Source organism: Heptranchias perlo, chromosome 20 (assembly GCF_035084215.1).
Source record: "Heptranchias perlo isolate sHepPer1 chromosome 20, sHepPer1.hap1, whole genome shotgun sequence".
In the NCBI taxonomy this organism is placed as follows: domain Eukaryota; kingdom Metazoa; phylum Chordata; class Chondrichthyes; order Hexanchiformes; family Hexanchidae; genus Heptranchias; species Heptranchias perlo.
This window is the reverse complement of record NC_090344.1, coordinates 48,754,735-48,826,501: the sequence shown is the minus strand read 5'-3', so window position 1 is coordinate 48,826,501 and position 71,767 is coordinate 48,754,735. Positions and strand designations below refer to the sequence as shown.

At 46.6% G+C, this 71,767-nt stretch overlaps 2 protein-coding genes across 2 annotated transcripts; both read left to right on the top strand.

The window, feature by feature from the left end:
* Nucleotides 1-15,260: 15,260 nt before the first annotated feature.
* On the top strand, nucleotides 15,261-20,532 carry LOC137336150 (interleukin-1 beta-like). Its single transcript, XM_068001631.1, has 6 exons — nucleotides 15,261-15,438; nucleotides 17,111-17,177; nucleotides 17,722-17,998; nucleotides 18,406-18,570; nucleotides 19,125-19,258; nucleotides 19,905-20,532. Exons 1-6 carry the CDS (start codon nucleotides 15,383-15,385, stop codon nucleotides 20,103-20,105), a joined length of 900 nt encoding a protein of 299 aa, XP_067857732.1. The 5' UTR covers nucleotides 15,261-15,382; the 3' UTR covers nucleotides 20,106-20,532.
* Nucleotides 20,533-23,865: 3,333 nt separating this feature from the next.
* Nucleotides 23,866-50,385, top strand: ckap2l (cytoskeleton associated protein 2-like). Its single transcript, XM_068001277.1, has 9 exons — nucleotides 23,866-23,940; nucleotides 26,727-26,799; nucleotides 28,165-28,231; nucleotides 30,465-32,314; nucleotides 36,629-36,830; nucleotides 37,717-37,875; nucleotides 44,042-44,114; nucleotides 47,020-47,167; nucleotides 49,329-50,385. Exons 1-9 carry the CDS (start codon nucleotides 23,895-23,897, stop codon nucleotides 49,546-49,548), a joined length of 2,838 nt encoding a protein of 945 aa, XP_067857378.1. The 5' UTR covers nucleotides 23,866-23,894; the 3' UTR covers nucleotides 49,549-50,385.
* Nucleotides 50,386-71,767: the final 21,382 nt, after the last annotated feature.

The following is a 71,767-nucleotide window of genomic DNA, read 5'->3' as shown; positions in this document are numbered from 1 at the left end:
AAAGTTGGAATCACAGGAAGCGATTGCTGAAAAAATGTATCAGACGAAATAATTATAATGGGTGTGATCAAAAATATTTGTTATTGTGACATTGCTGTTGTAACATAAGAATTCGCTTATTGGGAGTGGTACCTAAAGCATTCCAGCCTAGCTGAGCAGGTGTGTTCCGGGGAGAGAACTGGCTGAACTCTGCACAGGGTTCATTGTATCAAGCGTTTTTATTATTAAACATTTACTGGTAATAATTCTTGCTTGTACTTTCCAACATTACATGTAGGCTTTATGATACTGTGACGATTACGATGTGGCATGTAAACACAGAGCTCCTTAAGCCTTCTCCTACCTGAGTGCGCAGAATTCTCTCTTGCCAGCTTTCTACCCTGCTGTCCCGAAGATACTGATTCCTACGGGAGTATGATTCTGCGGGTGCTGATGTCCAAGTGACCAGTGTTCATGTGTAAGTCCAGACGGTGAGTGTCAAACTGGCTGTTTGACTGTGAGGGACAAACACAGTTGAACTCATTCCTGTTTTCACCCGGTGCCACTGTGCATGTACTTCCAGCAGGAATCACTGAGTCACAAATAGAAGCGGGAACTCAAGTACATTTTCCTCTCACTAACCCAGGGACACTGAGGCCAATTGTAGCATCTTGGCTGCGACCTTGACTTGAAAACATTTGGAAGTGAGCAGTCACAACTGTAAAGAGTACAGCATCAGAGGTTCTTGTTATATGTATTGCGGTGTACATGTTGAACTTTCCGTTTCCCCCTTTTAAAATTTCCTTTTCCCGTCTATGGGTCTCCAGAGCTGGATGTGCGGCCTCAGTTAAAATCATGGCAGAGATATTGGGGGTAATTTTGACATTGTGCAATAGTGTAAAATCAGCAATCGCGTAACACCAGCCCATTATACATCTCCCTACCCCAGATTACATCTCTCCCCATTATACCTCTCTCCCTATCATACATCTCTCCCCATTATACATCTCTCCCTATCATACTTCTCTCCCCGTTAGACATCACCCTCCATTATACATCTCTCTCCGTTATACATCTCTCCCCGTTATACATCTCTCCCCGTTATACATCTCCCCCCGTTATACGTCTCCCCCCGTTATACGTCTGCCCCCGTTATACATCTCCCTCCGTTATACATCTCCCCCCGTTATACATCTCCCCCCGTTATACATCTCCCCCGTTATACATCTCCCTCCGTTATACATCTCCCCCCGTTATACATCTCCCCCCATTATACATCTCCCCCGTTATACATCTCTCCCCGTTATACATCTCCCCCCGTTATACATCCCCCCCCGTTATACATCCCCCCCCGTTATACATCTCCCCCCGTTATACATCTCCCCCGTTATACATCTCCCCCGTTATACATCTCCCCCGTGATACATCTCCCTCCGTTATACCTCTCTCCCCGTTATACATCTCCCCCCGTTATACATCTCCCCCCGTTATACATCTCCCCCGTTATACATCTCCCTCCGTTATACCTCTCTCCCCGTTATACATCCCCCCCCGTTATACATCTCCCCCCGTTCTACATCTCTCCCCGTTATACATCTCCCCCGTTATACATCTCCCCCCGTTATACATCTCCCCCGTTATACATCTCCCCCCGTTATACATCTCCCCCCGTTATACATCTCCCCCCGTTATACATCTCCCCCCGTTATACATCTCCCTCCGTTATACCTCTCTCCCCGTTATACATCTCCCCCCGTTATACATCTCCCTCCGTTATACCTCTCTCCCCGTTATACATCCCCCCCGTTATACCTCTCCCCCCGTTCTACATCTCTCCCCGTTATACGTCTCTCCCCGTTATACATCTCCCCCGTTATACATCTCCCCCCGTTATACATCTCCCCCCGTTATACATCTCCCTCCATTATACATCTCCCTCCATTATACATCTCCCCCCGTTATACATCTCCCCCCGTTATACATCTCCCCCATTATACATCTCCCTCCATTATACATCTCCCTCCATTATACATCTCCCCCCGTTATACCTCTCTCCCCGTTATACATCTCCCTCCATTATACATCTCCCCCCGTTATACATCTCCCCCCGTTATACATCTCTCTCCCCGTTATACATCTCCCCCCGTTCTACATCTCCCCCCGTTATACATCTCCCCCCGTGAAACATCTCCCCCCGTTATACATCTCCCCCCGTTATACATCTCCCCCCGTTATACATCTCCCCCCGTTATACATCTCCCCCCGTTATACATCTCTCCCCGTTATACATCTCCCCCCGTTATACATCTCCCCCCGTTATACATCTCCCCCCGTTATACCTCTCCCCCCGTTATACCTCTCTCCCCCGTTATACATCTCCCCCCGTTATACCTCTCTCCCCCGTTATACATCTCCCCCCGTTATACATCTCCCCCCGTTATACATCTCCCCCCGTTATACATCTCCCCCCGTTATACATCTCCCCCCGTTATACCTCTCCCCCCGTTATACCTCTCTCCCCGTTATACATCTCCCCCCGTTATACATCTCCCCCCGTTATACATCTCCCCCCGTTATACATCTCCCCCGTTATACATCTCCCCCCGTTATACATCTCCCCCGTTATACATCTCCCCCCGTTATACATCTCCCCCCGTTATACATCTCCCCCCGTTATACATCTCTCCCCGTTATACGTCTCCCCCGTTATACGTCTCTCCCCGTTATACGTCTCTCCCCGTTATACATCTCCCCCGTTATACATCTCTCCCCGTTATACCTCTCCCCCGTTATACCTCTCCCCCCGTTATACATCTCCCCCCGTTATACCTCTCTCCCCGTTATACATCTCTCCCCGTTATACATCTCTCCCCGTTATACATCTCCCCCCGTTATACATCTCTCCCCGTTATACATCTCCCCCCGTTATACATCTCTCCCCGTTATACATCTCCCCCCGTTATACCTCTCTCCCCGTTATACATCTCTCCCCGTTATACATCTCCCCCCGTTATACATCTCTCCCCGTTATACATCTCTCCCCGTTATACATCTCCCCCCGTTATACATCTCCCCCCGTTATACCTCTCTCCCCGTTATACATCTCTCCCCGTTATACATCTCCCCCCGTTATACATTTCCCCCCGTTATACATCTCTCCCCGTTATACATCTCCCCGTTATACATTTCCCCCCGTTATACATCTCCCCCCGTTATACATTTCCCCCCGTTATACATCTCTCCCCGTTATACATCTCCCCGTTATACATTTCCCCCCGTTATACATCTCTCCCCGTTATACATCTCCCCCAGTTGTGCATCTCCCCCCGTTATACATCTCCCCCCGTTATACATCTCCCCCCGTTATACATCTCCCCCCATTTTTATTTCCATTTATTTCAACTGTCGCCACTCCTTTGGGCCAATGGGGTTTCCTCAGAGTTGCTTCCGTTCTACTGCTGTGACTTAACCGGAAGCCCCAATACCGGGACAGTGCGGGAGCAGGCTCTGAGGAAATTCTCCACCATTGATTCACTCAGCCAGCTCTGCTCAAGCTTTTTGAGCAGTGCTCCTATTTGGAGGGTGCCTGTCTGTTCTGAAGAGGGCAACCCTCCTTTGTAGCACCTCTTGAAGTCCTCCGGGCCTGCTCCTGTCCCCACACCCCCAACTTGCTGCCACCAGCAACAAGACTTTAAAATTAGAAAGACACAGCTCTGCTTTAACTGTGAATAGCGCCCATTGAGAGTTGCTGACTTTCTGGATATCACATCCTGCGCATTAGCCAATCTGCACAAGGAGCCTATGCTATGAACTGAGCTAGCAAAGTCGCATGAGGCCCGCTGTCAACATTACTTGTGCACTCTGCGTACAATGCATTCTGCTGCCTCTGGCATTGTGACAGGACCACATAATCGATCTGCTGTCTCTTAATGCCTCTCGCACACCAAAACAACAATCAAATAAGTCACTAAAGAGAGAATTTTTGGGCAGAGTGCCAGAGGCAGTTGGCCGGACGACACAAGCTGTAAGTGACGTATTTCCAGAGGATGTGGAGAGGACAGGATATTGGAGCAACACTACAGAAAGTGGAAAACCCGCCCATTGTGCAAGACTGTTGTTATTGCTGTACTCAGCATACAGACAATTCAGAGCGACTCTCACTATCCTTATTAAATTATAAAATAGTTACTGTTTGCCAGATTTCTTCCCCCTTCTCCATAAAACATTGATTCCTTTTTGGGGCACAGTTCCACAGACTTGAGGTGCCCTCTAGTGCCTCACCCATGCGGCCATTCTTTAGGTACGTGCCGAGACAGTGAATGCCTTTAGGCTATTTGGGTGTAGAAGGCATCAAGGCCAAACCCAATTTTGCTCCAACCCAACATGCATAATTTCCAGCAGAGATCACCAGATAGCAACTAGGAGCAGAAACCCTGTCTGATCATTACTACACGGCGGAACCAGCAATGTGGGGAACTGAGAATCAAGAGTGGGGGAATTTATACTATGAGGAATGCAAATCGGGGAATGGGGGGAATTAGCATGGATCAGGTGAATTAGCAGCAAACTAGGAAAGGGGGTTCAGCAATCTGGGAAAAGGGAAGGTGGGAATTAGCATACTGCAGGGAATTGGTGATGGAGAGAGCAGCACAATGGAGTGATTATGAAATTGGGGGAATCAGCCCACGACAGTGAGCTAAAAACTGGGAATGAGGGAAATCGGTACACTGCAGGTAATGGAGAACTGGAATGGGGGAATTAGCACATGACAGGGATCGGGGAAATGGGAATGGGAGAATTAGCACATGACAGAGATGGGGGAATTAGCATTACTACACAGAATGGAGAACTCGAATGGGGGAAACTAGCACATGGCAGGGACGTGGAAATATTATGATGCAGCACACAAAGGTGCAAGAATCATTGAAACAAAGGCACATCTCTGAAACTGTGGTGAGCACATTAACTTCCTGTGAATTAATTCCTGGAATTGAAACTCAATTAGCTTTCTGGTTATCAGCATTTTGGTTACTTGAATAATGTCGCTGTTCAAACACCAACTGGTTTGAAGTTGGGGCTGAGATGTCGTGGAATACTGCCTTTGGAGAATGGGAAGCACAGTTGTCACAAATACTTCCCTGCTTTAGTGTGAGCTCTGCTTCACCATCAATGACGCTGTGTCTCTAATCGGGAGAAGTGCGCTTTGCGTGCATTACACCTTCCTCGAATGGCATCATTGGACTGAGGTTATCTTGATTGGCCTGAGTGACGAGCTGAAGAAACGTGTCTGTGGTGGTTATCACCGAGTGTGACCATCAGTCTTCAGCTGCTTCCCAGTTTTAAGATCATGCATCTTTTGTTTTGGCCCAAGGCCTCGTACAGATACAGTTGACAGGTGTATGAAACAAAATACACAATGTGAAATCTGGCATAGAGTTTGCAAAAGATGGGATAGGTCTACTTATATAACTGTGAAAATAATAATATCTAATAGTTCCTTGTTTCAAGTGTACAGTTCCTGGAACTAAAGATCCAAGAACACTATTTGCCTGAAGTTTGTCTACATGAGAGAGAAGGCTGTGAAGAGCTAGACTCTTCATGGATGCTCATTATCTGGTCATTATCACATTGCTGTTTGTGGGACCTTGCTGAGTGCAAATTGGCTGCCACGATGCCTACATTACAACAGTGACGACACTTCAAAAATACTTCATCAACTGTGAAGCGTTTAGGACATAAATGGCGCAATATAAATGCAGGTCTTTCTTTTCAAACCATACCTGGAAATCAAACAATGGGCTGGAAATGCTCCATGGTATGGCCCCCATCTTTGTTCCCTCAAGTCCAAGGGGCTCAGGCTTGTGGGTATCTGGCATACAACGTTTAGCCATTCAGGTGGACCACATCCAAGCGCTATGGGGGCGTATTCTCCTCTGCCAAAACTGCACACTACTCCAGGCGCATCCTGGAGAGCATGATCTCGTGGAATGGCAGAACAGGCTTGAGGTGCTGAATGGCCCACTCCTGTTCCTAAGTTTCCTGTCTCCTTAGAGGGTCAGCTTTGGCTCAGTGGGTAGCACTCTCACCTTCTGAGTCAGAAGATTGTGGGTTCAAGTCCTCGCTCCAGAGACTTGAGCACATAATCTCAGCTGACTCTCCGGTGCAGTAATGAGGGGGTCCCGTCTTTTGGATGAGATGTTTAACTGAAGCCCTGCCTGCCCTCTCAGGTGGACGTTAAAGATCCCACGGCACCATTTGAAGAAGAGCAGGGGAGTTCTCTCAGTGTCATGTATTTCATTGTTGTTTGTGGGATCTTGCTGTGCACAAATTGGCTGCCACATTTCCTAAATTACAACAGTGACAACACTTCAAAAGTACTTCATTGCTAAAGGTGCTGTATAAATGCTGTTGTTGAATGTTCTTTTCAAACATCACAGAGCAACCTAGCAGAGAGAGACCGGACTCGAGCAATTCCGCACCAGCAATAACGTTGACGTTCTTTTTAAATCAATCAGATATTGATATTTTCTTCCGTAAGATAATGGGATACTTTGAACAGAAAGTAAACTTTCCTTCCCCCTTCATTGATTGCAGTGAATACAGAGTCAACGAAACGTTCAAAAAGTAAAATCAGTTTCAGAATTAACAGGGAGTGGAGGAAGACGTGTCTGACACCAAGGCAAGAGACTATGATGGCAATTTAACATTCTTGGGAATTACGTAACTCCGTGACTATGACGGTGGATTACTGACCTAGTGAGTTACATAACTTCATGACTGATAGCTGATTATTGACATCTGTATTTCATAAATGGAATTTATTGTCAGGTTCGGACAGGCCCTGAGCTGTTGAAACTGAATACAGAAACTGAATGATATCCTGGAATGTTTTAAGAACCTATGTATTATCACAGGCTACATTTCAAAACATGGGCCTAGTAATGCAGCCGCCCAGCGCCTGTTTTTTCCGACACAAACTAGCCTCCTAAGCTTACAATATGGCAGGCAGAAAGCGCACGCTTGTTATGAGCCGGATGTCCGCTGCTTGCCATATTGGTATCGGCAACACCATTGGAGTCAGGAACACACATCGGAATTATTTAAAGAGCTGAATATGTTATGTAATTTAGGATCCTGAGCTTCTTGCAGGACCCGTTTGCGCTACCCCAGCGCATGACTTGCCACGTGTCCCGACAGGAAGATCCCCTCACCGACGCTATATAAAGGGGTCATGCAGTGCTTACAGGTTAGTTGCTGGTTTGTCATTTCAGGCTGCTGGTTAACTTCTGGGCTGATTCCATATTCAAACATTTACTTTCCAAGAGGGGTCACTGGACAGTGATCAGGAGCGGGAATCTTGGCTGATGTTACTCACCCTTAATCCAGTATGCGACCTCAGTGTCCCACTCACTGCTGAGCTGAGCTCGAAGCCCATCAATAAGAACGCCTACTTCCAACTCTAGAATATTGTCCATTTCTACCTCTATCTCACCCCCATGGCTGCTGAAACTCTCATCCACATCTTTGTCATCTCAAGACTCAACATTTCCAATGCCTTGTTCATTGGCCCCCTTAGCCCCACCTCACACAAACTCCCACTCATCCTGAACTCTGCTACTGGAATCCTATCCCCCACAGAATTCCGCTTGCCTGTTACTCCAATCTTTAGCAGACACATTTTGAGTGCCATTCTGACAGGGCTGGTCCTTGCATGAACCTGGAGCTTTCACCTAAGGTGGCTTCCCAGTTTTGTTTGGGTCAAGAATTGTCCCATCACTTTATTAACCACTCAAGTCAGGACAGGAGCAGTTGCTCTCAGTTATTATCTCCTTTGCAAGGAACGATTTAAGCACCCTTATGGCACGAGAATCCAAAGCAAACCGGGTAGCCAATAGATGGCCCAGCACACTGCTGCCATCTTGCAGAGAAGGGTCCTTCCACTGTTCCACAGCCACTTCTGAGCATCTTTCAATGAGACTCTATTCGAAAGCAAAGCTGCCACAAGAAAAAATTCTCACATATTTACTAAACATGATTTTACTTTAAATTTAACTGCAGCGTGCCTTTGGCAGACTGGTTCTGATGGCTGGTCTTAGGTTCATGTACGATTTTGGTATGCTGCAATGGTGTGGGATGAAACAGAAAGACTATCTTTCTCTTGAAGGTCTGCGTCATTCTTCAAATGATGGGCATTCTCCACCATACCACAATCCAGCCCATCCTTCCCCACAGGCCATGCAAGGAGATAGTTTGGGGGAGGGGGGTCAGTGGTAAATGATCAATGATTTTCAGTTTAACTCCAGGTGCAAAACAAATTGATGCTGATTGAGTGTATCAGACTATCAGCAATGTCATGATTGCAATTTGGGCCTTTCCTTACCACCTTTCTTGACTAGACTATAGCTTCCATAGGCAGGACAAGTCTCTTTTTAATCCAGAGCTGCATCTCCATTCTCTGTAGTATGAAAGTTAGTTTAGCTCAGGTGTATAGAATAATCCCTGCCGAACATATAAAAGACAGGCTACACTACTAATCAGGTACTGCCCTCAACAATATTGAGAAGCCACAGTAAAGGGCTAGGTTCATAGTGCAGGACAAATCCTGAGAACAAAGAAATAAAAGGGGCACAACCAAAGTTGAAAAGAGTGGGAAACAGGACAAGGTAACTCAATAAATAATGATCAGGGATGCCAAGTTTGGTTTTGAAAGCCTGGAGATTGCAGAAGGGAGGGAAGACTGAGGGAGATAAGGAGTTCTACAGTTTTGAGGTCCTGGGAGAGGAGATAGTGCAGTGAGTCTTTGGGGGATGAGTCTTTGCACTTTGTATAATAAAATCATAAACACATCCTTTATAAATCTGTTTACAAATTCACTACACAGAGCAAATCTTCCTCCTTGATTTCAAAGCGGGGAGGAGAAACAGCTTTTATGGTTTGGCAGCTCAGGAAGGACGAGAGGGGAGAGTTCAGAGGAGCACGGACCACAGTAGCATCGATAAAATAGAGAAACAAAAAATCTGAGAGGGTTACAAGCAAATGGAGACGAGGTATGGAGATATGAGGGTATAATGTGAAGGTACCATCACGACAACTGCAGCTTGGTTTGGGCGTGAGTTGTATTTTCTACTGGAACAATGACCAACACTTTCCACCATGCAAAACCACTTCCCCACTCAACATTTCGCTCTGATTTCAGTTCTTTAACCGTGTGGCCCTCAGATAAGCAGTCAACCTTCCAGCCTCAGCCTCTTCCTTCCAGACTACACTCGATTAAACCATAGTAAAGATTTGGCCAGTCTCCCTGGGATTATTGAGCTATTATTAGCCCAGCCTTTTCAATGCCCAGTAGTTGCTGGGAGAAGAATGTCCGAATTTATTTATATTTGTTGGAAACGCCCGAATTCCCACTCCCTCCTGCCTGCCAGCCCTGACCTCATTTCTGACGGCTTAGGATGAGAGACAGATTTGAAAAAATGTAAATGTGGCCTCCCTCCTCACCATCAGGATATTTTCCAGTTATGGTTTTTGGAGTTAGCTAGTTAGCCTCCCTTTTTGGGGTAATTAACACCAAATGCTTCCCAGTGAAATCTCGGGGCTGGTTTTAACGCTCAAAGTTTTAGGGGGTAATTTTCTGACTTTGTGGGCTCGAATTTTACCAGGCCTGCGGGTTTCCGGCGGGTTGGGTTTCGGGAGCGTGGTCAACACGCTCGGTGAAATTAGTGGGTTGCCCGCGCGATCGTAGCAGGCAACACACTAATAGGAATCAATTACCTGCTCCTCCGGGGTCCGCGCTGCTGGTCTGCGCGTCGGGCGGGCTGCGCATGCGCAGTACGATCTGTCAGCTGGAGGCGCTCTATTTAAAGGGGCAGTCCTCCACTGACAGATGCTGCAACCAATGGAACAAATTACAGCATGGAGCAGCCCAGGGGGAAGGCTGCTCCCAGTTTAATGATGCCTCACCCCAGGTATCATCAGATGGGGTGAGGAGGAGGGCAAAGACAGAGATCTTCCACCCGGCGGGCGGGAGGAAGCGGCCAGCCTCTGCCACCAAGAAGGCCTGGCTCGAGGTGGCAGAGGGGGTCACCTGCGCAACCAACATATCGCCCACCTGCATACAGTGCAGGAGGCGCTGCAATGACCTCAGTAGGTCAGCCACAGTGAGAACACGAAGTCTTTCCCCTACACTCCATCTGCCACAACACTGCCCCAACCCCACATCTCCTTCGGCACCGCCAACACTACTCTGTCACATCACCCCTCATACCCACTCAAACCCCATCCTCATCTTACCTCCACCTACTCACCTCGCCAGTACTCATCCTGCCACTAACACGCGACCCAATCCTCATACAATCTCATGGCTCTATCCCATACTCACCCTCTCGTGCATCTCCCTCATGGCCAGCCTCACTCAACCTGCCACCACCTGTGCTACAGCCACAGGGCATGCATCACATATGTGCAGTAGGCAGCGTAAGGCAAATGTTTCGTGAGCATGAATGGGGTGCACAAGGGTGTCGGAGGGTTTGCCATGGGTGTTACCTATATTGAATTTCAGAGCAACAAACAGCACACATTATATTGGCACCACCACTGCCATGTCTCCGCGAATCCTGTCTGTTGTGTCCAATAATGCCCGCTCCTGGGTATCTCTATGAGGACCCACCACTGATGCCACCCATCGTGTTACTGCAGAGTAGGTGCAGGTGTATTTGCAGGGCTCTTCCGCGCAGACGACTGAGAGACATCCGAGGTGTAGCCGGCTGCACCCTGGAAGGATGCGGAGGAGAAGTTGTGGAGGGCAGTGGTGACTTTGACAGCGACAGGTAAGCACTTGGTGCTGGGGCCAGCCAGGAGCCGCTCGGCATGAAAGAGCCTGCAGATCTCCACGACTACATGTCGAGCGAATCTGCGCCTCCGTGTGCACTGCTGCTCGGAGAGGTCCAGGGAGCTGCGCCTCGGTCTGTGGACCATGTGGCGAGGGTAGTGCCCTCTGCGATGCGTCTCTCTCTGCGGTAGCCCTCCCTCCTGCTGTGCAGGTGGGCGTACAACAACACCGTGTTGGGGGGCTCCACGTCTCTGCGGCGGACGGCGTGGACTGCGAGGCTGCTGGGGCTGGTCATGCTGTTCGTCCTCCGAGGGTGTCCACGCACCACCCATCTGGCAGGTGTTGGTCTGAGGGGTTGTGCAGGGTAGGTGGGTGGTTCCTCGGACTGGGGCTGCGGTTTCGTGTCGGTCTGTCCTCTGGCTTGGCGAGGGGTGGTGGGGGGCAGGGGTTTCCCTACGTGACGTGGTGGCCTCCTGCGTGGGTGAGGGCTCTCCCCCGTGGAGTGCACCTTGGCACCTGCCACAGGCTGCTGGCTGCAACACGCATGATTGGAGAGAGACTGTTTCCCCCAGTGTGTGAAACACTCTGCGATGCAGGTAAAATCCCACGCTTCCTCTTTTGACAGCTGATTCAGCTCATTAACTGACCTCAACAAACAAGGTAAGTACTCTCAAGTGGAACCCCGCTGGCTTTAATTGCCTGCGGGATTCCCACCAGCGGGGGCCACGCACGCAGCCCCGCACGTCATCGGGGAACCCGGAAGTGGTCGGGATCGCGGCGCGATCCGGTCACGTGACCGCATATCGGGATTTTCGGGGCCTCCCCGCTGGAAACCCGCAGGAAACCCGACCCTAAAATCGAGCCCTGTGTTTCTCGCCTGAGTCTCACCAACTGGGGATCAAATATTGGACGTTTGTGAGCAAACGGTGTGCGATTTACCCACCATTTACATTAATGATTGGATAATCATGTGGGTCCAGATTATTGATATACCCATTTTACTTGTTTTCACAAATTTATTCGATAATAAATCTGTGAAATAAATTGCATACTTTTCATCATTTCACATTATGGTATAACTTCTCATCTTACACTATGTTGTACAGAGACTGGAGGGAAAGGATTTAAAACTTTCCATTGAGAAAGGAGCACGTTTTATTGCAATCTGAGTCACTGCTTTATAGGAGGCAATGGGAGGTGAAATGTAAAGAGAAACAGCGGCTGCAGTTGGGCCATTAACTCATTCACCACCATTGGAAACCAAAGCCCCGATTTTAACTCTGGGCGGGCGGAGGCTGAGGCCAAAGTCAACCCCCCGACCTTGGCAGCTTGAGACTCGGGAGATTTTAACCCATGGCCTTAGCTGCATGCCCCCGAAACCACCGGCAAGTGGCAGCTGGCCAGGGGTCGGTGGGGGAGGGTGGCGGGGGAACGGAACATCAGCCGGCAGGAGGTGGATTATCGCCCGCAGAAGCTCTCCTGCTTCTGGCTCCGACTCCTCTTTCACCTGGTGGGAAAGCCACAACAGCACCAATGTGGCAAGTAGTGTGAGCTGGGAAAGTTTATTGTGGGTGTGGTCACTGAGCTCATAGGGAAGTGACAAGCCACTACTTCCTGGAAACTTTCCTCCAGGGTGTGAGGTCTGAATAGTTCACTCTGTCATCTCACGAAAAGGAAGCTTAACTGAAGATACTGCACAAATGCACTGTCAGTTGAAACCAGGACTGGTGAGCTGATACTGAGCTGTATAATGTTGGATTGCCCAGAAACATTGAGTGGGTGGGAACACCATTGTTTGCATTTTTAAAAGTGGTGTCCCAGTTGTTCGAAAGACCTGATAAATTTCCAGCCTTTGCAAACCTGAATCTGCACCTCAGGGAATGTAGTCTGATACAACAACACATTTGGCTAAACAGATAAGCCATTCCTTTTGTTAACATGAACATTGTTCTAGTTTTGTTTCCTGTTGTGTCTCCACATTTAGTTTATATGGGGTAGGGATAGTAGCAACAAATCGAATCAAATAGTACAGAAGGAGGCCATTCAGCCCATCGTGCCAGTGCCGTCTATTTGAAAGAGCTATCCAATTAGTCCGATTCTCCCTGCTCTTTCCTCATAGCCCTACAAATTTTCCCGACACAGGTTGATAAGGCCATAAAAAAAGCAAACCAAGCACTTGGGTTCATTTCTAGAGGTATAGAATTGAAAAGCAGGGAAGTTATGTTAAACTTGTATCGAACCTTGGTTAGATCACACTTGGAGTACCGTGCACAGTTCTGGTCTCCACATTATAAAAAGGATACAGAGGCACTGGAGCAGGTGCAAAAAGATTTACTAGGATGATACCAGAACTGAGAGGTTACGCCTATCAGGAAACCATTTTCGTGTGCGGCTGCATCAAGCTTTGCGTGGACCCTTGGTACGCAAACACAAAGTATCACTACATGCTGAGGTTCTACCTATCACCAGTGTTGCGAAGGATGGGCCTGGCCACACTGCCACGGAACACTCCGTCCAGTTGGACTGTTCCTCCCCACCTGTCCTTTGTCGAAAAGTTTATGAAGAAAAACACCTTCGACCACAAGGCGATCAGTAAGTGGTCCGCACGTAACGTCCTCGAGACCCTGCGGGAAAAGGAAATGATGGATCGTGTCAGTTGGTTCCCCGAGCAGACTGTCAATGTCATTTGGCAGAACGCCTCATCGCCAGAGTTTTCAAAGCACCAAGACTTAGCTTGGCTGGTGGTGAGAAGGGCCCTTCCCGTCAGATCTTTCATGCACTCCCGGACTCTCAGCGCCACCGCACGCTGTCCCCGAGGAGGCTGCGGTGGAGACGAGACCGTCACACATCTCCTTCTGGAATGTACCTTTGCAAGGAAGGTCTGGAGAGAGATGCAGTGGTATCTGTCCAGGTTCGTCCCGAGCAGTCCCGTAACACAGGACTCTGTGCTCTATGGGCTGTTCCCGGGGACGCACACTGAGACGGACATCAACTGCTGCTGGAAGACCATCAACTCGGTGAAAGATGCCCTTTGGTCTGCCCAAAACTTGCTGGTCTTCCAGTGCAAGAAGCTGTCCTCGACCGAGTGTTGCAGACTGGCACATTCCAAGGTCCAGCACTATGTGCTCAAGTACACACTGAGGATGGGTGCGGCCGCCACAAAGGCTCTGTGGGGAAAGGAAACCATTTAGAGCCTTCCCGCCATTGTATACCGAGGGGCTGCAATCAGGGGAACCCCCCCCCCAGGGCAGAATGTAAAATTCAAATTGATGTAATGTACCTGTAATGAATCTGTAATGTATCTGTAATCAATAATCTGTATTGAGTGTAATGCAACGAGGCACCCGAGAGTGTCATGAACTGTAATTATGTACAATGTGTTCATTGAACTGCACTTGATGTAACCTGCAAATGGTATAATCTGTATTGTGTATGTTTGGAATGTGATATGACAACTGTATTGTATGTATTGCTGCAAATTTTATGAATAAAGTATATTTTATGAAAAAAAAGGCTGTACAGGCTAGAAAAATCTTTTCTTTTCACTGGAAAAGAGAAGACTGAGGGGTGACCTGATAGAGGACTTTAAGATTATGAAAGGATTTGATCAGGTGGAGGTGGAGAAGATGTTTCCACTTGTGGGGTAGGCCAGAACGAGAGGCCATAAATATAAGATAGTCATTGATAAATCCAATAGGGAATTCAGGAGAAACTTCTTTACCCAAAGAGTGGTTGAAATAGAACCTGCTACCACAAGGAGTAGTTGAGGCGAATAGTGTAGATGCATTTGAGGGGACGTTAGATAAACACGTGAGGGAGAAAGGAATAGAAGGATATGGTGACAGGGTTTGATGAAGAGGGGAGGGAGGAGGTTTGTGTGGAGCATGAACACCGGCAAGGACCAGTTGGGCCGAATGGCCTATTTCTGTCCTGTACATTCCATGTAGTTATGTGATTTGCAGCCTCTGGTCATCTGGTACTGAGACTGTCTGAAATGAGAAACACAAAAAGCTGCAGATGCTGGAAATCTGAACAGAAAAACTTTTAAAAATCAGCCCAGGCTGAAGCTCAGAGGGACAGAGCGGGCGAGAGACTGAGAATCCCAGATATAGTATGTGATGTGGCCAGTTGTCCAGCAATATTAGCTGACCGATAAGATTCTCAGCCTCCACATCATCCCACTGAGATGTTAAAATGCTGCCATCCACAAATAAAAAAGTCTGTGCGTCATTTTAAAAATCCTTTGCAGCGGCCTTTGATTTTTCAAACTTTGTGCGTGGATACCCGCAGAGAAAGGGTTAATTCAGGGAATACCCGCCAGCTGAGGAACTTCAAGAAAAAAAAATTCATCAAAAAATTTACTGTGCAATCATAAAATTTCCAACCACGGAGAAACGGCCTGCCCCTGAAGGGAGGAGCATGTGGAGGGCGCTCTGCATAAAGCAAGGGCTGAGGGATGCTTGTGAGTATATTGACTCAGTAATCCTTACAGAGACATCCTGATAGTCTTGGGCACACAGCCAGATATAACCCCAAGCAACCGATAACTTCAAACTTACCGTGGAGAAAGGAGACATGAGGACTGAAGCTGGACCCATGACCACGCCGATTGTTGAGAGTGAAACTTTGAGGTAAGAGCTGGGATTTGGTTTTTCACGTTTAAAACCCAAGCGGGATGATCGCAGTCTGACTGAACAAATCCAAATCAGAGCAATTTTTCTGTGATTTCCTTATCACAAAGGATTGACAATTGTAAACAATTTTACAACACCAAGTTATAGTCCAGCAATTTTATTTTAAATTCACAAGCTTTCGGAGTGTGACATCGTTCACCTGAGGAAGGAGGAAGCCTCCGAAAGCTTGTGAATTTCAAATAAAATTGCTGGACTATAACTTGGTGTTGTAAAATTGTTTACAATTGTCAACCCCAGTCCATCACCGGCATCTCCACATCACAAAGGATTGAAAAGAAGATTTTGGAGAAACGAATCAGTTTTAGTCTCCTCTCTGTTCATTTGAGGGGGAGAGGGGGCACTGCTTGTGTTAAAAGTTGAGGCACAGATGATATGACAGCCGCCGGATGAAGTGAAGGAGATGGGGCTCCCCATGGCACTGAACATCCAGTGACATTGGAAACATAGCGGCAACATTTCCGCTGTTGCTGTGGAACGAACAATCGCGGGTCGTGATGTGGAATCGCAAATGATTTCTAAAAAAAAAATGCTTGTCGTTCGACGAGAAATAGCAGCTAAAGGAAATCTTACTCATGCTGTTTGGGGAGGGCCGGTGAAAGCCCCATGAAGGGCAGTCAGTGTTAACAGCTGCCTGAGTGTCGGTCAGTAAACAGTCTCTCTCTGAACACTTGTGGAAAAGACACCAAGACCACGAGCAGGCACTCGGTGGTTCCAGAGTGTGAAGTGGCTTTTGCTGCTGCCAGGACTGTGAGTTACCTGCCTCTGCCAGCGTGTGTCATGTTCCCGTCAGGGTCTGAATCTTTTTTTTTGCGTTCCTGCTCCTCTTCCCCCTGCAGGACTGTGGCAGTCGCCAGCAGTTGCATGGATGTGTGGCGCAGTGCTCGTTCTCTGTCCGCCCGCCCTTTGCCTACCCACAGATGGGTAGTTGAGCAGTGTTGGGGATAGTTATAGAGTCATAGAGTTATACAGCACGGATAGAGGCCCTTCGGCCCATCGTGTCCGCGCCGGCCATCAAGCCCTGTCTACTCTAATCCCATATTCCAGCATTTGGTCCGTAGCCTTGTATGCTATGGCATTTCAAGTGCTCATCCAAATGCTTCTTGAATGTTGTGAGGGTTCCTGCCTCCACAACCCTTTCAGGCAGTGAGTTCCAGACTCCAACCACCCTCTGGGTGAAAAAGTTCTTTCTCAAATCCCCTCTAAACCTCCCGCCTTTTACCTTGAATCTATGTCCCCTTGTTATAGAACCCTCAACGAAGGGAAAAAGCTCCTTAGTATCCATCCTATCTGTGCCCCTCATAATTTTGTACATGTGGATCCCATGTGCTGTACCCGCACACTGCTCTTATGCTTCCACTTATGTTTCCACATTCGCCTGACGAAGGAGAAAGCCTCCGAAAGCTTGTGATTTTCAAATAAATTTGTTGGACTATAACCTGGTGTTGTAAGATTCTTTACACTTATGTTTAAAGCACCTGGGACCAACAAGAGTGTTTTTTTTTCAAACCCGTTTAACCAGCTTGTTGCTGCTTTCATGTGTTGTTAATGCCACTGAAGCCAGTTCAGTTTCCTTCATATAAACTAACTGTAACTATCGCTCAATCCACAGAACCTCCAGTCACCGACACAGAAGGGATTCTTGTCTCACTTCTCCTACCTCCTGCCCCCTGGTCAAGGTAAGGATATTTCACTGGGACCTAGGGTGGGTCTCATTATACCAAACTGAGATTGGGGGAAGAACATGCATTTTGTTAAAGTTCAAATCAGCTTGAGCGGGTAAATATTCAAAATGCTCTGAGAGAGCAGAAATCACAATGCCAAAGCAGCCTGACAGAAGCCCCTTCAGAAGGTACTTTCTCAGTGCAGAGTTTAAATTCCCAGGCTCCAATCAAGGCTCCAGCCCACCAATCCTGGGTGCGAGAGTTTCCTCTGTCTCGGCTGTCCTGTACCCAATCCCGCCAGCCCGTCTGGCATCAGTCTGGGGCATTTGTAGCAGTAGGGAGGTTTTTATTTGCACGAACTGCAGTATCTCCAGACAATCCTGTGAAAGCATCCTAACTGCAGCTCATATTTCATGAGCTGCATGAAATGAGACACCGCATTCCTTCATCTCAACTCCCAATTAAAAAGGCATTTCTGGGTGGCTCGGGTAAAGAAAGCACATCACCATTCACCCAGTCTGAAGGCAGTGAACTTGATTCTGTTTGCCCGTTTTTGCAGAGCCCGTTCAAAGAGGTTTTACCAAATCTAATGGAGGCGAGCACTGCCAGACGCCGATCAGACAGAGAGAGCAACCAACTGAAAAACACTGGGAGATCCTCATCCATAACCGCGGCCGGCAATGCCACCCTCTCGCTGGAAAAGGCCGTCATATTAGTCCTTGCCGTTAAAAAATTCAAAAAGAAGTTGGAGCAGTCGTCCGACGATGGCTGGGAGCACGATGGCACTTCCTTTGAGGACGCCGACCTGCTCGGGAGCTTTGATGCGCTGGTGGAAGGTAAGAAGCATTTCCTTTTCAGTGCTGTCATTCTGTTAGTGCTGATCGAGGACTCCGAGAGGGGGCCACTGCTTCCACTCACCAGTGTGGCATGTGGCATCACCACTGCTGGCTGTCTGCTGCCTTCAGTGGTTCTGTTGGTGCTGATCCCTCATTGTTGCTGGGTCAATATTGTGGGATTCCCTACTGAACATGTTGGGGGAGCACCATCAGCACCAGGAATCGAGAAGAAGGCTCACCAGCTTTGGGCGACGAGGGCTGGGCAATAAATGCAGCCTTGCCTGCGCTGCCCACGTCCCGGGGACAAATATTAAAGCAAAATTACGGTTCGAGCATTTTATTTTTTTTTCTGATTAATCTGCGTTGATTTGCTGTGGTAAATAACTCGCTTCGATTTCTGCTGACAGAAGCCATCACATGCATCAGCTATGACGACACCGAAGAGGCCTCCAGCTCTTACAGGTTCATGCGGAGTGAGTGTCAGAAATTGAGAGATGAGCAAGGCAGATCCCTGATGCTCTCGGAGAACCTCAAGCTCCTGGCTATGTTCTTGCAGAAGCCGAAGGATAAATGTGAGTAACCTCAACCTCTTGCTCTTTATTTCTGTAAAAAATAAGGGAAAGTTGGCCAAAATATTTAAACCTTCCTGTTAGGAGGAGAAATTCTCTCCAGTTCACTTTCAGTCTTTCTTAGCCCCTCCCCATTCTCTCCTCCCCCTCCTCTCTTGACAGGTGCTGTCTCTTGGCTGGGACATATTTCTGCAGGAGTCGCTCGCCCTCCAGTACCACCTGGTCACTCTTAATGTGAGGCAGGCTATTCGACCATGGGTGGGGGCATCATCATAGCCGAGTCTGACTGATAGATATCCACAGAATCACTGGATAGGGACCAGGAGCGGGAACATTGGCTAATTCTTCTCCTCCCTGGAGGAGTGCTGCGGAGGCCAATTGTGGTGCTCCAGTGGCTGCCTTGGTTAATTGAACCCTATGACCATTTGAACTGAATGACTCATTTACACCCCAGATGGTGCATCTGCCCCATAATAATTGGAGAGCTGTGCTTTTATTAATCTTAGTCTCAGTGTACTCGGACAACTGTGCTAAAATGTTCCCCCTTTGATTTACAGTGAGGCTGGACGTGAGGTACTACAAGGCAACTGTGAATGAAGATAATTATTTGCCTGTTGTTCTGGGAATCAACGGCCGGAATATGTTCCTCTCTTGCACAGGACCACATGACGGACCCAGGCTGCAGGTGGAGGTAAGGGCTCATACGTGTGCACACGGTTAACTGGCAGATACACAGCTCCATATCATTGCTATCTAGAGGATCTGCCCCTTCTGCAAGCCTGCCCTTGTTCATTCCCGACAAATTATATTTATCAGAGGCTCCAATCATGGTTTTGAAATGTTCCCTTCACTCCGGCTGTGATGGCCCATATCCACCATGGGCTCCCTGTGAACTCTGGTCCCTCAGCCTCAGGGAAACCCCTCTCCCATACCTTTCAGCCCGTCTCCCACCACAGCCGAATCCTATCCTACTTCACCGAATATCCAATCTCCAACAGTGATCAGGAGCTGGAACCCCTGCTGAGGTCAGTTGCAGCACCTCTGTCCCCTTCCTGGTCGAGGTCCGATAGCTGAGAATAGCCCAGATATCGAACCTGCAATCACCGTGTGCATTTCCAAATAGTCAGCTCAGGAGGAGCCCTAATATCAGGGTACTCGTCCCCTCAGCCACAGCAGCTGAATTCCTCCAAGAAGGAAAATGGATGGCAGAAGAATTGGTGATTTTACAAATATGCTTGGAGACCCAACATATCCTGAAATAAAATTACTTGCAGCTTTCTCATCTGAAATATAATTGTATTTAAATTTTTATCCATTTTTTTTTTCTATTTGCATAGAAATGGGATAAGACTCTGCAGAATATCAGCAGTGCCACCGACCTGCTTCGCTTCGTGTTCTTTAAGAAGGTTTGGAGCGCTGGCATGGGCTTTGAGTTTGAATCGGCCATGCACCGCGGTTGGTACATCTGCACCGCCCAAAAGAACAAACAGCCTGTCAAAATGGACACAAAGGGAATCACCATCTTCACAGATGAATAAGACCCACTCAAACTCTTTGCAGTGCATTTCAGAACCCAAATCAGGAGTTGTTGGTTTAGAGAGAGCGTGTGTATGTACTAAGTACAAAATTCGAAATCCATTCGGGACAGATCGATGTAATCAGTAGCTGATAGAATTGTCCCTTAGTTATGCAAATTTTGGTCATGCATGACTGAAATGATTTATGTTAAAATATGTTAATGAAGTACGGGTAGCAATATTTGCTACTGTTTTACTTCAAATTATTTGGATTTAAACTTTCGTGAAACTAAGGTGTTGTGTTTTGGAACTTTAGTTGTGGTGATTGTACAAATGATTCAATGTTAAGGTTTTATTATTATTATTATTATTTATTTATTATTATTTAAATTATTGGTTAATATATTACTATACTGGAGGAGAAAGCCTTTTCCTTGGTTGATTAAATTTTGAGTTCTGTTTCTAACACATTGGTTTCCTTTTTCATTTTCACACGTTTCCTTAAAAGTTTTGTTTGGGGGAATAAATGGTGAAGCATGCAACATTCCTGAAGTCTAAAAACTCTCCCATTCCCAAGTGATTCTTTGGAATTTTCACCTCCTCATGTGTGCCTCCTCTGTTGGACAGCCCAAGAATGTTTGTTTTTTTCCCTCTTCTTCAGAAGAAAGAACTTGCATTTATGTAGCACCTTTCACATCCTCAGGACATCTCAAAGTGCTTCACAGCCAATGATGTACTTTTGAAGTGTAGTCACTGTTGTAATGTCGGGAAACAAAGCAGCCAGTTCGCAAATACTAAGGTCCCACACACAGCATTGATAAATGACCAGATCATCTGTTTTTTAAGTGATGTTGGTTGAGGGATAAATATTGACCAGGACACCGGGGAGAACTCCCCCTGCTCTTCTTCGAAGAGTGAAGTGGGACCTTTTACACCCACCTGAGAGGTAGATGGACACCTCATTCAAAAGGCAGTGCAGCACTGAGGTGTCAGCCTGGATTATATGCTGATGTCTCTGGAATGGAGCTTGAACCCACGACCCTCTGACTCAGAGGTGAGAGTGCTGAGGCTGGCATCTTCAGAGTAGTATTGAGGGAGTGCTGCCTTCTTGGTGGGGGGGGGTGGGGGGGAAGTTTTACTGCTGCCGATCATATTCCTCGACGACACCTCATCTTTCGCTTCGGCACTTTACAGCCTTCCGGACTCAACACTGATTTCAGTAACTTCAGATCATAACCACTGCTTCCATTCTTTCGGACAGCAAGTGCCAGTAATGGTACTGCTGTTGCCATCCACAAAAACTGCTGGCAGTACACAGTAGCTCTTGTCATCTTGTGAAAGAGAGCAGACAGTTTAATGTAGAGCCCAGGAAACATCAACCGACCTGTACTCTTTTCAGCTGCCGACCACCAACTCTGTATTTCCAAATTTTTTTTTCTTTTTATGTCAGGAATCTGCTCCTGCCCCAACAGTGATTTCTCTGGGATCTCTGCGTTCCTCCAATTCTGGCCTCTTGCGCATCCCCCATTTTCTTTGCTTCGCCATTGGCGGCCATGCCTGGAGCTGTCTAGCCCCCAAGCTCTGGAATTCCCTCTCTGAACCCCTCCTCCTCTTTCCCCTCTTTTAAGAACCTCCTTAAAATTAAAGAGATATTAGGACAGGTGACCGAAAGCTCAGTCAAAGAGGTAGTTTTACTGATGATGGTGCAAGGCAAAGGGGGCTGGTAATGGGACAGCTGTTCCAGTACAGCGACAACACTGGCATCTATCCGACAATGTGGAAAATTGCCCAGGTATGTCCTGTACACAAAAAGCAGGACAAATCCAATCCAGCTTATTACTGCCCCATCAGTCTACTCTCAATCATCAGAAAAGTGATGGAAAGTGTCGTCAACAGTGCTATCAAGCAGCACTTACCAATAACCCGCTCACCGATGTTCAGTTTGGGTTCCGCCAGGACCACTCGGCTCCAGACCTCATTGCAGCCTTGGTCCAAACATGGACAAAAGAGCTGAATTCCAGAGGTGAGGTGAGAGTGACTGCCCCTGACATCAAGGCAGCATTTGACCGAGTGTAGCACCAAGGAGCCCTAGTAAAATTGAAGTCATTGGGAATCAGGGGGAAAACTCTCCAGTGGCTGGAGTCATACCTAGAACAAAGGAAGTTGATTGTTGGAGGCCAATCATCTCAGCCCCAGGGCATTGCTGCAGGAGTTCCTCAGGGCAGTGTCCTAGGCCCAACCATCTTCAGCTGCTTCATCAATGACCTTCCCTCCATCGTAAGGTCAGAAATGGGGATGTTCGCTGATGATTGCACAGTGTTCAGTTCCATTCGCAACCCCTCAAATAATGAAGCAGTCTGAGCCCGCATGCAGCAAGACCGGGACAACATCCAGGCTTGGGCTGATAGGTGGCAAGTAACATTCGCACCAGACAAGTACCAGGCAATGACCATCTCCAACAAGAGAGAATCTAACCACCTACCCTTGACATTCAATGGCATTACCATCACCGAATCCCCCACCATCAACATCCTGGGGGTCACCATTGACTAGAAACTTAACTGGACCAGCCATATAAATACTGTGGCTACAAGAGCAGGTCAGAGGATGGGTATTCTGCGGTGAGTGACTCACCTCCTGACTCCCCAAAGCCTTTCCACCATTTACAAGGCACAAGTCAGGAGTGTGATGGAATACTCTCCACTTGCCTGGATGAGTGCAGCTCCAACAACGCTCAAGAAGCTCGACACCATCCAGGACAAAGCAGCCCGCTTGATTGGCATCCCATCCACCACCCTAAACATTCACTCCCTTCACCACCAGTGCACATTGGCTGCAGTGTGTACCATCCACAGGATGCACTGCAGCAACTCGCCAAGGCTTCTTCGACAGCACCTCCCAAACCTGCCACCTCTACCACCTAGAAGGACAAGAGCAGCAGGCACATGGGAACACCACCATCTGCACGTTCCCCTCCAAGTCACACACCATCCCGACTTGGAAATATATCGCCGTTCCTTCATCGTCGCTGGGTCAAAATCCTGGAACTCCCTCCGTAACAGCACTGTGGGAGAACCTTCACCACACAGACTGCAGCGGTTCAAGAAGGCGGCTCACCACCACCTTCTCAAGGGCAATTAGGGATGGGCAATAAATGCCGGCCTTGCCAGCGATGCCCACATCCCATGAACGAATAAAACAAAAAGGTTAACTGACAAAAGATCGGTTTAGAGCCAGCAGTTATTTTTTTGGGGGGGGGGTATTATTTACTTAAACTTAAAGAGACAATTATTATGTGTATTTTTAAATGTAGGTGATTCTCAAGAAGTGAGGAGGAAAGTTGCCTCTATTCCTATGGTTGAGTAACGATGATCAATGGACTTCCTTGCTCAGCTCTTTTTATCCCAAGTTTGCAGAACTGGGGAATTAATTGAACTCAATTTTTTTTTAAGAGTTCCAACCAAAGAGGTAAATTTTTTGTTTGGTTTGGGCCCCCTTAAAATAAAGGGGGTCGATTTTATTTTTGAAAACACATCAAAATCAAATAAAAAGAGTGAAATAATGATTTTGGTGCGCTGGTCACTTCAGTGTCTCGCCCTCTTCCTCGGATCTTTGCAGCCCTGGACTGAAGGGGGCGGGGCCACGGGGGGAGGGGCGGGGCCACGGGGGGAGAGGCGGGGCCACGGGGGGAAGAGCCATTGGTGGGATTTTTTGAATTACGTCTGTCGGCACCGTCCAATCAGGCACGGCGGAAGCGGCGGCGGTTGGGTTTTGAATGTGGCGGGAGGGGGAGTGACCGTTTCCGTGAGGATGGAGGCCGGTTCGCGGCTCGGCCGCCTTCGGATTTCGGAGTCAGGTAAGGGAGTTGGCCGGGTGGGGTGCTGAGGAGGTGGGTCGTCGTGCTCCCGGGAAACTCAAACCCGGCCTGCTGTCATTGAAGGGCATGAAAGCGGCTGTCAGAGCCCCCCGAGGGCCGTTAATAACCCCCGCCCTGGTTAAACCTAGGCCCGCCCCCCCCCCCCTTGACCTTCGACTCTGGACCCCCCACCCCCACCGCCTTGACCTTAGACCTTAGACTCTGGACCCCCACCGCCTTGACCTTAGACTCTGGACCCCACCCCCACCGCCTTGACCTTAGACTCTGGACCCCCCACCCCCACCGCCTTGACCTTAGACTCTGGACCCCCCCCCCCGCCCCCAACCCCCAATGATGCAGATGTGCACGCTTCCAGGTTGCACCTGTTTGTTTTTGGATGCTGTAACTTGTTTGCCATGTATTGCTATCTTTTTTGGCTTTGGTGCGGTGTCGAGTTATTTGGATTCCTTCCTGACTCTACACTCACGCCGCTGTCCTTGCATTGATGTGTCCAGAGCTGCTTTGCATCCCGACAAAAGCAACAGCATCGCACCATTCTAAATGACAATCCCTCTGTATCGCAGGTCACAGATGTGGCACAAAGTCGCTCTGTATATTTTAGCGATTAGATTTTTGGTGGCCAGTTTACCTCTTTTTTAAAAAAAACAAATTTGTCGGCTGCCTACTCGTTTAAAATATATACGGTAGATGCAAAAATAGGCAGCTGGCAACCTGAGTAGTCATTTTGATTCACTTGTGTGTTCCTGTTTAGTTGCCTGTTATTAACTGCTTCCATGTTTCATGGCGGAGTTTGAGAGAGGGGCCAAAGGGATGATCTCGACCCCCCTTTTTGCCGAAGGTCTCCTCTAAGCCAGTGGCAAAGTGGGTGCTGGTATTTTATACAAGAGGAGATGGACTGACAGTTGGCCAGTGTGCCCTATGTGCCAGTACTGGTGTAAATAAGAAGTAAATGTTGTGACACGACGATATGGAATTGTTGCATGCATGAATGTGATGGTATCACAACATAGTGTATCTACTAGGTTTTTGCTGCTGTTGGAGTAGCATATTTACTAGACACAGGAAGAGTTGTCTGATCCACCAGTCTTTTTTTCAAAATCCAGTGCTCTCAGTTGTTGCTGTCTGTGCGATTTGTGCATCAGCAGCGAGCGGTGCAAGAGCAATATAAAAGCAACTGATGTTTACATGTACAGGGTCTGTGGCAAGAAGAGCAACTTTTTTTTTCCGCCTACTGGCTTTGCTTCTGTATTTCAAAATGTTATCAGCTATTCTTGTGTCTGGAGCAGTCACCCAAATCGTGAAATGTGCACAGTCACCACTAGGATCTTGGACTGTGTGTGTGTGAAATGTGTCAATTTAATTTAAAGTTAAAGATTGTGTCTTTCCAAACTTGGTCTGTATTTGGAGAATGAATAAACTGTTGGACTATAACCTGGTGTTGTAAGATTCCTTACATTTGTACACCCCAGTCCATCACCGGCATCTCCACATCATGTATTTGGAGAGAGCATTTTGAGCTGTACAAACCACTAGCGTGAAGTATTGCTAAGTGGAAGGCTGTCACTGGGGCTCAGAGCAATATGAGGGAATAAATTCAGAGCATCACACGGAAAATGTATTGGGTTAAGTGTGTCTTTCTTCCCCTATGCTGTATTAATATTAATGAGCCGAGTGATGCATTGGCCACTATTACTGAAGTGCATGGATGTGCTCACATGCATTGACATGTATCTGCATATACTTTGGTATTGTTGCTGTCCATTTTGTTTGAATTTTTACACTTGTGTACACATTGTAAATGTTTAAAAAATGCACCTGTACAGTTGCTATCAAGCTGTATGATATGTGCTGCATGCATGGGCTTAGTCAGATGAAAAAAGGAAAAAACAACAATCTAAAATAAAAGTGCAAAGTGTTGGGAATATGTGGTAGGTGCCTCACTTTCTGAAAAGAGAGACGACCAGTTAATGCTTTGGAGCAAGCTGAGTTCTGAGAGATTTGAAGATCAAGACTTTACATTCAACGTGTTGGGAAGACAGGTGCATCCATAGAGGTCAGCAAGGACGAGGACAATAGATGCACAAGCTTCATCTAATGGTGCAGGGGGTGACGTTTCATAAAAGTTGGTGATTGGGAGATGAGCAAGCAGGACTTTGAAGAAATGGAGTTCATAGGTGACAAGTGTGAATAATGATTTCAGCAGCTGTGGGGGAGTGATAGTTTCAAATTGTGCTTCCTGTTATATGCCATGCCACTCCATCAGACAAAACCTCTTCCACCTTGGCCAATTACTAAATGGACGGTGTAGATTCAGCAAGACAGCTGTCCCATCGGTTTGTCTGTATCCCAGCATTCTATGAGAATATTAACACAGCTCACATGAGAGAAAATTGTGCTGCATTTGTTTGACGGTAGAATTAAGTGCTACTTAATTTCTGCTAAATTTTCAAAGCAATTACTGGGATTATAGTATAAGAGGGAGAAAGAAATGTGCCTACCTTCACATGGAGGGAAACTGAGAGAATCTGCATGCTGGAGTAAATCCAAAGTAAGGTGCAGGCAAAAGATTGTAACTTCTCTTTTTTTTTGACAATTTTGTATTTTGCTTTCTGTAAACTGGTTTGAGACATTAATGGTAGAGTATCTTTGAGCAAACTCCAGTTAGTCACATGTAACCTTCTATTGAACGTGAGTTCAGTGCATTTTTGAGTTTAATTTAAATGATGCATTGTGATTTTGACTTGTAATCTTTCTTCATGAAACAGAATGTCGAAGGCAACAACTTGAAGCCTATCTCACGAGAAAAGGGAAATTGAAGATTCCAGGTCCTAATGCCAGGTTTGTCTGCAAAGGTTATGAGAGCAAGCTTGTTAGAATTTCAGTGTAAAGTGATAGACTGTGTGTTGCCACATTGCTTCATATGAAAGCTGAGAGTGAAGGAAGCAATTTAAATTACTGATTGGCATATTCAAATCCTGACATTCAGTAATCTGATGGATTGCACCCTGTTAATTTGCACTTTTTACTATTCCACATCAGATTAAAATATCTTGTTGATCAGAATGGTGAATTGATGGTTTGAGTATCTTGCCTTGTGTCCCACAATCACCAATTTAAACTCTCGCCCTGATGGTTAATTTACTCTCCGGACTGCTTTGTGTCAATTGCAGATGATCTAACAGTCACCTTATTGCAAAGTGTTTCTGCTGTATTGGGTCTTGCTCAACTCGACATCTCCTGTAGCAGAGGGTGTCCTGGTGAATTGCTCCCTTATTCTCTGCTATTGTCCAAATTTGACTCCTTGTGGCAACCCAGTAATAGTGTGTGTGCATGTATTTCCAATCTTGTTGCTGGGTTTATTTTGTACATTTGTACTTTTATATTATAGAAAAAAAGTCACATTTAACCATGTTTACTTTAATGTTGTGCTTCTTAATTCATTTTAAATGGCCTACAATTGTATTTGATTTTAATTCTTTCCACTGGTGGTGTACAATGTACTCAATATGCTAACAGGTCCCTTACAATTTATTGAATCTACCTGAACAGGCTCCAGCTGAGCACCACCATTAATAGAAACCTTACTTTCTATGCTGAGAGGAATCAAACCCGTGCCTCACCACTTGGTGGCACCAGTAACGTTTTTCACTGCATTGACAAAAAATGTTGACAGTCACTGTCTTCAATTGGTTTCCTTACTTTTTTCCTTGTTGATATCCCCAGTACATTTGGGATTTGCTAATTATAAAACATACTCCAGACGCTCTGTACCATATGCACCAGTACAGAAATCCTCCTTGGAGTTAAATTCTGATTCTAATACGACATGTCTTCTAATTCCAAGCATTTTTTTTAAGACTACCTGACGTAATATTGTTAAATCAGCCCATGACATAGTTTTTGCAGAGCTGACTTTTATATAAAGGGATCTATTATTACCATGAATTGTTTAAAGCTTCCACTTGTTGACATACTATACTTGTAGAATGCCCTGTAAAACAGCTTTGCTGCTTTGAGCGTTGAGAGCATGTTATCAGATTGACTTTTTTGAATGGGCTGTTTGTTTATCCATTAATTCTCTATGAAAAATAATGGCCCATTAAGGAAGTTGGTGTGTGAGATAGGAGCTGAGTAAATAATTTCTACGTCTTGTGTTCTTTATTTTGGAACCAGTTTGCACAGAAAAATATTATGTCTTTTTAGGTACTATTTAGAGGACAAGACGAATAGGAAAATACAGCCACCAACTGCTCCATCCAAAGTTGGCTTGGTAAGTAGGAAGGGTCTTCAGAATATGATCCTTCTCAGCAAACTACTACGGATGAAACTAAATTATTGGTAACAGGCTGAATTTTTAATAAAGAACACTTCCAAGTTAGTAACCTCCAATTCTGAGTGCTTCCGTATTCAGTATTAAGTCCAACTTGAATGGACTATTCCAACTGAGATTTTCAGTCAGAAGGAGAGAATTGAGAACTCCTGGGAAATAGCTCTTTTTGTCCGCTACCTAGAAATGCCTAACCCATCCTATGGTGTGCTTAAGATGGGGGGGGCCTCTAGGAAAGGAAACTGGGTAGTAAGCTGTGTCCCGTCACTGATACACGCATTTTTTTTATTTGTTCATGGGATGTGGGCGTCGCCGACAAGGCCGGCATTTATTGCCCACCCCGAATTGCCCTTGAGACGGTGGTGGTGAGCCGCCGCCTTGAACCGCTGCCGTCCATGTGGTGAAGGTTCGCCCACAGTGCTGTTAGGAAGGGAGTTCCAGGATTTTGACCCAGCGACGATGAAGGAACGGCGATATATTTCCAAGTCGGGATGGTGTGTGAATTGGAGGGGAACGTGCAGGTGGTGGTGTTCCCATGTGCCTGCTGCTCTTGTCCTTCTAGGTGGTAGAGGTCGCAGGTTTGGGAGGTGCTGCCGAAGAAGCCTTGGCGAGTTGCTGCAGTGCATCCTGTGGATGGTACACACTGCAGCCTATGTGCGCCGGTGGTGAAAGGAGTGAATGTTTTGGGTGGTGGATGAGGTGCCAATCAAGCGGGCTGCTTTGTCCTGGATGGTGTCGAGCGTCTTGAGTGTTGGAGCTGCACTCATCCAGGCAAGTGGAGAGTATTCCATCACACTCCTGACTTGTGCCTTGTAGATGGTGGAAAGGCTTTGGGGAGTCAGGAGGTGAGTCACTCGCCGCAGAATACCCAGCCTCTGACCTGCTCTTGTAGTGCAGTATTTATATGGCTGGTCCAGTTAAGTTTCTGGTCAATGGTGACCCCCCCCCAGGATGTTGATGGTGGGGGATTTGGCGATGGTAATGCCGTTGAATGTCATGGGGAGGTGGTTAGACTCACTCTCGTTGGAGATGGTCATTGCCTGGCACTTATCTGGCGCGAATGTTACTTGCCACTTATGCGCCCAAGCCTGGATGTTGTCCAGGTTTTGCTGCATGCGGGCTCGGACTGCTTCATTATCTGAGGGGTTGCGAATGGAATGCATGTTGGTACTTCAATGCTGCACCATCTAAATTTTAGCTAACGGGCTGATTAACTTGATCAACTTTTTGAATTCCTTCAATTTCTCAAAATACTGACACCCTGTGTTAGGTCTTTACTGATGGTCATTTTTGGCACCTTCATTCATGACTATTTTTGTGACATTGTTTATCGAAAGTTACAATTTGCTTGTCACAATTCTCACACTGCTGATCATTGGGAATGTTCATTGATTAGCAGTGGAGAAATGTTATGGCTTGTTTTTCTCACCGTGAGGAAAAATGTACTTTCAAATAATTTGTTCTGAACCTCTGTGCCATACATGAATTGATTTTTTCGATGCAGTGTTTTTCTGTGTGGTTTCTCCTCATCTGACCATTTCAGGAGCTAACAAACGACAAGGCAATGTGCTAGATCAGTCTTAAAAGTCAGTGTGTCGTTTGTGTGAATGTTGAGCATGTCTTATATTATCTTCCCAGATTTTTTATTTGTGGTATTGAATGAGACTTGCGGGCACAGCGATTTAACCTTTGTGTTAAACCCCTAGGTGCTGAATTTAAATCTGGCTCGGATTAATGGGTGATGATCTCCTCTCTGATGCTTAAATTTTAATTGGATCTATTTTTATAAAAGTTATATCTCCTTGATGTATTAATTAAAGTTTCTGTTCCAAGATGTGTTTTTCTGCACCATGCACCATTTATTATCTGTTGGAATGGACAGCCATCCCTGATCCCAACCACCTATCAACTGTTTAACTGATCTAACCACAATTGCTTTTGTCCCCACTTCCTGGCTGTGGGAGACTCCAGTGGCAAGAACATAGTGAAGGCCAACAGCTTAGAGTAAATAATCTGACATTCTTGCCATCAGGGATGCTGAGACCCTCCTGGAGCCCAATGCTTCTCTTAATTCAAGTACAAAGGTTTAGGCAATGAAAAATCTACTTCGATTTGTTCAGTTTCAACTTTCTTTCAATACTGCATGAGCTTTTTCTAATTTTGTTATTTGTTTCAGGGAGGAGACTTGAAAGGTGGTGGTCCTACAAAACCACCTAAACTAAAAGGCGCAAATAACCCAGCTTCTACCAACCATGTCAAATCAGTGGCTGCTAGGTCCCGAGCTCAACCCAACACGAAAACCACTGAAGCTAAGAAAACTCTCTCCAAAGCTGTTTGCACAGTTCCCCAAATGACTGCTGACATTCAGATCAAAAAAGTACCTACATTATTCCCATTGGAGTCAAATACAACAGAAAATGAGTCTCTTGCTAGACAGACAGCTCAATCTGGACAGTATGGAGGGGATTTGAAACCTGTAAGCAGCACATCAGCATGTGCTGATAATCTTCTCCATAAATCAGGTGACGAAGAAAAAGAAAACAAGTACATTGTGGGTACAGCTCTAAATGCTGGACACTCTGTCAGTTCAGCTTTAATTAAACAGTTTACAGAACAGACAATTAAAACACAAGTTGGCAGATCAAAGGACAGTGGGTCAGACAATTGGTTAAGTGCTATTGGCATAGGCAGAACAGCCAAAGCAGCCACGAGAGCAGCCAAACCTGCAGGCACGGCCAAGGCAGCCACGAGAGCAGCCCAACCTGCAGGCACGGCCAAGGCAGCCACGAGAGCAGCCCAACCTGCAGGCACGGCCAAGGCAGCCACGAGAGCAGCCCAACCTGCAGGCACGGCCAAGGCAGCCACGAGAGCAGCCCAACCTGCAGGCACGGCCAAGGCAGCCACGAGAGCAGCCCAACCTGCAGGCACGGCCAAGGCAGCCACGAGAGCAGCCCAACCTGCAGGCACGGCCAAGGCAGCCACGAGAGCAGCCCAACCTGCAGGCACGGCCAAGGCAGCCACGAGAGCAGCCCAACCTGCAGGCACGGCCAAGGCAGCCACGAGAGCAGCCCAACCTGCAGGCACGGCCAAGGCAGCCACGAGAGCAGCCCAACCTGCAGGCACGGCCAAGGCAGCCACGAGAGCAGCCCAACCTGCAGGCACGGCCAAGGCAGCCACGAGAGCAGCCCAACCTGCAGGCACGGCCAAGGCAGCCACGAGAGCAGCCCAACCAGCAGGCACGGCCAAGGCAGCCACGAGAGCAGCCCAACCTGCAGGCACGGCCAAGGCAGCCTCGAGTGCAGCCCAACCTGCAGGCACGGCCGAAGCAGCCTCGAGTGCAGCCCAACCTGCAGGCACGGCCGAAGCAGCCTCGAGTGCAGCCCAACCTGCAGGCACGGCCGAAGCAGCCTCGAGTGCAGCCCAACCTGCAGGCACGGCCGAAGCAGCCTCGAGTGCAGCCCAACCTGCAGGCACGGCCAAGGCAGCCTCGAGTGCAGCCCAACCTGCAGGCACGGCCAAGGCAGCCTCGAGTGCAGCCCAACCTGCAGGCACGGCCAAGGCAGCCTCGAGTGCAGCCCAACCTGCAGGCACGGCCAAGGCAGCCTCGAGTGCAGGCACAGCCAAGGCAGCCTCGAGTGCAGCCAAACCTGCAGGCAGAGTGATGGTTCCAAAACAGTCCACAATGGATAAGAACTATGGCGACAGGAGATTGAGCAAGTCAACACAACAGCTGGCAATTGACAAATCAAAGCCAAGTGCTGGTGCTGGGCTACCCCCACAGAGTGCAAGCATCTGGAATGGAACTAATCCCACTGGAAAAGGGCCAATAAAAATATGGAAACCTTTTACAAGACCTGATGGACGTTCAATGCATTCAGATTTGGGGTCTCCTGCAAGAAACATAACGGAAAGTAAAGGAGCAGTACAGAGTACAAGCAAATCTACTGCATCAACAATGAGCACCACTAAGCGTTGGGGAGATCCAAGCTCTGTGACCAAGACGTTAAAAGGAAAAGATGAAAGGAGGTAAAAGAATTCACTGTTTTTCCTGCATAAAAATGGTTTGACTGTTTTAACCTGGAGCTTCGCTGTTTTGGTAAGGTGACTTTTAAAGAATATGATTATGAAAGGAGCTTTCTGTTCACCGAAAATACATGGAAACATCTGTGCTTGAATTTATATCCTCCATTAATAATTGGTTTGTCTGTTACACGGTTTAAAAGATTTAGTTATCAATCACTTGGACTGTGGCACAGAAGATTAGTACACTATCCAACACTCCTGGGATATGGGTTTGTCCACTCTGATAAAATCCAACTCTTGTTCTTTGATTCTTTCTTCCTTCATGAATGCCAGACTGGACAGTCAACCAAGTTCCTATTGGATATGGGTTTATACCCCAATTCAGTGCACACTTGTGTATGTAACCTGGAGATGTCAAGTGGTGCTTTGGGGGTTGCTGGTCTGAGATCGGTGTTAAGTTCACTGCTGAGGCAAAGTAAATAGAGTTTCACCCTGTACCGAACCCACTTCAGATAAGCAGAGAGTGCTTGCTACTAAAATAGGTGCAAAAAGTGTGAAAATGTTCCAATTCCCTGTTAGTAACATCGCTCTGGTTTCATAACACAAAAATCATTCAGATTTAGATGATGAGGTTCACATGAGGTTGGAGAGAGGGATGGGACGGGACTAGCTACAAAAAAATGAAATATTCTTGTTAAGATCCTGCCAGTTTCTAACTGCCTGCACCACAGAAATTCCACATTATTGCTTTTATTCTGGCATTAATATTTAAGAACGTAAGGACTGGAGAACCGCTAATGTAGTACCATTATTCAAGAAGGGGAGTAGGGAAAAACCAGGGAACTACAGGCCAGTGAGCCTAACATCAGTGGTAGGAAAATTATTGGAAAAAATTCTGAAGGACAAAATTAGTCTCCACTTGGAGAAGCAAGGATTAATCAGGGATAGTCAACATGGCTTTGTCAAGGGAAGATCATGTCTGACTAATTTGATTGAATTTTTTGAGGGGGTGACTAGGCGTGTGGATGAGGGTAACGCAGTGGATGTGGTATACATGGATTTCAGTAAGGCCTTCGATAAAGTCCCCCACAGGAGACTGGTCAAGAAGGTACGAGCCCATGGAATCCAGGGTGCCTTGGCACTTTGGATCCAAAACTGGCTTAGTGGCAGAAGGCAGAGGGTGATGGTCGAAGGTTGTTTTTGTGACTGGAAGCCTGTGGCCAGTGGGGTATCACAGCGGTGCTGGGTCCCTTGCTGTTTGTGGTCTACATTAATGACTTGGATATGAATGTAAAAGGTATGATCAGTAAGTTCGCTGATGATACAAAAATTGGTAGGGTGGTAAATAGCGAGGAGGATAGCCTCAGTCTGCAGGACGATATAGATGGGTGGAACAGTGGCAAATGGAATTTAACCCGGAAAAGTGCGAGGTGATGCACTTTGGAGGGACTAACAAGGCAAGGGAATACACAATGAATGGGAGGACCCTAGGCAAGACAGAGGGTCAGAGGGATCTTGGTGTGCAAGTTCACAGATCCCTGAAGGCGGCGGAACAGGTAGATAAGGTGGTAAAGAAGGCATATGGGATACTTGCCTTTATTAGCCGAGGCATAGAATATAAGAGCAAGGAGGTTATGATGGAGCTGTATAAAACACTGGTTAGGCCACAGCTGGAGTACCGTGTGCAGTTCTGGTCGCCACACTACAGGAAGGATGTGATCGCTTTGGAGAGGGTGCAGAGGAGATTCACCAGGATGTTACCAGGGCTGGAGCGCTTCAGCTATGAAGAGAGACTGGGAAGATTGGGTTTGTTTTCCTTGGAGCAGAGGAGGCTGAGGGGGGACATGATTGAGGTGTACAAAATTATGAGGGGCACAGATAGGATGGATACTAAGGAGCTTTTTCCCTTCGTTGAGGGTTCTATAACAAGGGGACATAGATTCAAGGTAAAAGGCGGGAGGTTTAGAGGGGATTTGAGAAAGAACTTTTTCACCCAGAGGGTGGTTGGAGTCTGGAACTCACTGCCTGAAAGGGTTGTGGAGGCAGGAACCCTCACAACATTCAAGAAGCATTTGGATGAGCACTTGAAATGCCATAGCATACAAGGCTACGGACCAAATGCTGGAATATGGGATTAGAGTAGACAGCTTGATGGCCGGCGCGGACACGATGGGCCGAAGGGCCTCTATCCGTGCTGTATAACTCTCTATGACTCTAAATGGGAGCAGAAGTAGACCATCCGGCCCCTTGAGCCTGCTCCACCATTCAACAAGATCATGGCTGATCTTCTACCTCTACGCCATTTTCCTGCACCATCCCCATATCCCTTGATGCCTTTTAATATCTAGAAATCTATCGATCTCTGTACTCAATGACTGAGCCTCCACAGCCCTCTGGGGTAGAGAATTCCAAAGATTCATTGCCCTCTGAGTGAAGAAATTTCTCCTCATCTCAGTCCTAAATGGCCTACCCCTTATTGTGAGACTGACCCCTGGTTCTGGACTTCCCAGCCAGGGGAAACGTCCTCCTTGCATCTACCCCATCGAGCCCTGTAAGAATTTTGTATGTTTCAATGCGATCACCTCTCATTCTTCTAAACTCTAGAGAATACAGGCCTAGTCTGCTCAATCTCTCCTCTTACGACAATCCCACCATCCCAGGAATCAGTCTGGTGAGATTGGGAAATGTTGATGATCAAAGGGACCTGGGTGTCCTTCCACATGAGTCACTGAAAGATAACATGCAGGTGCAGCAAGCAATTTGGAAGGCAAATGATATGTTGGCCTTTATTACAAGAGGATGTGAGTGCAGGAATAAAAATGTCTTACTGCAATTATATCTGGCCTTGGTGAGGCCACACCTGGAGTATTGTGTACAGTTTTGGTCTCCTGACCTAAAGTTGCACTCCCTCTATGTCAAGTATATCCTTTCTTGGGTAAGGAGACCAAAATTGTACACAATACTCCAGGTGCGGTCTCACGAAGGCCCTTTATAATTGCAGTAAGACATTTTTAGTCCTGTGCTCAAATCCTCTTGTCATAAAGGCCAAGATACTGCTTGCTGTACCTGCATGTTATCTTTCAGTGACTCATGTACAAGGACACCCAGGTCCCTTTTGAACATCAACATTTCCCAATCTCGCACCATTTAAAAAAATACTCTACATTTCAGTTTTTCCTACCCAAGTGGATAACTTCACATTTTTCCACATTATATTCCATCTGCCATGTTCTTGCCCACTCACTTAGCCTGTCTGTATCCCCTTGAAGCCTCTTTGCATCCTCCTCACAATGCACATTCCCACCTAGTTTGGTGTCATCAGCAAACTTGGAAATATCACATTTGGTCCCCCCATCCAAATCATTGATACAGATTGTGAATAGCTGGGGCACAAGCACCGATCCCTGCGATTCCCCACAGTCTGCCAACCTGAAAAAGACCTGTTTATTCCTACTCTCTGTTTTCTGTCTGTTAACCTATTCTCAATCCATGTCAGTATATTACCCCCAATTCCATGTGCTCTAACTTTGTTCACCAACTTCCTGTATGGGACCTTATCGAAAGCCTTCTGAAAATCCAAATACACCACATCCACTGGTTCCACCTTATCTATTCTCCTGGTTACATTCTCAAAGGTTTGTCAAACATGATTTCCCTTTCATAAATCCATGTTTACTCTGTCAAATCCAGTTGTTATTTTCCAAGTGTACTGTTATCACATCCTTGACAATCGATTCTAGCATTTTCCCCACTACTGATGTCAGGCTAACAGGTCTGTAGTTCCATGTTTTCTCTCTCCCTCCTTCCTTAAATAGTGGAGTTACATTTGCTACCCTCCAATCTGCAGGAAGCATTCCAGAATCTATAGAATTTTGGAAGATTACAACCAATGCAGCCACTATCCCTATAGCCACCTCTTTCAAAACCGTGGGATGTGGATCATCAGGTCCTTGGGATTTATTGACTTTCAGTCCCATTAATTTCTCTAGTATTTTTTTACTAACACTAATTTCTTTCAGTTCCTCATTCTTGCCAGACCCTTGGTTCTCTAGTATTTCTGGGAGGTTTAAAATTAAGACTGTCCAAAATGTTTGGACCTTGATGCACACTGTACTGGGTGGTGTATTTGCTTTTCTCTGCACAACTTGTTGTGTTTTTGTCGCAGCTTGTACTAGTAAAATTTATATAATACCACAACTGATCGCAACACTTCTAATACTTCATCCCGCACCCTAGTTTCTTTTGCTCTTTTTCCCTGTTCTAAAAAACTGGTGTTATGTTTTTTTTTCATAATGTAATATTAATGTTTTGCCTTAGGAAACAGCTTGAAGAGTGGTTGACATCCAAAGGGAAAACCTACAAACGCCCTCCCATGCCAACCCCTTTAAAAAAAGCAGTAAAGTCCATTAAAAAGAATCTGGAGCTGTCTTTCTGGGAGGCGATTGAGGAGGAAGAGCAGAAGAGCCAGGCAGATCAGGCGAACCACATGTTGGATGACTGCATGAAGTTACTGGAGAAGGTATGGAAGTTCCATAGGGAAAGTCATTGGTGTCATTTCATAACCAAAGAGCACACTGTCACTTTCCAGTTACAGGATGCGTGCTAGAGGTGCACTGTCTTATACAATGTAGAAAAATAGAAATGTATCTTATTGGATTAAAAGTGGGTGGTGAGGGGCATCGTGCACATCAGCCACGTCAGCATAGGGGCTGTTTGGAGGCGAGGGGGAGCAATTATTTTTCCAGTCCTCTCCCAGCTGGCAATCTGCTCAGATCCTTCAAATAGCTGTGGAACACTTATCTTAATTGTTACCTCAGTGCTCTCAAGGAAGCAGAAACTATTACTCAATTTTGCTTTACTTTTATAAATCAGCTTACTCCTTAATGAAACAAAAACCCCCAACTGTACAAGTTATTTTCAACTTGCTCAATATCCTTTTGACTGACAAACCCAATGTTCTCCGTATGTTTAAACAGGGGCTTTTTCAGCAGCTGCAAGTTGGCTGAAACTCCCTGGTGTGGTTTTTCTGAGTGTTTCTTTGAATGGTAGACATTCTTCCTTTATTCTCCACTGATGACTGGTTCTTTGGATTGCTGTTCATGTCTGTCCTTGCACAATCTCTAACTTGAAAGTTTATTGTAAACAATTTTACAACACCAAGTTATAGTCCAACAAATTTATTTTTAATTCCACAAGCTTTCGGAGGCTTCCTCCTTCCTCAGGTGAACGGTATGGAAATGAATGTTCACCTGAGGAAGGAGGAAGCCTCCGAAAGCTTGTGGAATTAAAAATAAATTTGTTGGACTATAACTTGGTGTTGTAAAATTGTTTACAATTGTCAACCCCAGTCCATCACCGGCATCTCCACATCTTGAAAGTTTATAGCTTCCTTTGTATCCCTTCAGGGTCTCCCTCCTGAACAAGTGGCTGCAGCTCTGCAGAAAGTTCCAGAAAGTGACAAGATTGCTAAGTACTGGATCTGCCAAGCACGCCTGCTGGAATTAACTGGCACAGTGGAGGCTGTCATTGCCATGTTTCAGCAGGCTGTTCACAGTGGTGCAGAGGTAAGGATACTGGGAAAGTTTTAAAGGGAATTCAGATCGTTGAGTCCCAGGCTCTCAAATTTAGTTTCTGTCCTTCACCAAAACACTTAGAAATGCCTGTCCTCAGTTTATATAGAATCGTAGAAAAGTTACAGCACGGAAGGAGGCCATTCGGCCCATCAAGTCCGTGCTGGCTCTATGCAAGAGCAACCCAGCGAGTCCCACTCCCCCGCCCTATCCCCGCAGCCCTGCAAATTTTTTCCTTTCCACGACTTATCCAATTCCCCTTTGAAGGCCATGATTGAATCTTTTTTCGTTCATGGGATGTGGGCATCGCTGGCATTGCCAGCATTTATTGCCCATCCCTAATTGCCCTTGAGAAAGTGGTGGTGAGCCGCCGCCTTGAACAACTGAGTGACTGGCTTGGCTATTTTAGTGGGCGATTTCAGAATCAACCACATTGCTGTGGGTCTGGAGTCACATAGGCCAGACCGGGTAAGGACGGTAGGTTTCCTTCCCTAAAGGGCATTAATTAACCAGATGGGTTTTTACGAAAATCCAGTAGTTTCATGGCTACCATTACTGATAATTTTTTTAAATTCCAGATTTTAATTAATTGGATTTAAATTCCCCAGCTGCCGTGGCGGGATTTGAACTCATGACTCCAGAATATTAGTCCTGGTTTCTGTATTACTATTCCACTAACATAACCACTATGCTACCGTACCCGCTGGAATGCACCACACCCTCGGTCAGTGCATTCCAGATCCGAACCACTTGCGATTTTTAAAAAAGTTTTTCCTCATGTCATCTTTGGTTCTTTCGGCAATGACCTTAAATCTATGTCCTCTGGTTCTTGACCCTTCCGCCAATAGGAACGTTTTCTCTCTATCCACTCTGCCTGGACCCTTCATGATTTTGAATACCTCTTTCAAATCTCTTTGCAATTGTCTCTGTTCCAAGGAGAACAACCACCTTCTCCAGTCTATCCATGTAACTAAAGTCCGTCATCCCTGGAATCATTCGAGTAAATCTCTTCTGCACCCTCTCCAAGGCCTTCACATCTTTCCTTAAGTGTGGTGCCTGGAACTGGACACAATAGTCCAGTTGTGGCTGAACCAGTGTTTTATAAAGGTTCATCATGACTTCCATACTTTTGTACTTTATGCCTCTATTTACAAAGCCCAGGATCCCATATGCTTTCTCAACCGCTTTCTCAACCTACCCTTCCACTTTCAGCGATTTGTGCACGTATACCCCCCAGATCTCTCGGTTCCTGAACCCCTTTTAGAATTGTGCCCTCTCGTTTATATTGCCTCTCCTTGATCTGCCTACCGAAATGTATCACTTCGCATTTTTCTGCATTAAATTTCATCTGCCACGTGTCCGCCCGTGCCACCATTCTGTCTATATCCTCTTGCAGTCTATCACTACCCTCCTCACTGTTTACTACCCTTCCAAGTTTTGTGTCATCTGCAAATTTTGAAATTCATGAGATGTGGGTGTCGCTGGTGAGGCCGGCATTTATTGCCCATCCCGAATTGCCGTTGAGAAGGTGGTGGTGAGCCATCTTCTTGAACCGCCGCAGTCCGTGTGGTGAAGGTTCTCCCACAGTGCTGTTCGGAAGGGAGTTCCAGGATTTTGACCCAGCGACGATGAAGGAACGGCGATATATTTCCAAGTCAGGATGGTGTGTGACTTGGAGGGGAACGTGCAGGTGGTGGTGTTCCCATTTGCCTGCTGCTCTTGTCCTTCTAGGTGGTAGAGGTCGCGGGTTTGGGAGGTGCTGTCGCAGAAGCCTTGGCGAGTTGCTGCAGTGCATCCTGTGGATGGTACACACTGCAGCCACAGTGCGCTGGTGGTGAAGGGAGTGAATGTTTAGGGTGGTGGATGGGGTGCCAATCAAGCAGGCTGCTTTGTCCTGGATGGTGTCGAGCTTCTTGAGTGTTGTTGGAGCTGCACTCATCCAGACAAGTGGAGAGTATTCCATCACACTCCTGACTTGTACCTTGTAGATGGTGGAAGGGCTTTGGGGAGTCAGGAGGTGAGTCACTCGGCGCAGAATACCCAGCCTCTGACCTGCTGGTGGAGCCACAGTATTTATATGGCTAGTCCAGTTAAGTTTCTAGTCAATGGTGACCCCCAGGATGTTGATGGTGGGGGATTCGGCGATGGTAATGCCGTTGAATGTCAAGGGGAGGTGGTTAGACTCTCTTGTTGGAGATGGTCATTGCCTGGCACTTGTCTGGCACGAATGTTGCTTGCCACTTATGAGCCCAAGCCTGGATGTTGTCCTGGTCTTGCTGCATGTGGGCTCGGACTGCTTCATTATTTGAGGGGTTGCGAATGGAACTTAACATTGTGCAATCATCAGCGGACATCCCCATTTCTGACCTTATGATGGGGGGAAGGTCATTGATGAAGCAGCTGAAGATGGTTGGGCCTAGGACACTGCCCTGAGGAACTCATGCAGCAATGTCCTGGGGCTGAGATGATTGGCCTCCAACAACCACTACCATCTTCCTTTGTGCTAGGTATGACTCCAGCCAATGGAGAGTTTTCCCCCTGTTTCCCATTGACTTCAATTTTACTAGGGCTCCTTGGTGCCACACTCTGTCAAATGCTGCCTTGATTTCAAGGGCAGTCACTCTCACCTTACCACTGGAATTCAGCTCTTTTGTCCATGTTTGGACCAAGGCTGTAATGAGGTCTGGAGCCGAGTGGTCCTGGCAGACCCCAAACTGAGCATCGGTGAGCAGGTTGTTGGTGAGTAAGTGCCGCTTGATAGCACTTTCGACGACACCTTCCATCACTTTGCTGATGATTGAGAGTAGCCTGATGGGGTGGTAATTGGCTGGATTGGATTTGTCCTGCTTTTTTTTGGACAGGACATACCTGGGCAATTTTCCACATTGTCGGGTAGATGCCAGTGTTGTAGCTGTACTGGAACAGCTTGGCAAGAGGCGCAGCTAGTTCTGGAGCACAAGTCTTCAGCACCACAGCTGGGATGTTGTCGGGGCCCATAACCTTTGCTGTATCCAGTGCACTCAGCCGTTTCTTGATATCACGTGGAGTGAATCGAATTGGCTGAAGACTGGCTTCTGTGATGGTGGGGATATTGGGAGGAGGCCGCGATGGATCATCCACTCGGCACTTCTGGCTGAAGATGGTTGCAAACGTTTCAGCCTTGTCTTTTGCACTCACGTGCTGGACTTCACCATCATTGAGGATGGGGATGTTAGCATCATTAAATATATCAAGAAAAGCAGTGGTCCCAGCACCGACCCTGGGGAACACCATTGTACACCTTCCTCCAGTCTAAAAAACAACAGTTCACCACTCCTCTCTGTTTCCTGTCCCTGAGCCAATTCTGTATCCATGTTGCTACTGCCCCCTTTATTCCATGGGCCGCAATCTTGATGATAAGCCTACCATGCGGCACTTTATCAAATGCCTTTTGAAAGTCCATATACACCACATCAACTGCATTGCCCTCATCTACCCTCTGTTACCTCATCAAAAAACTCGATCAGGTTAGTTAAACATGATTTGCCTTTTGGGAAAGCCAGCATGGATCTGTTAATCAATCCACACTCGTCCAAGCGACTGTTAATTCTGTCCCGGATTATCGTTTCTAAAAGTTTCCCCACCACTGAGGTTAAACTCACTGGCCTACAGTTTCTGGATATATCCTTTTTTGAAAAGGGGGCGACATTTGCAGTTCTCCAGTCCTTTGGCACCCCCCCCACCCCCCCCTGTATCGACGGGTGTTTGGAAGATTATGGCCAGTATCTGGACAATTTCCACCTTTTACTTCCCTCAGCAACCGAGGTTGCATCCCATCCGGACCGAGTGACTTATCTACTTTAAGAACACTAGCCTTTCAAGTACCTCTTCTTTCTCAACTTTTAGCCCATTTCGTATCTCAACTCTTTCTTCCCTTACTGAAACTCTGGCAGCATCATCTTCCTTGGTAAAGACAGAGACAAAGTACTCATTTAGTACCTCGGCCATGCCCTCTGCCTCTGAGTAGATCTCCTTTATGGTCCCTAATTGGTCCCACCCCTCCTTACTACCCATTTACTGTTTACGTGCCTGTAGAAGACTTTTGGATTCCCTTTTATGTTGGCTGCTGGTCTATGCTCATACTCTCTCTTTGCCCCTCTTATTTTCTTTTTCACTTCCCCTCTGAACCTCCTGCCTGGTTCTCACTTGTGTTATCAATGTGACGTCTGTCATACGCCCCTTTTTGCCGTTTCATCTTACTCACTATCTCTTTTGCCATCCAGGGAGCTCTGGCTTTAGTTGCCCTACCTTTCTGCCTCGTGGGAATGTACCTGGACTCTACCCGAACCATCTCCACTTTAAAGGCCGCCCATTGTTCAAGTACAGTTTTGCCTGCCAATCTATTATTCAAATTTACCCGGGCCAGATCTGTGTTCATTCCATTGAATTTGGCCCTCCTCCAAATGAGCATTTTCACTTCAGCGTTGTCCATGTCCTTTTTCCATAGCTATTCTAAACTTTATGATACTACGGTCACTGCTCCTCCACTGACACTTGGCCCACCTCATTCCCTGGAACAAAGTCCAGCAATCCCTCCTTCCTCGTTGGGCCGGAAACATACTGGTTGAGAAAGTTCTCCTGAACACATTGCAAAAATTCCTCCCTTCTGTGCCTTTTATTGTCGTCCCAGTCGATATTAGGTTAGTTGAAGCCCCAGTTATCACCACTCTACAGCTTTTGCACCTCTCTAATTTCTAATAAATGGCTATTTGAAAGAATGGTGACAAAGTGCGTTAAAATGTTGTGAATGACAATGACCCATTCACATGCAATTTGATTGACCTGAGCCCAGGTCATTTTGGATGTAGCTGCTTTGTGAACTGGAAAGTTCTAGTAATTTTTATCACAAAAAGTGGTTTATTGGTTGGAGCACGGAGGTTTTCACTTGAAGCAGCAGCACCATTTTAATCATTTGGATCAACAGGCTGCATTTAGTTTGAGGTGAGGTTGATTCTCCCCTCCTGTAATATACAGAATTTTCTGCATACAGTGTATTCTGCACTAATACATGTGTCCCATGCTTATGATCTGGTCAGATTGTCTTTTCACTCCCCATTCTAGAGAAGTCAGGATGATATTTGCTAGTCAGTGCATTTATCCTGATACAAGTAAACAGATCCAAAGTATATCGAGAACTCTGCACAAACCAAAGTCAGCCATATGTTAATATTATAAAACCTAGACATGGTGCCCAGTGAAGTACTGAACCGTACCGATTTGAAGGACCCAGGTTTAATCCAGTCTGTGGGTCAGCCAATCTCAGCTGTGGTGGTGGTATGGACTATAGAATTGGCCTCAGTATCCCTGGGTTAAGGAGGGGACGGGGGTGAGTTGGCCAGGGCTCCTGCCTCTGATGACTATGCAGTGACCCCTGATGGGAGATGCGTGTGGGTAGATCTGAGACGAGGGCATATCTGGCTCGTCTGCAATGTTTTCCATATTGCAGTGGCCTGCTGACACTCACTGTCTAGACTTAAACATGAAGAATAGCCACTTGTCTGAGGTAATTTTGGCAATTGGGCCTGTGGGACGATACTCCAGCAAGAGGTAATACTGTCAGGAGAAGGGGGGGGTGGGGTTGTTGGGAGAGAAAAACAGCTTTTAAAAAGTTTTACTTTAAATAGCTCTTCTATCTTGTCTGTTCTCAATTAGTGTGATGGACTTGTGTTTGTATTTTAAATTAGGGCAAAGCAAATAATTTCACTGAAATTATTGATGTTAATTGTAAACTGCGTGTTTTTAATGGTACCTGATTTAACTGCAGCACGTTAACATTTACACACACGCACACCATTTGTCCAGCTAATAATTTCATTAAGCATTGCATTGTTTTTCTTCGTACTTGGTGACAGTATCGTGTGGTAGATTTTCAAAGCTTTTGCCTGTGATGAGTATCTTACCCATCGCAAGCATGAATCAAAATCAGTTTCCTGATGTCTGAGTGCATTGTTGGGGACTCCGAAAATCTACCCTTCAATGCTCTGGAGAAGAGGTTGTGACCAGATTGCTGAAGCACAGAATTACATTGTTGTACATTGTCCTGTTACACTGTCAAAATGCACAACCTTTCTTGTCCTGTTGGTTACATTACAATAATAAACTCTGGCTAACTATTTCTCAGCCTGTCGAAGATCTGCGATCTGCTCTGGTTGAAATCATCATGAGGAATGCAAGCTCTCGAACAACCTCCGCAGGTAAGTTCACAGCAGTAAAAAGGAGCTTGGTTATGCTGGGCTTCCTGAAAGTTCTTCAGCCGTAACTGATTTTAAGTGCACCCCTTGAACTGAAGGAATTACTGTCTACTACTGTTATCTGTTTTTAGCATCAGGGCCCATTTTTTTAAACACTTTTATGAAGTGCATGTTTGTAAATTTAATTTTAAGAAGGTGCTGTGGTGTTGCACAACAGATGGATGCCAAGAATGTGAAGTTTGGATTCCTGGCTGTTTTTGCAGTCAGGTCGGTACAAGCATCATAATCTGTATTAGAACAGATTGTTCAGGCATCTAATCATCGTTTTGTGTTTGTTTATGGAATGCATTGAGTTTTTGCTTCCCAATCGGCTAAATATACACTGGGTTTTTAACAGGATAATCTGTATCCAGACCCCTTTAAACAAGCTCGAGAACCAGGAAATAATGAAACGCCAGTTTAATGCTTTTACTTCATATTACATTTCATACTACGTACAGTGACCATGAGGTTACTGGTACAGACAGATACGGGAGGACTCATCAGGAAGAGTTGTAAGTGCGTCGTTCTAATCTGCTTACACTGGTTGAAGCGAGAAGTTAAAGTCCCTGAGCTTTCGTTGTTAGTAACGTCTTGCGAGCGTGATGCTAACAAGTCAACATGTTCTGGTTATTTTTAATATATAACACGTTAACTCATTAAGTCATCTTGTAAATGATGTAATCCTATTTAGTGCGCCTGCACGACACGATCGTTGCTTTTCTCGTGGCTTTTTTTTATTCGTTCATGCGATGTGGGCATCGCTGGCGAGGCCGGCATTTATTGCCTATCCCTAATTGCCCTTGAGAAGGTGGTGGTGAGCCGCCGCCTTGAACCGCTGCAGTCAATGTGGTGAAGGTTCTCCCACAGTGCTGTTGGGAAGGGAGTTCCAGGATTTTGACCCAGCGACAATGAAGGAACGGTGAATATATTTCCAAGTCGGGATGGTGTGTGACTTGGAGAGGAACGTGCAGGTGGTGTTCCCATGTACCTGCTGCTCTTGTCCTTCCAGGTGGTAGAGGTCGCGGGTTTGGGAGGTGCTGTCGAAGAAGCCTTGGCGAGTTGCTGCAGTGCATCCTGTGGACGGTACATACCGCAGCCACTGTGCGCCGGTGGTGAAGGGAGTGACTGTTTAGGGTGGTGGATGGGTTGCCAATCAAGCGGGCTGCTTTGTCCTGGGGGGTGTTGGAGCTGCACTCGTCCAGGCAAGTGGAGAGTATTCCATCACATTCCTGACTTGTGCCTTGTCAATGGTGGAAAGGTATTGGTGAGTCAGGAGGTGAGACACTCGCTGCAGAATACCCAGCCTCTGACCTGCTCTTGTAGCCACAGTATTTATATGGCTGGTCCAGTTAAGTTTCTGGTCAATGGTGACCCCCCCCAGGATGTTGATGGTGGGGGATTCGGCGATGGTAATGCCGTTGACTGTCATGGGGAGGTGGTTAGATTCTCTCTTGTTGGAGATGGTCATTGCCTGGCACGAATGTTACTTACCTTGCTTGTGCCTTACTATGTCATCTTTTCTCATACCTTTCCTCTACACGTCTATTGTATTGGTAAGTCTGCTGATCATCTGACTGCTTGGCTCGGTGCCGAGAACACATGATGTCTTTCCTTGCAGATTATTAGTCCATTAATGTATCACAGGGTCTAATCTTGTCCTGAACATGACCGCTAAGAACCTGCTTATATTGCAGATGCTTGGTTTTCATATATGTAAATGTCTTTAATATTGAGATGTTTAATAAAGTTATTAGTATTATTAGGGCCTTTCCCACCTGGCATCCCCTCGACAGAATGTAATTCCTTCCGATTTTATACCTCCAGTTTTCTGTGCTCCTGTTGGTTTAATTAAACCCCTTTTAAGGCAGCAAGTAGCTGAGCCATACAGATCAGAATGGTTCCAGATTTGATGCCCCGTCTGTGCTGAGTTAGTTCACCTCAGCTGTGTGTCAGCAAGGACACTGCAGCTAGTATCTCCACCCCTTCGTTTGGGGGGAAGCTGGGGTCCTGTTCTTGATTGCTGTTGGTGACCTTTGTTCAAAAGTGCATGCAGGTGAGGACAGGATCAGGTTGGGCTTGCTCACTTCCTCCTCCCCTCATGGTAAATTAGCATGACACTTATTGTGTAGTTCATGTGTGAAGGATAGGTGCTTGAGGGGAGAGTGCCTAGTGCCAGTTGGAAATATGCCCAGCAAGAGTTAATAGATCCAGGAGAGAAGAGGTGGAAATCTGTGTGTGTGAACTGTTAACTGTTGATTTTGAAGAAAAGAGAATACTGTTTCTCAAATAGGTTCATCTCCCCTTTCCTTGTCCCCAGGTCAGTCCTTTCCCTTCCTGTATAATCTGTTGTACGATTTCTCTTGTTTAACTATTGTAGTTAAGTGGAATGTTTAATGATTACAGTACATGTCTAGAGGTTATGCTGAGGAGTCCACACATGGAGCACTGTGTCTTGTTCTGGACACCATGCTCCGAAAAGGACATGCAATGAAGTGGATGTCGAGAAGGAGAAAATTTTATCTATGTAAAGGCAATGACCTGTAAGGAAAGTTTAGAGAAAATCAAGCTATGCATTCCGGAAAGAAGATTGTTTAGGATACCCTCATCCGGATACATAAAATATGAAATGATATGGAGAGGATGAGCCCTGAATATTAAGAGTAAGTCAGGCCAAGTCAGAAATTTAAATTGGTGAAAAATAAAGCACATCTTACTGGTTTAAATTTAGAACAATCTGCCAGAGAAAATATTTGGGTTCGGAGTGTTGAAAATGTAGTTGGATGATGGACTAGAGATTTAGGGTGCTCAAGGAATGGACTTCGATTGGCCTTTTCTCAACTTTGACTGTTCTTGTACTCTTTGACAGAAAAGGAAGATAACGAAACTGAAGATTTCAGAGAGTCTTCCATCGTCACACCACATACAACGGCAATGAGGATTTTATGTGGCAAGGCTGGTGGGCGAGGTTCATCTGTGGTCAAATACAGAGTCACCAAAACACCTCAAGTGCACAAGTAAGGGTTTGAATCGGCCTTTTTTTTCCCAATGAGGGTGGAAAGCAAGCAAGAATTTAAAACTGCTGAACTTTCTCAAGGCGAAGTACAAAAATTAGTTTGTTAGATGCAGTCTAGATGGTACGCCTCGTTGCTGATTCCGTCCATGATTTGAAACCCTGTACGTTAGCATAGTATTGTAGTAGGGAAACATAGAAAATAGGAGCAGGAGTAGGCCATTTGGCCTTTCGAGCCTGCTTCACCATTCAATATGGCCATGGCTGATCCTCTATCTCAATGCCATATTCCTGCTTTCTCCCCATACCCCTTGATGCCTTTTGTGTCTAGAAATCTATCTAGCTGCTTCTTAAATATATTCAGTAACTTGGCCTCCACAGCCTTCTGTGGTAGAGAATTCCACAGATTCACCACCCTCTGAGTGAAGAAATTTCTCCTCATCTCAGTCCTAAATGACCTACCCCGTATCCTGAGACTGTGACCCCTCGTTCTGGACCCCCCCCCCCAGCCAGGGGAAACATCCTCCCTGCGTCCAGTCTGTCTAGCCCTGTCAGAATTTTATATGTCTCAATGAGATCTCCTCTCATTCTTCTAAACTCGAGTGAATACAGGCCGAGTCGACCCAATCTCCTTCATATGACAGTCCTGCCATCCCAGGAATCAGTCTGGCGAACCTTCGCTGCACTCCCTCTATTGCAGGTGTATCCTTTTTTGGGTAAGGAGACCAAAATTGCACACAATACTCCAGGTGTGGTCTCACCAAGGCCCCATACAACTGCAGGAAGACATTCCTTGTTCCTGTACTCACATCCTCTTGCAATGAAGGCCAACATAGCATTTGCCTTCCTAACTGTTTGCTGCACCTGCATGTTTGCTTTCAGTGACTCATGTACAAGGACACCCAGGTCCCTTTGTACATCAACATTTCCCAATCTATCACCATTTTAAATAATACTCTGCCTTTCTGTTTCCTTCCGAAGTGGAAAACTTCACATTTATCCATATTATACTGCATCTGCCATGTATTTGCCGACTCACTCAACTTGTCTTAATCGCCTTGAAGCCTCTTTGCATCCTCCTCACAACTCACGATCCCACCTAGTTTTGTGTCATCAGCAAACTTGGAAATATTACATTTGGTTCCCATGTCCAAATCATTGCTATATATTGTGACTAGCTGGGGCCCATGCACTGATCCCTGCGGTACCCCACCAGTCACTGCCTGCCACCCTGACAAAGACCCATTTATTCCTACTCTCTGTTTCCTGTCTGTAAAACAATTTTCAATTCATGCCAGTATATTATCACCAATCCCATGTGCTTTAATTTTGCACACTAACCTCTTAGGTGGGACTTTATCAAAGGCCTTCTGAAATTCTAAATAAACCACATCCACTGGTTCTCCCTTATCGATTCTACCAGTTACATCCTCAAAAAAACTCCAGTGGGTTTGTCAAACATGATTTCCCTATCATAAATCCATGTTGACTTTGTCTAATCCTGTTGATATTTTCTAAGTGTTCTGTTATCACATCCTTTTTTGAGGTACAGCACAGGAGGAGGCCATTTGGCCCATTGTGCCTGTGCCGGCTCTTTGAAGGAGTTATCCAATTAATCCCAGTCCCCTGCTCTTTCCCTATGTAAATTTTTTCCCTTCAAGTTTTCATCCTGGCTTTTTAGAAATGATCATCAGAAAGGCGAGGGAGCAGAGGATAAAATTAGAATAGGACGTTGGTGTTTGCTTGGATTGATAAAACAAATCTCTGACTACCAGAACCTGAAACTCACATAGTGAGCAGCATATGTGGAGGACTGGAATGTGGCAACCTTGGTTTCCAGCCTCATGACTGCTCTGATCTGTCCGGCTATAACAAACATTGAGTAAATCAAGTGAATTGGGTCCACATGAATCAGTGCATTATGATCAGGCTGCACTGTATCCTTCGGTCCAGGTGGAGCGCTTCCAAGCTGATGCTCTCCATCGTGCCCCATTCTGGATGTACTTCCTGTTGGTCAGTTATGAAGTGATTCTTTTTGCCATGATCTACATGTGCAGTCTGGATTTTGGGCTTTCCTGCGTCACCAGGGCCCACGAAGATGGTGATTGCAGGGAATTAAATGGGCAAAATGGTGGCATGTTTTCAAAATGCATCTTTCTTTGCAGAGGAAAAGAAACTCTGGGCAGAACGCGATCTGTTGGGCAGCAAGGTCTGAAGTTCCTCACCCCAGTCCGCCGCTCTGTACGGATTGAGCATGTGTCTGCTTCATACCCTGAGATGTTGAGAGAGCATGACTGCTGTGTAACCTCACTGAATGAACTTTTAGCTGTGGAGGAGGCTGGAACATTTGTTTATAGTGAAAATCAGGCTCTGCTGGGAGAATGACAGATATATGACTCTCTAAAGCAATTATATATGTGCTTCAGAACCTTACAGCATTCTTTTGTAAATAAGCTTGTTATAACCAATATGCAACGTATTAAGAATTGATATAATAAATGACTGAATATAGTCATTTTGTTTTAATTAAGAATTAGCCCTTAGCCATATCCTTGGACGTGCCTGCATGTATCTCCTTGGGAGGCCACATTCTGTTTTCACAAACACTAACATTCCAGTAATGCAAGTTCTCACATGTTGGGAGGACCTTTACTGCTGTAGTATTACCCCTGAACTTCAAAAGGAAACATTAAAAACACTTATTCTCTCCCCCTGCTGTCCCTTGTTGCATTTATATTTTGTTATTTTCCTGCCCAACCTTCATCATTATAACCTCTTCTAAGAATGTTTCAATTCACCTGTTCCATTCAGCCTCTGATCTGTGATGGAGGAAGGACTGTTGCAGTTTGATCTTTCTCCGAACCCTTGCACTCGCATTCGAACCGCTGGTTAACAGTTTGCAAACCCAAGGCCTTCACCGTTCATTCAAAGGAGAAAAATAACACATTGGCCAATACAAACAGACTAAAACGACAGGGCAAGTTTGTTCAGAGGTGAAATAATATACAATAGTGCAACAACACAGCTCAGCACTTGAAAACAAAACAAAATTAGAATCAGTGATGGAGGTTCATGTTTACTTCAGAACTGAATTTCTTTCTTTGATAAGCAACTGGATCTTTGGGTGTCTCTCTTGTAAACCTGTAAGATGAGATGCACCATAGAGACGAAGGAGGAAAGCTCCGAAAGCTTGTGATTTCAAATAAAACTGTTGGACTATAACCTGGTGTTGTGCAAGTCCTTACTATAGAGACGACACAGGATGTGGGTTTGGAAGCTCAGCTCAAGGTGAAATGGGGCTGAGGTTATGAACAGTCTGGTTAAGCCTCAGGCATTGGCCAGGCAGGGGTTGGAATTGTTGGCAAGGGTACAGTTTGTGGAGAGGGTCAAAGCTGATGACTCTGGTTTTGCTAATGTTGAGCTGGAGGAAATTGCAGCTCATCCAAGACTGGAGGCAGCCTGACAACATAGAGGAAGCGAAGGGGTCAAGAAAGGTGGTAGAGCTTGGTGCTGTCAGTATATATGTGGAAGCTGACCCTATGTCTTCAGATGATGGCGCTGAGGGATGAGAACTGCAGGCCATTGCTGAAGAAGTTCTTGCTGCAGTCAGGTGGATAAGAGTGGAAACGAGTGACGGCAGCCCCACTGGGATGGACAGCAGAGGAGGATGGTGTGGTGGATGATGGTAGTGGTTGACAAAGGAAGATGGTTGTGGTTGTTGGAGGCCAATCATCTCAGCCCCAGGACAATGCTGCAGGAGTTCCTCAGCTTCGTGTCCTCGGCCCAACCATCTTCAGCAGCTTCATCAATGACCTTCCCTCCATCATAAGGTCAGAAATGGGGATGTTTGCTGATGATTGCACAGTGTTCAGTTCCATTCGCAAACCCTCAGATAATGAAGCAGTCCGAGCCCGCATGCAGCAAGACCTGGACAACATCCAGGCTTGGGCTGATAAGTGGCAAGTAACATTCGTGCCAGGCAATGACCATCTCCAACAAGAGAGTGTCCAACCACCTCCCCTTGACATTCAATGGCATTACCGTCGCCGAATTCCCCCACCATCAACATCCTGAGGGTCACCATTGACCAGAAACTTAACGCGACCAGCCATATAAATACTGTGGCTCCAACAGCAGGTCAGGCTGGGTATTCTGTGCCGAGTGACTCTCCTGACTCCCGAAAGCTTTTCCACCATCTACAAAGCACAAGTCAGGAGTGTGATGGAATACTCTCCACTTGCCTGGATGAGTACAGCTCCAACAATATTCAAGAAGCTCGACACCATCCAGGACAAAGCAGCCCGCTTGATTGGCATCCCATCCACCACCCGAAACATTCACTCCCTTCACCACCAGCGCACTGTGGCTGCAGTGTGTCCCATCCACAGGATGCACTGCAGCAACTCTTCTTCGATAGCACCTCCCAAACCCGCGACCTCTACCACCCAGAAGGACACGAGCAACAGGCACATGGGAACACCTGCACGTTCCCCTCCAAGTCACACACCATTCCGACTTGGAAATATATCGCCGTTCATTCATCGCCGCTGGGTCAAAATCCTGGCACCACCTTCCTAACAGCACTGTGGGAGAACCTTCACCACACGGACTACAGCGGTTCAAGAAGGCGGCTCACCACCACCTTCTCAATGGCAATTAGGGATGGGCAATAAATGCTGGCCTCGCCACTGACTCCCACATCTCGGGAACGAATAAAAAAAATCAAAGGCTGCAGAGAGGACATTGGGAAATCATGTACCACAGTCACAGGGGATGTTGTTTGTGACTTTGGTTAGGACCATTTTTGTGGTTTGGCTGGAGCGGAAACCTGAGTTAAGCATGGAGTTGTGGGAAAGCTTATCACTGACTTTGGAGAGGAAAGGGAGGATGGACATGAGGCAGTAGTTTGCAAGGACAGAAGAGTCAACGGTGAGTTTTTGAGGAAGCAGATGTTGACAGCGATTTTGAGAAGTACGGGGACAGTACTTGAGGAGCTGGAACCGTTTACAATGTCAACAAGAGCAGGGGCCAGGAAGGGAAGTCTTTCTACTTGTATGTAAAATTGAGTAGCTTTTGGGATTAAGTTTTTAACGAGGTTGGATTATTGACGCCATGCAGCAAAAGAAAAGAAAATTCCTGTTCTAAAAAAAAAAAAATCCTGACTCTGTCTTCAAGCTCTGGATATGAATTTGTTGGTCAGGCTGCAAATCTCCTCCACTGGATGCCAAAGGCCCACTCGACTTGATTCTCCCTCAATGGGCGGCCACTGCCCCCTGGTGCAGAGCATTTGAACCAGTCGTCTTTGAAGGGGACTGCTTAAAAAAAAAAGGGGCTGGAATTTCTCCCTTTCCTCACCCCCACCATTTTCGTCTCGCCTTCTCCAACTGACCATTTGCCTCCTGAGCATCCCTTCGGCGCTCGTGGCTTTCCTGCCACATGCTGATGAGACCCGACCGTCAAGATGTTTCGGGCCTTTGCTGTGAGTGGCGCAATCACAATGCACTCTGCCAGCCTCATAAACGCAGCAAACCAAAATCAGCCCTCGGGTCTCTGGATTACTAATTTGGTGTTTCATCCATAGTCTTTCTGAATTTTCACGAACATCAAGGTAAGACCATGAAGTCACTTTTATTATACTTCAACAACTTAATCTTCTACTAGGCAATGCAGTTATATTGTTGTATACTATACACACTATTAGTATAAGCAAAACTATTATAGTCTACGATCCCTTTGAATGCAAAAAGCTCCAATTTATATACCTTAACTTGTCTTGCAAACCTTCAGCATGAAATCTGACTACTCACTCTTCATTAACGTTGCAATTCCAAATCAATTTGGCACAGTATAAACTTTAAACAGTGGTCGCTGCTAAATTTTTCACATCGACACGTAACTGAAAATTGGCAAATTACATGTTATTATTGTCCGAACTCAAGTCCCAGTATTGTTTGACTGGTGAACACAAAGCTTTCTCGTCTGGCTTGAATCTCTTCGCTTATCTTTGTCAAACACTGTAGTTATATAAAGTGTACAATGTGGAGGAATTAACCTTGTAGGGTTAGATTTAGTGTAACTTCTCTTTCACCATGCTATTTTTTTCGAAAAGGAAACCGTACTTGTATCAAAGCAGGATATCCAAAGCTAAACTTCTGTTTGATACATTTGAAAATCACACCTACCAGTGCCAATTTCTTGTTTGCAATGAACAGTTTTTTTCAAAAAAAAATTGTTCTTGGAATGTGGTCAACACTGGCAAGGCTAGATTTATTGTGCACTCTTAGTTGCCCAGACAAGGTGATGGTCAGCCTTTTCCTTGGGTCACTGGAGTTCTTGTGGTGATGGTGTTAGACAAACGATTCCAGGATTTTGACACAGTCACAATAAGGGCGTGGCAGTATATATCCAAGTCAAGGTGATGCGTGCTTTGGAGGAGAACTTGGAGTGATGGTATTCCTATGATTTTGCTGCTCTTGCCCTTGGTGCAGGTTGTCGGCCCGAGAGCTGCTGTCAAAGTAAGATTGGTGCGTTTCTGCAGTGCATCCTGTAAATAGTAATAAGTGCAACCACAATATACTTACCGATGGTGGAAAGGATAGATATTGAGTTCAAAAACAAAGGCACCAATCAAGTGGATTGCTTCGTCTTGGATGTTGACAAGCCACTTGAGTGTTGCTGGCTGAACCCATCCAGATAAGTGGTGATTATTCGATTACAGGTGTGATGTTTAGCTGGTTGAGAGGCTTTGAGGAGACTCGTGAGCCACTCATTGCAGAGTTACATGGGTAAGATGGGTATCGAGGGATATGGGCCAAGTGCAGGAAATTGGGACTAGCTTAGTGGTATAAACTGGGCGACATGGACATGTTGGGCCGAAGGGCCTGTTTCCATGTTGTAACTTCTTTGATTCTGTGATACCCAGCCTCTGCACGATTGTAGCCATGGCATTGATGCGTTTGGTCCAATTAAGCTTCTAGTCAATGGTGACCCCCCACCCCCTTCCAGGAGGTTGACAGTGGGAGTCAGCAATGGGAGTGCTTTTGAACGTGAGGAGGAGGTAGTTGGACCTTTTCTTGTGGGAGATGGTTGTTGTCTGGCACTTAAGTGGTACAAATGTTCCTTGTCATCCAAGCTTGAATGTTGTCCAGCTCTTGACATAGGCTGGCATCTTTCCTTATTGGAGTAGTTGCGATGATACAGGGCCATAAGAAGAGAGGGAATGGGATTGCTCATATCAGAAAGAAGAAAAGAATGAAAGACTTGCCTTTATATAGCACCTTTCACGACCTCAGTATGTCCCAAAGTGCTTTCCAGCCAATGAAGTACTTTTTGAAGTGTAGTCACTGTTGTAATGTAGGGAACCGCGGCAGCCAATTTGTGCGCAGTAAGGTCCCACAAACAGCAGTGAGGTAATGACAAGATAATCTGGTTTTTAGTGATATTGTTTGAGGGATAAATATTAGGGCACTGGGGAGAATTCCACTACTCCTTTTCAAAATAGTGCCATGGGATCTTTTGAGAGGCAGATAGGGCCTCGGTTTAACATTTCATCCGAAAGACGGCACCTCCAACAGTGCAGTACTCCCTCAGTACTGCACTGGAAGTGTCAGCCTAGATTATATGCTCAAATCTATGGAGTGGGACTTGCACTCTTGCCTCTGAGTCAGTAGGTTATGGGTTCAACACTGTGCCAAGGCTGACACTTGCAGAGTAGCAATCAACAAACAATAGAATGCCGAGCTCTTTATTATTTTTATTAATGATCTAGATATAGGCGTTGGGGGTGCAATCTGAAAATTTGCAGGTGATACCAAGACCTGTACGAGTGTGGACAATGCACGACTGCTTCAGGCAGATCTTGATGTGTTGGGGGACTGGGCTCGTCACTGGCAAATGACGTTTAATTTGGAGACTTGAGAGTTATGCATTTGGGCAGGACAAATGCTCAACGTACATACACCCTTCAGGGAAAAGCATTAAAGCAGGTGGAGAAAAACAGAGATCTGGGTGTTCGAGTGCATAGATCGCTAAAGGTTCGTGAGCAATGCCATGAAGCGATAGCTGGAGCAAATGGGGTGTATTTAAAGGACAAATGACTATAAGACAAAGCATACGATTTTGTCCTTGTACAAGACCTTGGTTGGGCCCCGGTTGGAATACTGTGCCCAGTTTTGGTCTCCTCACATGGTGGGTGATATTGAGGCTTTGGAAAGGGTGCAGAGGAGGGCCACTAGACGAATACCCAGCTTCAAGCATCTTAGTTATCAAGATAGGCGAAAAGAGCTGGGAATCTACACTTTAGGGAAGAGTCGACGATGGGGTGATCTGATTGAGATAAGATGGTGAATGGAATAGATTGTGTTCCAGTTGACTGTTTGTTCCAATTAAATGTGTTAGGGAGGACCAGGAGTCACAATTTTAAGTTGTATGAGGCCAGATCTGGGTTAGATGTCAGGAGGTTGTTCTTTTCTCAGAGAATAATGGGCCTCTGGAACAGGCTGCCAGCTCGTGCGGTGGATGCCAAGTCGCTGAATTCCTTCAAGCGAGAGCCGGACCTGTTTCTGGCTGGGGCGGAGATCACCTCATATAAAAGGTAGGTGCCGTGTTAATATTAATCGGGGCCAAAGTGATCTCCTGGACTAGTTTTGATCGCCTAAAGGGGTCGAAGAGAAATTCCCCAGACTTTTTTTTTTAACCTCAAATTGGCCTGGGTTTTTATCTGGTTTTTCGTCTTTCCCAGGAGATCACGTGGAGCACAAGTCAAAGGAAAGCATTATCAAACTGTGAAGTGCTGTGGTCAGACCTCGGCTTGCTGAGACACACGATTTTCAGATGTTGAAGAGCAGAGACAGGCTGATCCCGAGTGTTATGGGGAAAGTTAGAAAGGGGGCATCTGAGAGGTGATCTCACCCAGAACGATAATGGTTAATCCAGAATACTACTTCAAATTAAATTGTGAGGGTAGGAAAAAAGGACACTGGTTGAAACGAGTAAAAGGTAAATTTAGGTCTGATAGCACATCCTTCTTCAGACAGACTCGTGGAGGGAAAAAAACCTGTAGTTATTTCAGCAACAACTTAGGGAAGTTGGGTCTTTCTGGATGATATCAGACGGGCGAATAGCCTTCTTCCTCAAAGATTTTCAGATCACACAATCTTTAATTTTAAAACATTTGGCTTCCATTTTATTTTTGTCATTGTCAATTGTCACCACACCCTTCTTCGTTTGGATAAACCATCCTTTTTTTGACTCAAAGTGAATCCATCTTCTGAATGAAACAGAAGTGCTTGGCATAATCAAAGGTGACATCGTTATCGCCAATCTGGCAACAGGAAAACAAAACATTATCACGTGGTTTCTGTATTTGCAGTGCACGTCGGCACACAAGGGTGGAGATTACATGGATCCTTGTGAGAGGGTGGGGCTCTCTTTGTCTGCTGCTTTGCCCTACTACTGGCCGTATCCAAAGACCCAGGGATGTATTATTTAAATATTCAGAACAGGAGCATGCGCATGTAGCGACACACGAGGTGCCCAACCTGCTGAGGGGGCAGAACTCAAGCAGCCCCCCCCCCCCCCACAAGAGGGGACACCCGAGGCATGGATTGGGCTGAAGATAATTGGCCAGAAAATTTTAGTGACTCCCCTCAGGAAATATAGAGGTCATTTGCTTATGGTAATCGATTCCTCTGGCAACCACTCGGTTCTGTTTGTCCCTTTCTAATGTGGCCTTCAGTCGGCACACAGTGGAATCTCTGCCTACTCTGTAGGTGTTGGTCCCACTGGGCCGATCAGGGGTGAGCTGGGCAGAACTACTGGGTTTCCTTTATACGTACACACGCACACACACTCTGACATTCAGAGACGAACCTAAGAAGCGCCGATTGCTACTTGTTTTACGTGGGGTGGAAATCTGGAGGATCCAGATTGTGCTCCAAGTTACTTCCCATTGCCCGGATTGCACCCAGCAGTGCCTCCCCCTCGATTTCCTGAATTAACACCCTACATTTCTTCACTCCCCACATTTTTCTGCCCCGCCCACGACCTCATCTTGGTTCACGCTTCGGCCTTGTTCCGTACTCCTGGAACTGCTCATCAGTAAACAGCAGATAACATCTGGCTTGAGAAAACCACACTGGCTAACTGACAGCAGTGTCCTGTGGTGGGAGCCACTCTAAAATCATCTCCAGTTTTTTATTGAAGAAGGACCAAAATTAAAATGGTTTTAGTCATCTACACTGACCCCCACGTAATCGTCCATAATGTGGAAGATCGGTGGTCACCCTGGATCGACTCGTAAACAGGGTTTCTGCTGATCTTCTGCCAAAGTTACAGTGGTCGATCGGGAGAATCCCCAAGAGAATTCCTTTTGATGATATTTGAAAGCAAGTTCGTTCTTCTTTCTTTCCCATGCCTCTAAACGAAGGTTGGTGCGAACCCAAGCACTCTCTTCTCAACTGGTTTGTTTTCATATTGCAAATATTGCTCTTTTTTATTAATTTATATTTTGCAGCGAATGTTGAGTTTCATCAAGATTAAGGCGTGCTGCCTGTTGTTAATTTTAATTAGTAATAAGCTAGAAAAGACTGGAGAGCTTGAAAACATTCTGATCTGTTTATATCGGCCATGCTGAGTGAACAGCCTGCAACCATCAATCATCCAAACATTCCCATGTGGGAGGGAAGCTCTTGCACTGTGTTAAGTAACAAAGTTACATTAATATTGATCGATCCCCTGCCTCAGAGAAAAATTAAACTTTTAAATGAGAACATTTTATCAATAACAATAAATTCCACGTTAATTATAAGGTCCAACGGTTCCAATATTAACAGTTAAACCACAACTACTGATGGATAAAATTGTTGTTACGTCCTTTTCGCACTATTTTACCACTCCTTGTTATTGGGTAAGTGGGCTTGTTATTCGCGTTGTTGATGACAGCTATTTCCATCAGAAATTTCAGCTGTGGCTCTGGCTTGCTGTTTTGTTGGTTACCAGTCTCCTGGGCCCCGATATTAGCATGGAGGCAGGATGGCACGTGGGTTACCCGCCCAATAAAATCTGTCCGTTCCCCACGCGATTGCGGGTTAATTGGAGTCGCTTAACGTGGCTTCTGGGTTTACCGTCGGAAAGCTGCGCAGCGGGCGGACTGCGGACCCGGAGTCATCACAGGCTGTCAGCTGGAGGAGCGCAATTTAAAGGGGCAGTCCTCCAATGGCTGCTCCTGGAGCAAAAACCCAAACAGCACAATGGAGCAGCACAGGGGAAAGGCTGCTCCTAGATTCAGTGATGCCTCACTCCAGGTGCTACTGGATGGAGTGAGGAGGAGGAGGGATGTGTTCTACCCGGCCGACGGGAGGAAGTGGCCTGCCTCTACCACCAAAAAAGCCTGGCTCGAGGTGGCAGAGGAGGTCACCAGCAGCACCAACATCTCCCGCACCTGGATCCAGTGCAGGAAGCACTTCAATGACATAACTAGGCCAGCCAAAGTGAGTACACTTACTCATTCTCCGACATTCTGTCTTCCACATCACCACCCCCCAAATCCCTAATCATTCTGCACTGCAAACACTACTCTATTACATCACTCCTCACACCCACTCAAAGCTCATCCTCAACTTACCTGCACTTCCTCAGCACTTCCTCACCTCCCCATTACTCACCCCACCACTGCCACTCAATCCAACCCTCATACAACATCGTGGCTCTATCTCATACTCAACCTCTGATGCATCTCTTTCACGATCAGCCGCACCCAAACCAATGCATTCATCGGTTCGCCACCCCTCACATCTGTATATTCTCCCCTTATAGGAGAAGAGAGCCCTGAATGCACGGGAGAGGGCGAGGACCGGAGGGGGTCCGCAACAGATAGCCGTACTCACAGACGCGCAGCAGGAGGCTCTGGAGCTGAGCCGCACCCTCGAGTCTGTCTGTCGGGGGCGCCGAGACTGGCACCCGACAAACGTCTGGTGACAGAACTTTAACATTCAGCTCACACAATATGAATTGATATTAACATACCTTGCCATCTTCAGCACCTCAACATCTGTGATCATGCTTAATATTGCCTTCTGTTCTCTTACAGGGCCTTCAGCGACAGCCATGACGGCAGAGGGCGATTCCTCAGAGGACCTGCCGGTCTCTAAGGGGGCACCGTCACATCTGAGCGAGCCATCCACCAGCGCAGATGCACACACCTCGGTGGATCCCAGTCCGCAGTTAGATGCGGTCGCACATGGTGAGTTACCACACACGTGTGAGCACGAGCAGACATTGGTGGCAGGGGCAGCTGTGGAGAGTCCGCATTGGTGGGAGCACTCCTCTCCAGGCCCTGCTCAGCTGGACACAGATGCTGAACCCTGGGGGCCATCCTTTAAAAGGAGAATGATCGAGGGGCAGCAGCACATTTGCGAGGTGCTGGAACAGGTGCCACGCGCACTCTCCACAATCGCGCAGAGGATGGAGGAGTCCAACTCCTGCATGAGTGGAATGGTGGCACAGGTACGGGAGGGAATCTCTGAGATAGTGTCACAGGGATGTGAGGGCATCTCTGAGATAGTGTCGCAGGTAAATGCAGGAATGTCTGTGATGGAGGGAAGGCTAGCCTCCATGAAGCTTCAAGCACAGCTCACAAATGAATCAACTCAGACTCTGACAACGGCCGTTCGGACTCAGGGTGAACAACATTCTGCCGCCTTAAACAAGCAGGCAGATACACTAGCGCTGGCCTTACAAGGCTTCACACATGTCCTCCAAACTGTCGTCCAGCAGAGTGGTCGGAGTGGTGTGGGCCTGGCCCAGGGGAGGGATGACGGCAAAAGGGGACATGGAAGCGGGGACGCCACTCAAAGCGCCCCCCACGTCTCACCCGTTGCCCCCCTCTCAACCAGTACCCACAATGCTGCCTCGTCTCCAGATGGCCGAGTCTGCCCCTGCACAGGTGCAGGTGAAGCAGTCTTTGGAGGGGCCCTCACGGGCACCAAAACTCAGAGGGCACAGGCCCAAAGCATCTAATCGTCAGGGCATGGACAAGAGCAACCTGCCACTCCCTCTGCTGCAGCCACAGGGGATGCACCACGTAGAAATAGTCTGAAGCGAAAGGCGAAGGTTTTGTAAGCACAAAGGGGATGCACAAGGGTGTTTGACGGTTGGTCATGTCTTTTATTTTTATTTGCCTTTTGTGAAACGCACATTAAATGTTATTATTGTCACCACTACTGCCACGTCTTGGTCATTCTTGACTGGCTTCTGTAATAAGGCCCTTTCATGAGGTTCACCATGAACGACGACACTTGATGCCACCCATTGGGTCACTCTACAGTGGGCGTATGTGTAATTGCAGGACTGTTTTGTGCGGGGGCGGCGGGGCGGGGGGCTGCTGGTGTGGCCGCTGCTCTATCAGGTGATGATGTGGAGATGCCGGTGATGGACTTATTAAAATAAAATTGCTGGACTATAACTTGGTGTTGTAAAATTGTTTACAACTATCAGGTGATGAGGACTGGACTCTTCACACTGTCTGATGTTAGGAGAACCGTTCACATATCAGTGACTCCCTGGCCTCACAAGCAGCCAGGTGAGCCGCTGTTCTGCCCTTGAGTTGCTCCTGCTCCTCCTCCTCCTCCTCCTCCCCTTCAATGTGGGTGGCAGATGTGGATGGGGTCTCCTCAAGCAGCACCCCTCTCTGTTGTGCCATGTTGTGCAGGGCACAACACACAACTATAATGCATCCCACTCTGGTGCGTATTGAAGCGCTCCCCAGAACGATCAAGGCACCTGAAGCATATCTTGAGCAACCCTATAGCCTGCTCAATTGTAGACCTGGTAGCGATGTGGCTGTCGTTATATCGACGCTGTCGCTCGGTGGTGGGGTTCCTCAGAAGTGTCGTGAGCCACGTGTGCAACGGGTAGCATTTGGCCCCAAGGAGCCAGCCCTTGCGGGCGTTCAGGCCGAGGATGAAGGAATTGTGGCAGCTGTCAGGGTATCTGGTGCACACATGAAGGAATCTCTTGCGGTGGTCATAAACGAGCTGAGTGTTGATGGAGTGATAGCGTTTCCTGTTGATGAACAGTCCTGGCTCGTGTGAAGGTGCTCGTATTGCTATATGGGTGCAATCAATTACACCCTGCACCCGTGGGAAGCCAGCCACAGCATGGAATCCCACTGCCCTCTCCGTCTGGCTGAGGTCATCCATGGGGAAGTTGATGTAGTGCGAGCCCTACAAAACAAGCCGTCGGTGACCTGCCTTATGCACTTGACTGAGGTGTGGGATTAAATTGGACTCTTTCAAAGAGCCGGCATAGGCATGACGGGCCGAATGGCCTCCTTCTATGCTAGAAGATTCTATGTATGGCGCCTTTACCGTAGTAAAATGTGCCAAGGCGCTTCACAGCGTTATCAGACAATATTTGACACCGAACCACATAATGAGATATTAGGACAGGTCAAAAAGCTTGGTCAAAGAGGTAGGTTTTAAGGAGCGTCTTAAGGAGCAGACGACTGAGAGACCCCGGTGATGTCACTGGTGGCACCCTGGAATGATCTGGAGGTGAAGAAGTTGAGGGCAGTGGTGACTTTGACAGGGACAGGTAAGGAGATGCTGCTCGGGTCCAGCCGGGAGCGGCTTGGCATGGAGGAGGCTGCAGATGTCCGCGACTACATGTCGAGTGACTCTGAGCCTCCATAAGCACTGCTCCTCAGAGAGGTCCAGGAAGCTGAGCCTCGGTCTGTAGACCCTGTTGAGAGGGTCGTGCCTCCTGCGACGTCGCTCTCTCTGTTGTTGCCCTCCGTGCTCTTGTGCAGGTGCCTGTGGCGCAGCACTGTGTTGTGGAGCTCCACGTGGCGGAGGTGGACGGCGTGCCTGGCGAGGCTGGTGATGTTGCTCGACCTCGGGTGAAGTGGTGAATGCAGCCATGGCGCCCCCCCCCGCCGCCATCCTGATGGTGTGAGTTTGAGGGGGTCCGCGAAGCAGGTAACTTTGTTTGCACAGCAGAGTTTTGGGTGGAAAGTAAGAATTTTGAGTGGAAACACTAAGGTCTTGCAGCCAAAATTTTGTCTGGAGTGCTCTGCCTCAATCAATGACGTTTTCTCCCCACCTGTCAAATAATCATTTGCATCTTTCACTGGCTGCTTGCTGAAACACGTCTGTTGCAACAGGGAATGCTTCCCACAGCACGGGAAACATGCTGAGGATCCTTCAAAATTGCACCCCTGCCAAAATGTCCACTCAATCAAGTATTTCAAGTACTTTAACTATCTGTCAAACTATGGAAATGATCGTCCCGCCGGCTTTAATTGCCGGTGGGAGTCCCGCGTTCGGGAGGTGCGCGCGCACCCGGACGCGTCACTGGGGAACCCGGAAGTCAGCGGGTTGGAGCCGGGCTCCGAACCCGCTCCAGATTTCTACGATTTTAGGAGCCCCCCCCAACGCACCCACTCCGCCATCCGAAAATCGGCCCCTTGGAGTCTGCCCTGGCTGTGATTTGTCTCCTGTGGATTGGCTGAGCTACTTGTGTTACAGAATATGTACTGGACTCTCTGGTATCTCCACAAATGATCGTTCTACTTTTTGCAGATGTCACCGGTTTCCTTCTCAACACCCTCCCATCTTCAGTTCTTACGCTGTCGGATCTGATAGTCACTTGTGCTGGCCTCCATTTACCTTTTCCTGTTGGGTAAATTCTGATGATTTCTGCTTCTCTAAGAAGCTGTGCCTTCCGATGCCTCGGCCCGAAGCTCTGGAATTCCCTCCCGAAACCCCTCCACCCCTCTCTCCTCCTTTAAGACGCTCCTTAAAACCTACCTCTTTGACCATGCTTTTTGACCTGTCCTAATATCTCATTATGTGGTTCGGTGTCAAATATTGTCTGATAATCGCTACTGTGAAGCGCCTTGGGACGTTTGACTACGTTGAAGGCCCTCTACATAGAATCTTATAGTACAGAAGGAGGCCATTCGGCCCGTCGTGCCTATGCCGGCTCTTTGAAAGAGTCCAATTTAATCCCACACCCGAGCTTTTCCCCATCACCCTGCAAATTAGTCCTCTTCAAGTACATGTCCAATTGCCTTTTGAAAGTTCCTATGGAATCTGCTTCCATCACCCTCTCAGGTGGTGCGTACCAGATCTTCTCAACCCTCTGTGTGAAAAAAATTCTCCCCATTTCCCCTCTAGTTTGCCAATTATTTTAAATCTATGACCTCTGGTTACCGACCCACTTGCCAGAGGAAACAGAGCAAGTCGGGAGAAACTATCAAAACCCCTCGTAATTTTGAATACCTCTATTAGGTCTCTCCTCAACCCTCTCTGCTCCACAGAGAACGATCCCATCTTCTCCAATCTCTCCACATAACTGAAGTCCTTACCCCTGGTGTCATCCTGGTAAACCTCCTCTGCACCCTCTCCAAGGCCTTGACATCCTTCCTAAAGTGCGGTGCCCACAACTGTGCACAACACTCCAGCCGAGGCCTAACCAGTGATTTGTTAAGGTTCAGCATAACTTGCTTGTTTTTTGTATTCAATGCCCCGATACAAATGAAAGTGGTTGTTATTGTTGTTGTTTCAATCGAGCTCTCTGGCACCTTTATTGCAGAACTGGGCCTGTTTAGCCTTTCTGACGTACGGCTTCAATTACTGTTCGATTTCAGAGACCAGTTTGCTGTAGGAAGGACAGTCCCGGGTTGTCCAGTATCTCGCTCAGTGTAACTGCACCCGTGTGCTTTTTCTCGGAGTCCGTACTCTCCCTCGCCACTCGACCGAAACAGGAGAGAGGAGGCAGCTGGCTGGAGGGTGGGAGCAGCATTTCAGGAGGACCGAAGGAACCAGGTAAGTCGCGAGGAGGGGGTTTGAGGGTTGGGGGGGGGGTGGTCTCGCATTCTGGAAGAGAGAAGAGGCTGTAAACTTTTCTTGTGGGGCCCGGAGAAGCACCAGATTACAAGGATTAAAAAAGAAACTTGCCTGTTTGGGCCTCTTCTTGGCTCCGCATCCTCTTCCTGCTGTCCTCGCCGAATGAAAAAGCCACGACGGCTTCACTGCTCATGGCCACCCAGATAAAATTGCAGCCAGGGCTAGATCTACATATTTAAAGATGGGACCCCGCCGGCTTTAAGCGGCTGTCATTGCCGCCCGCGCAGAATAGCAGGTTAAAATTCAAGAAAGATCACTGAGACGAGGTACGGAATGGATGGGGAAACCATACTGGACCAAAGTGGAAACAGCTTCAGGAGAGCATGGGGTGGGAAGAGTAGATAAAGAAACAAAAAAATCTAATTTTCCGAAAAATCTTCAACAAATTAAAGAAGAAAACAATTTCTCGTTACCTGCAATTTGAGCAGTAGGGCCTCGCGACATGGAGCACAGTAACACAAGAAAGTCTTTTTATATTTGAGAAAAGGCAAAGACACAGTCTCACGTTCCTTGTGTCTGACTATTGGCGCCAGGGCTGAAAACAAAAGGGACAAAGAGATTGGTGCCAATTTTTGCAGTCCCACCCGCTCCCTCCTTTCCCGGTGCCAGGCCTGAGGCCTGCAGCAGTGAGAACGTTCAGCCCTCCTGGCTGCTGCCCAATAATAGCTCGCAGAAGGGCTCTGCCGTCGACCCTTATCCCCGGGGGGGGGGGGGGGGGGGAAAAGAGGGATTTTACCTTGGGTCCTGTTTCTGCTGCCTGCCCCATTACAATTCTCCAACTGTCGCTTCAGAAGGCCCTTCAAAAGCATCACTTTTCTGGCACGAGGGGAGGAAAATAAGGCAAGGCCATCTAATTACCACGACAAGCCGAAGTTTGCACCTATCAGCATCGTGGAATCTTGCAGTGCAGAAGGAGACCATTTACCATAAGACCATAAGAGATGGGAGCAGGAGCAGGCCATTCGGCCCCTCGAGGCTGCTCCGCCATTCAGTGAGATCACGGCTGATCTGATTTTCACCTCAACTCCACTTTCCCGCCCTTTCCCCATATCCTTTGACTCCCTCGCTGAACAAAAATTCCATTTGGCCCATCGTGCCTGTGCCAGCTCTTTGAAGGAGCTATCCCGTTAGTCCCACTCCCTCCGCTCTTTCCCCATAGCCCTACAAATTTTCTCCCCTTCAAATATTTATCCAATTCCCCTTTTGAAAGTTACAGTTGAATCTGCTTCCACCGCCCTTTCAGGCAGCGCATTCCAGATCATAACAACTCGCTGCGTAAAAAAAATTCTCCTCATCTCCCCCTCTGGCTCTTTTGCCAATTATCTTAAATCTGTGTCCTCTGGTTAGCGACCCTTCTGCCAGTAGAAACAGTTTCTCCTTATTTACTCTATCAAAACCCTTCATGATTTTGATAAGCCTCGATTAAATCTCCCCTTAACCTTCTCTGCCCTATTGTCGGCACAGGGCATTCTGCACCCCACTTCCCCAAGAAAGCCCTGGAAATCCCAAAACAAAGTAAGGCAGCCAGTGTGCCCCCTTTTCCTGTGCCTTGTTTCCAGGGTATATGCGTTCCCCAGGCACAAAGCAGAGGAAAATTGACCCCCATCAATGGTTTTCATCTGAGCTGAACACAAATCATCTGAATTAGCTTTTATTAAATAGCAGCGGTGAGATTCAACAGTCATACTTGCAGAAAATGCAACCCAACCAAATCAGTGAAAGTAAACTAGCAATCGGAAATCGCAAGGGAATCACAAAACCTGAAACAAGGGACCTGTTGCAAACTTGGACCATCATTCGACCTGAAAGTGGAACTAAAATTAATCTCACCCTTCAGATTGCTCAAATGTCACTGCTTCGCAGAATATTGTAAACATTTCTCACCCTACGAGTTTAGATTCATAGGCGGTGAAATTCAACTTTGGTGGCGGGGGGGGTGCCGGGGGCGGAAAGCAGGCAGTCGCAGATCGCACGCCCGGTGTCCACCCTGCTCAATCCTCCTTTCCGTTGAAGTTGAATATCGCCCGCATAGAATTTAGAGAATTTCCAGCCCCTCGAGCCTGTTCCGCCATTCAATTGGATCATGGCTGATCTGTACCCCAACTCAGTTTACCCGCCTGCTCCATATTTCTTGATGCCCTTCCCTACAAAAAAAAATCCATCCGTCTGACTTATGAAATTTTCAATTGACCCCCAGCATCAGAAGCCTTTTGGGGGAACGAGTTCCAGATTTCCTCTCCCCCTTTGTGTGGAAAAAGTGCCTTCTGATTTCAACCCTAAATGGCCCAGCTCGAATTTTAAGACTTTTTGCCCTCTTGTTTCTCTGTATCTCGCCGATCAAATGCCTTTTTACATTTTTCTGAATTATCCTGTCGATATTTATCAAATACCTCTCTTTTTTTTCATTTTTGCTCTAACCTCACTTGTTATCCATGGGGCTCCACCCTTGGATGCATCTCCTTTACTCCGAGTTTCAACACTGCTGGTACCTGCTGCGAGCATCGAGCGGGAAATTGCACATCCCCAGGCTAAACTGGTGGATGGAAAAATCATGGGCTTAGGGTGCAGAAAATCCCGGCACGTGCCCATGGCTTGTGTCAGGAATGCCAAAGCGGACCGACATCTCCCTTCTGTTCAATTCCGAGTCGGGGACTGTAAATACTCATCAACAAACCACTGAAGATCTCACCAGCGACGGTTACTGATTTATTTCTGGTGTTGCTGCTCGCTAAAATTGGAAGTAAAAGGTTAATTTTCTGCTTCTGCACGGCTGACAGGGTGCATGTCAGGAAATTCTGTGCTCCTCGGCTGTGATTTTATCATTCGTTGACAGAGGGAAACTCGTGGGCTGGGGGGGGGAGGGGGGGGGTGGGGGGCACGCCTGGAGGATGCAGTTTCTGGAGTACTCCAGGCAGAAATATACTCTGACACACAAATGGGCCAAAGACTTCAGCTCACCAATCAACATGACCAGTAAACCAGGGCTTACCATGCCTGACTTTACATCTTCCAACAGATCCTGGCTTCAGCTTAAATTTCCGTTGAGGTCTCTGGTTAACAGTCAACATTCTGTTATCAGACGGTAAAGCTGATACTTGATTCCCAGTTGAAATCGTCCATGATTTTCTTCAACTTTCCTGTGGCGCATAAAAAAAAATCTCGTTGCTTTTGTTTGCATTCACTTGATATTTTCACAGAACTTTGGCTCTGTGGCGCAATACTTCAGCACTTGTGCAGAAGTGATGCTTGCTCCCCTGTCTTTAATGGTGGCTGCTGTGATTGAAAAGTAGGTCCTCTGTTGGCTTATTGGGTAAATAAAGGAAGGAGAACACAGAAAAAAACTTAAGCAGCAAAAGAATCAGAGGCAAGATGAGAATTTTGTTTTGCGCAGCGAGTTGTTATGATCTGGAATGCGCTGCCTGAAAGGGCGGTGGAAGCAGATTCAATAATGACTTTCAAAAGGGCACTGAATACTTGAAGGGGGAAAAATTTGCAGGGCAGTGGGGAAAGGGCATGGGAATGGGACTAATTGGACAGCTCTTTCAAAAAGCCAGCACAGGCACAATGGGCCGAATGGCCTCCTTCTGTGCGATTTCATTCTATGATTCTTGACCATTGAATTCACTTAGGTGTTCACTTCACAATAAATCTGTCCCTGCCAATTTTTTTCAGATTTCTTTACCTTAAGTGCTCCCTTCTCAGTTGTTTCTCCCGCTTTATTTTATCAGTTTTCCCTGAAGCTCTAAATTCTGCTGTGTCGTTCCTGGAGCTTTGGAGCGTTTCACAAGCTCATGTCCGACACCGAGAGCTCAATACTGCAGAAAGTCTAGAGGAGTATAGAAAGTGCAGGGGTGAAATCAAAAAGGAAATTAGGAAAGCAAAGAGAGGGCATGAAAAAATATTGGCAAGTAAAATCAAGGAAAACCCAGAGATGTTTTATAAATACATTAAGAGCAAGAGGATAACTAAGGAAAGAGTAGGGCCTATTAGAGACCAAAAAGGTAACCAATGTGTGGAGGCGGAAGATGTGGGTATGGTTCTTAATGAATACTTTATGTCTGTCTTCACAAAAGAGGAGGACGATGCAGACTTCGTAGTTAAGGAGGAGGAGTGTGAAATATTGGATGGGATAAACATAGTGAGAGAGGAAGTATTAAGGGGATTAGCATCTTTGAAAGTAGATAAATCATCAGGGCTGGATGAAATGTATCCCAGGTTGTTAAAAGAAGCAAGGGAGGAAATAGTGGAGGCTCTGACCATCATTTTCCAATCCTCACTGGATACAGGCGTGGTGCTGGAGGATTGGAGGACTGCTAACGTTGTACAGTTGTTTAAAATGGGAGCGAGGGTTAGACGGAGTAATTATAGGCCAGTCAGTCTAACCTCAGTGGTGGGCAAATTATTGGAATCAATTCTGAGGGACGGATAAACCGTCATTTAGAAAGGCACGGAGCAATCAAGGACAGTCAGCATGGGTTTGCTAAGGGAGGTCGTGTCTGACTAACTTGGTTGAATTTTTTCAGGAGGTAACAAGGAGGGTCGATGAGGATAGTGCATTTGAACTAGTCTACGTGGATTTTAGCAAGACTTTTGACAAGGTCCCACATGGCAGACTGGTCAAAAAAATATAAGCCCATGGGATCCAAGGGAGAGTGGCAAATTGGATCCAAATTGGCTCAGTGGCAGGAAGCAAAGGGTAATGGTCAACAGGTGTTTTTGTGACTGGAAGGCTGTTTCCAGTGGGGTTCTGCAGGGCTCAGTACCGGGTCCCTTGCTTTTTGTGGTATATATTAATGATTTGGACTTAAATGCAGGGGGCATGATTAAGAAATTTGCAGGTGATACAAAGATTGGCCGTGTGGTTGATAGTGAAGAGGAAAGCTGAAGACTGCAGGAAGATATCAATGGATTGGTTAGGGGGGCAGAAAAGTGGCAAATGGAATTCAATCCAGAGAAATGTGAGGTAATGCATTTGGGGAGGGCAAACAAGGCAAGGGAGTACACAATAAATGGGAGGATACTGAGAGGTGTAGAGGAAGTGAGGGACCTTGGAGTGCATGTCCACAGATTCCTGAAGGTAGCAGGACAGGCAGATAAGGTGGTTAAGAAGGCATATGGGATACTTTCCTTTATTAGCCAAGACATAGAATTTTAGAGCAGGGGGGTTATGCTGAATCTGTTTAAACACTAGTTAGGCCACAGCTTGAGTAATGCATACAGTTCTGGTCACCACATTACAGGAAAGATGTGATTGAACCAGAGAGGGTACAGAGGAGATTTACGAGGATGTTGCCAGGACTGGAGAATTTTAGCTATGAGGAAAGATTGGATAGGTTCGGGTTGTTTTCTTTGGAACAGAGGAGGCTGTGGGGAGATTTAATTGAGGTGTACAAAATTATGAGGGGCCTGGATAGAAAGGACCTATTTCCCTTTGCAGAGAGGTCAATAACCAGGGGGCATAGATTTAAAGTGATTGGTAGAAGGATTAGAGGGGAGCTGAGGAAAATGTTTTTCAGAGGGTGTTGGGGGTCTGGAGCTCACTGCCTGAAAGGGTGGTAGAGGCAAAGACCCTCATCACATTTAAAAAGTACTTCGATGTGCACCTGAAGTGCCGTAACCTACAAGGCTACAGACCAAGTGCTGGAAAGTGGGATTAGGCTGGGTGGCTCATTTTCGGCCAGCACAGACACGATGGGCCCAATGGCAGCCTCCTTCTGTGCGGTAAATTTTCTCTGATTCTTCGAACTTACCATCTGTTTTTTTTTCCTTTTCCTTCCCTGCCGCAGATAGCTCCCAATGTAGTCTTGTTCCTGAATCCTCGATATAAATTTAACAGTTTTCGATGTCCATCAGCCTTGATGTATCAAGATTAGTCATTTCACAATGCAGGAACTCTGTTGTTGCAGCCATAACGTTAACAAGAAGGTCCCATGTGTAGGTTGCATTGCCATCGCTCCCTTAATTTCCATGCATTTTATTCGTGTCTTACTTTATTTTATGTTCTTTGCTCTTATGCTGCCATCATGATTGGAATTCAAAAATTGGCCAAGCAATTTCATAATGTTCAGCGCTGGGTAAACATTCTCCACCAAACCGCACGGAGAAATTCATCTAAAATCGAACTGAATTATTGTTGAGAACAAGTTATTTCAATTTTTTTTTTCCCAGCTGTGATTTTTGCTATCTGATTATTTAACATTGCAGAGTCCAATGCCACAGTTGGCAATTATTTGAGACTTAGTTGTTGATGGCCCTGTTGGTGGTCATTTGTTTTTTTACCTCTGGAAAAATTTTGGCAATGAGCCAAGACCTTGTATGCAAAGTTGGAATGAGTAATAAAAAAATGGAAAACAGGAAGCTGAGACATTAGCTTGGGAATTAAAAGCCTGAAGATTGTGGGAAGACAAAGACTCGGGGGAGTGAAACCTCCCACAGCATTGACGTAGAAAATAATGATTTGGAGCTGGAAATGGTGCAATGATTCTCTGGTTATTGTAGAGCAACCTGGCTTCAATGCAATTGGTAGCAGTATAATGTACAAATCAGTAACAAAGACAGGGACTTCTGTGTTGTGAGCAAGATTTGGATTTTAAAAAAAATTTTTCCCAGACTAAATTCCCAAACTAAAATATGCCCATCATCGGATCTGCAACAGCAACAGTCCAGTTCGGGACTTGAGCACAAAATCTAGGCTGACAATCCAGTGCCGTACTGAGAGAGTGCAGCACTGTCGGAGTTGCCATCTTTCGAATGAGACATTAAACTGCCCTCTGAGGTGGACATAAAGGTCCCATGGTACAATTTCGAAGAAGAGCAGAGGAGTTTTTCTGGTGTCCCGGCCAATATTTACCGCTCAACCAACATCACTAAAACAGATTATCATAAGAACATAAGAAATAGGAGCAGGAGTAGGCCAATCGGCCCCTCGAGCCTGCTCCGCCATTCAATAAGATCATGGCTGATCTGATCCGAACCTCAAATCTAAATTCATGTCCAATTTCCTGCCCGCTCCCCGTAACCCCTAATTCCCTTTACTTCTAGGAAACTGTCGATTTCTGTTTTAAATTTATTTAATGATGGAGCTTCCACAGCTTCCTGGGGCAGCAAATTCCACAGACCTACGACCCTCTGAGTGAAGAAGTTTCTCCTCATCTCAGTTTTGAAAGAGCAGCCCCTTATTCTAAGATTATGCCCCCTGGTTCTAGTTTCACCCATCCTTGGGAACATCCTTACCGCATCCACCCGATCAAGCCCCTTCACAATCTTATATGTTTCAATAAGATCGCCTCTCATTCTTCTGAACTCCAATGAGCAGAGTCCCAATCTACTCAACCTCTCCTCATATGTCCGCCCCCTCATCCCCAGGATTAACCGAGTGAACCTTCTTTGTACTGCCTCGAGAGCAAGTATGTCTTTTCTTAAGTATGGGCACCAAAACTGTATGCAGTATTCCAGGTGCAGTCTCACCAATACCTTATATAACTGCAGCAATACCTCCCTGTTTTTATATTCTATCCTCCCAGCAATAAAAGCCAACATTCCGTTGGCCTTTTTGATCACCTGCTGCACCTGCATGCTAACTTTTTGATTTTCTTGCACGAGGACCCCCAGATCCCTTTGAACTGCACTACTTTCCAGTTTCTCGCCATTAAGATAATAACTTGCTCTCTGATTTTTCCTGCCAAAGTGCATAACCT

Coding starts and splice junctions, on each gene's coding strand:
- LOC137336150 (XM_068001631.1), top strand. CDS start 15,383: ATGAGGACTGAAGCTGGACCCATGACCACGCCGATTGTTGAGAGTGAA. Junction 15,439..17,110: donor GTTGAGAGTGAAACTTTGAG/GTAAGAGCTGGG, acceptor CTCAATCCACAG/AACCTCCAGTCACCGACACA. Junction 17,178..17,721: donor CCTCCTGCCCCCTGGTCAAG/GTAAGGATATTT, acceptor CCGTTTTTGCAG/AGCCCGTTCAAAGAGGTTTT.
- ckap2l (XM_068001277.1), top strand. CDS start 23,895: ATGGAGGCCGGTTCGCGGCTCGGCCGCCTTCGGATTTCGGAGTCAG. Junction 23,941..26,726: donor CCTTCGGATTTCGGAGTCAG/GTAAGGGAGTTG, acceptor TTCATGAAACAG/AATGTCGAAGGCAACAACTT. Junction 26,800..28,164: donor ATTCCAGGTCCTAATGCCAG/GTTTGTCTGCAA, acceptor ATGTCTTTTTAG/GTACTATTTAGAGGACAAGA.